Source organism: Carassius auratus, chromosome 10, assembly GCF_003368295.1.
Source record: "Carassius auratus strain Wakin chromosome 10, ASM336829v1, whole genome shotgun sequence".
Lineage (NCBI taxonomy): Eukaryota > Metazoa > Chordata > Actinopteri > Cypriniformes > Cyprinidae > Carassius > Carassius auratus.
Window position 1 is genome coordinate 17,274,919 of NC_039252.1, and position 72,089 is coordinate 17,347,007.

The 72,089-nt window shown below is 34.6% G+C and overlaps 1 protein-coding gene across 1 annotated transcript; it reads right to left on the reverse strand.

Annotated features, from left to right (window-relative positions):
- Positions 1 to 5,134: 5,134 nt before the first annotated feature.
- On the reverse strand, positions 5,135 to 55,342 carry wdr70 (WD repeat domain 70). Its single transcript, XM_026274090.1, has 18 exons — positions 55,262 to 55,342; positions 53,338 to 53,391; positions 53,181 to 53,264; positions 53,037 to 53,103; positions 51,522 to 51,738; positions 49,726 to 49,785; positions 48,426 to 48,559; positions 45,200 to 45,353; positions 39,459 to 39,535; positions 34,361 to 34,535; positions 22,334 to 22,433; positions 21,142 to 21,226; positions 19,551 to 19,689; positions 14,021 to 14,121; positions 12,854 to 12,933; positions 11,171 to 11,287; positions 8,591 to 8,753; positions 5,135 to 5,484 (listed from the first exon to the last, which is right to left on the reverse strand). The coding sequence occupies exons 1-18, from the start codon at positions 55,284 to 55,286 to the stop codon at positions 5,400 to 5,402; spliced, it is 1,917 nt and encodes a 638-aa protein (XP_026129875.1). The 5' UTR covers positions 55,287 to 55,342; the 3' UTR covers positions 5,135 to 5,399.
- Positions 55,343 to 72,089: the final 16,747 nt, after the last annotated feature.

Consider the following 72,089-nt stretch of genomic DNA (forward strand, 5'->3'; position numbering starts at 1 on the left):
AAAGTATACTTTGTTTTTATACGCATCTTTGCGGTAGCTCTGTCCACCTTAACACAGACATTTTTATGTGAATGTGTGAGAAATCACGAGAAGAATAACTGTGCATTTAACGGTAAAAAAGTGTTTGCACTACAAACCAGTGTGTTCGTAATTGACGTAAATAATCTAGCCTACAAAAGTTTAATTCAGAACTATTCATTATGGGTTTTTGTGTACTAACCACGCATAATCCATCTTCCCCACATACTATTGTATGGATGAAACGCATAATATTTACAAATTCTCTTACAGGAAAAATAAGGTGGATATTTATCACCGTTAAAGAATAATTCGCTGGTGACATTGATTTACTTCTTGTAGTGTTAAATACAGTTATCGCGTGCACATTTGCACAGTCAAAGTGGATACTGATGATAGTGAGGGGAAGGTTTTAAAACAAGCTGTTCATTCATAAACTCGTAAGATCTTATGTTAATGGTGTGGAAATATACACAGGGAAGACAGAAGACAATGAACATCTTATTGCAGCGTCTGCGCTGTTTCTCTCCACAAGTTATAAGCGCTAAAAATGTTTCTATACGCTTTTCAACTAAAGATCGTCTCTCTCATGCAAGCGCTTCTCAATGCGGCCGTCTGTTGTTGTTGTTCAGGTTCTTTAATTTCGCTTTCTACTGTGAAACAACAACTAGAGACAGTTTTGACACGGTTTAAAACAAAATTAATGTGAATGCGCGAACTGAGCACAGCGTGTAGTTTTTTTTTTTTTAAGAAATATGCGCATAAAAGAACGGTGCGCATAAAAACCGAACTATACTTTGGGCTTTACTGTTGCATTATGATCCCTGAACAAATCCCCCATTTCAGAAGTATTTAGGCCAAACCTCTGTAAAGCACGAGGTGCCTCTTTTATCAGGATATATTTCATCAGCCGTTCCGCCGTAATCATGATAAACGTGCTCTGGAGTCGCAGATGTGAGAGAAAACACTCCTCTGCTCTGATGCATCACACTTCTGCGCGTGTAACTCACGCTCGTGGATTCCTCGAAAGAGAACATTCAAGATAAGAGTTCAAATGTCTGCTGAAACTCATTTTCCGTCCTGCAGTGTTCGTCGGTCCTGTGAGACGTTTTGTCTTGTTTTGTGTTACTGAACCAAAGCTCTCTACAGACTTTATTTTTGTACAATATTCATTTTATAACTTTTTACAAAATAAATCTTGTTTCTATCATGCTTTTGTGTGCGTTCATGATTGCATACATCAATGCACAAGGTTTAAAATAAAAGAACAGTTAATCTTATACATTAACCGTTCATCCAAAGGTTTTCTTTTAACCATTGGTATTTCATTTTATATAAATTGCACTCAAATAAGATGCTTAACCCTCTGAGGGTTATTTATATATATATATATATATATATATATATATATATATATATATTTTTTTTTTTTTTTTTTTTTCTCAGATTACTGTGAAATTAAAATGAAACACTTAATTTGTATAATATTTAATATATATATATATATATATATATATATATATATATATATTCGAGTTGTGCTTTAATGTAGTTATGCTCAGACCTACATTTCTTTTATATATGTGGCAAAATAAATACTAGTAAAAAAATGTTATTATAAATTAAGTAAATTTATAAATTTATATTATGATGATTAGAATTGTATGTAAAATCCTTTTTCTAGTTAAGCTCAAATCTAAAACATTTCACTCTCTCTCTCTCTCTCTCTCTCTCTCTCACACACACACACACACACTAATACACACTGTTAATGGCTAGATTTACAACAACAACAACAAAAACGATGACATTTACAGTAGGAAGTCCATCCTAGTGAAGGGCTTTCAGATGACCAGTTGTCTGTCAGCTGAAGCTCAGGCGTGCTGAGAGACATTTCAGGGTTCGGAGAGTCGGGATCCGTCCCGCTCGGCTCTAATGCATTCCTGAACAGCGGCCCAGGATTCTATGGTAAACAAACGCTGGCTGTAAAAGACGAGCAGTAAATCTACTGTAGGCACTCTGTGGAAATGTTTCCATAGGGCTGCAGAGGTTTGGGAAGAAGTGTAGTGACTCTCTGTGTCCGTGTCACCGATCAAACCAGAAGAAAACTGATCCAACGTTCAGACAGATTGAGATCCAGAACGGATCTGCACGTATGAGGACGGATCTGCAGGAAAATCACGCAAATTCTCCAGCTGCTCATGCAGAGAAAGACCTGCAGAACACCTGCCAAAAACATGCAGATTTATAAACCGACTGACTGAAGGACGGACGGATGGACAGAACAATAGATAGACAGATGGATGGTTGGATGAAATGACAGAACAATGGACGGATGAAAGAATAATATATGGATGTATGAATGAACTGATAGGCAGAACGATGGACGGATAAATGGAATGATATAAAAAACAATAAATGGATGGAATAATAGATTAAACAATAGAATAGAAGAATACAAAAAGATTAGAGAATCTAGTGTTAGTTTTTTTTTTTTAAGAAAACAAGCAGTGCAAATCTAAAAGGGAGTTATTTATTTATTTTTTAAAGAATAGAATTAAAATAGAGTTCTAGAGGTGGAGGGTCAAATAAAGCAGTAATCCCCATCAAGCCGTGGTTTACAGCGAGTGTATAACAGCTAGGGATCATTGTTAGGCACGACGCGAAGCAGAGTTATCGGTTATAAAATTCACTGTAAACCACAGCTTCACGGGGATTATTGCCTTTATAAAATGGTTATTCCATATACATAGTAAGGTTTCGAACAATAACACCGAGCAAATAAAGTGTAACGATATGAATAAAAACAGTATTCTTCCACCAAACGATATAATTCCCCGGAAACAGTTGTGGTTGCTACAAAGTGGTTGCCGAGCAACACACAGAAGTAAACAAAGGTGTATGTTTGTAGATTATTTTACAACAGCTTCCAACATGTCTCAGCCAATCAGAGTCAAGGACCGGAACTCTCCGTTTTATAATAAAGATGGAATAGAAGTGTTTAAAGCCATTTCTTGACGATGCAACAGGGAACAGTTAATGTAAAAGTCTGTGACTTTGTTGCAACTACATTTAAATACCGTGATAAAAGCATTAGCTATTAAATTGCAACATGAAAAACTGATAGGGTTATATGCTTAGCCAGGACACCTAAAGCTAAGAGTTAACCCTCCAGAGTCTGTGATTCTGAGAACAACATGACAACAAGCCCTAGATATACGATCCACTGACAGGCGCCGCCTCGAACCAAAGCACTCGGTGACATCACCTGCTCCAGCATTCCCACATTCCCATAACGGACTCTGTTGACACCAGCACTCAGAATAGGCCCCAGGATTAGACCCCGGCGCTGGGGAAGCTGGGATACTTCACTCTTCGCCACGCTTTTCTGATCGCCAGATGATTTGCTTTCGAGGGCTTCGCAGCTGCAGATATCCGGAGGATTATTAATTCCAAGTGCTATCCGATAACACGGCAGAAAACTTGGGAAATCCCTGGACATCCCTGCAGGACAGACTCTGGGCACAGGAGGCTTGAAGCGGAGGGAAACTCAAACGCATTAGTGGCTCTCTGAGAAACGATAGTGTTTCAAGATCTCGTCTCGTGTTTTGAAAAGCAAAAGCGTCCTGTAGGTTAGCCAGAGGGTACATTCCTTTCGGTTGTAATGAGCGGAGTCACATAATCCACATCTACTGCAGCAGCAGCTCGTTCTTCAGCAGTGGCATCATCTTCATCCACCGAGCGTTATTGATGTGCACTTATGTAACTCATCTAAAAGTAGATGTTTACAATCGGAGCATTTCAGTTATGCACCTTCTTTAAAAAGCCTAAGCTGCATCAGCATTAATAATGTGCCCTAGTTATGCACGCTCTGTGCTTTTATTCAGAATTTTGTTGCTTTGTTTTTTAGAGACTAGACTATAATCATCAGAAATTTTGCCATCAAAAAAATAAAAATGAAATGTTAAAAAAACTATAGATAATAAGATCATATATATATATATATATACACAGTGGCGGCTCCAGACAAGGGAATGTTATTAAAAAAAAAATTCGAGGAAATTTTGCTTTGACAAAAGGGCACTTAAGGGGAAAAGGAGCAGGTGCTCAAGTGAACCGGTTCTTTCCAACAGTTCGATCAAATAAAACCAGTTGAAAAAAAAAACACGGTTCCCCGGTTCTTTTGCGCTCGATGTAATGTCATTCGCAATGACTGCCCTTCATTCAAGCCTTCGGTTTACCCGCGCTTATAACACTAGCACAGAATCAGTTCAGAATCAATCATCAAAAGAATCAGTTCAGACACGCTCTGTGTCGGTCTGCTTCACATTGAATCACACATGCGCAGTATCATCAGCTCCTCGGTTCACGAATCAGACGCGTCTGACAGAAACGGTTCTCGTTCAGTGTACGAATAAATGTCGAAATAATAATTATTTATTATTATTTTGCGTAGTTTTGAAGATAATTTTTTTTATATTTATCTATCCGGGATAAATATAAAAAAAATGATCATACACACACACACACACACGTGTTTAATTCATAGGTAATTATGACAAATTATTTATATAATTTAAATAAGCTATTAATGATAGTAAAACAAGTACTTATATGATATATTAACAGGTAAAAACTATATTTTTTATGCAGTGAAGTATGACATGAATATCTTTTCATGTGACGATACGATAAAAAAAAAGAAAAAATACATTAATTGCTAATGAAAAAAATTTAGAATACCAAATCACACTAAATACTCAATCAACAGAACACAAATGTACTCTCAGACACAGTGAGATACTGGAGAGCTTGAGCATTAATAACAAACAAAGTATCGAAAGATTTTTTTCAAATAAATATTTATAGAGCGCAGTGACTCATGGGGAAGTCGAGGAGTCGCTCGGGAGCAACACACAGGAAATTCAACGGAAAGGAATGTGTTGTGATAGCGTGACGTCCCATGTTTACACGCAAGAGCGTCTGACAACAATACGTGCATCTACTGAGCAAAAGATATTTACTATCCAACTCTATTTACTAAAGTTTGACCCAATGTAATGTCTAATGTTTTTGCTTTTCAACCGATGATACCAAAAAAAGACAGAAAAGAGTGTTTGTACGAGAAACAGGCCACACAACAGGTTTATTTGTAATCTAACAGACAAAAATACAAAAGAAAAGCCAGTCAAAACATGAAATCAGACAATAATGAATCATCTGTATGAGCTGTAAATGACATTCAGCAAAAAAGACCAGAACTACAACAAAAAGACTTCTGCTCAGATTCAGACACAAGGTTTGGGAAGTGTGTGGGAGAATCCGGACAGAAGTTTCATTCCTCTGAACTCCTCAAACTCAGAGTGGAAGAGGAAATCTCCTCAGATCTTGCGTTTCTTCCATTCGGGCTGATCTTCGTCAACCTCTTCTTCCTCCTCCTCGGCGAACAGCGGGTCCGGCTGCGTTCTGTCAGAGAAAAACACATCGTGAGACACCTTCAGATCTCACTCAACACAAAACATGATCTGCGGCCCTCTGACGGAGAGGATGATGGGAGATTAATCCAGTTCCCTACTCTCAGTCAGATCACTGATTAAAATACAACATCTGCTGTGAGTCACAGAGGGACACTGATACTCACACACACACACGGATAAATACACACACAACTAAATACACAAAGACACACGCACAAATAAATACAGACACACACGAATAAATATACACAAACACACACACACACACACAGACACACACACTCTCTCTCTCTCACTTACACAAAAATCACACTTGTTAAAATTACAAGTGACCTGCTTGTGTCAGATCAAGGCTGCATCTCATTTCTAGTCTTACTTGATGTTAGTGCTGCATTCGACACCATAGATCATGACATACTCATAGATCGATTACAAAACTATACAGGTATTCAAGGGCAGGCTCTAAGATGGTTTAGATCCTACCTGTCCGATCGCTACCATTTTGTTTACTTAAATGGGGAGTCATCTCATTTATCATCAGTAAAATATGGAGTGCCACAAGGCTCCGTTCTAGGTCCCCTTCTAATTTCAATATACATGTTGCCCCTTGGTAATATTATTAGATTAGCTTCCACTGTTATGCTGATGATACTCAACTATATCTCAACGAGACCAGATTACTAGTAAAATATTACTTATTGGACCAAAAAAAAAAACAGTACACAGAATCTCGCAGATTACAGTTTGCAGCTAGATAGATGTAATGTTACTTGCTCTTCTTTCAAAAATCTGGGTGTTATATTAGACAGCAACTTTTGAAAATCATATTTCCCATTTTAGAAACACCTCTCTCTGTTTAAATCTAGATTAAAGATGCATCTCTTTCGCCAAGCATTCAAATAATGCATCTCATAATCTTGGACTGCAGTTATATCTGATCAAATTATCAAATTAAATTATAGAAATCAATATTATTCTTTAGCTTGGGTTAAACTAATCAATTTTGATATATCAATTTTAAATATTTAGTTTCCTCCAAAAAAAATCTGTATCCAAATATCTTGTAACCCGATTATCACAGACGATCACAATTATCAATTCAAACATGATCTAAAACACTTTTACATAAATAAAAAAAAAGACAGAATGAACGTAATAAAGCATTATTATTAACAACTAGAAATCGTTAAAAACTTTTTTTATTATTATATTTAATTATTTATAAGCTCTTACAGTTTTTATTAATATTTTTAATTCGTTTTATCCTTATAATTTCAGTATATGATTTTTTCAGGCTTTTTAATATTACTATTAAGGTTTAATTTATTTTTATTATTATTATTTTAACTTTGCAATTCGTAAACTTAAACTTATTTCAGTGACTTGTCAAGGCAACATTTCAAATTTTTGTTTGTTGTATTTTATATCAGCTTTATGTCATTAACAACCAAAATGTTTAACCTAAAACTATATAGAATAAAAAATATATAAAGATAAATATATATATAAAAAAAACAAAAAATTATAAAAAAGACAAGAACAAACAACAAAATTACTTGAATTAAAAAAAAAAGGTTGTGTTTAAATTCAGCCCAGAGATGAATCTGAGACGTGAAATGTCTTCTCTCTGATTGGTCTGAAACATGAAGCTGAAGTACAAAGAAAAAGACTACAGCGCTGACCTCGATTCACACCACAGCATCTCGAGTGTCAAAGTGTGTGTGTGTGTGTGTGTGTGTGTGTGTGGACACCTGAAGAAGGCAATTACAGCAGCACGACACGATCATCACGAGAGTAACAGGATCATTACTGCAGTAATCAGCTCTGCTCAGATCCAGTTACACAAACACACACCTGACAGCATCAGTTTACTGTCTTTATCAAGAACATCTTTAACATTTTTAAAACAATCGGCTCCTCTTCAAATTATGAAAAAAAAAATTATCAAATGGTTTTATAAATTCAATCTTTAAATTTAAAAGTATCGGGTATTTTGTTCACAAATCTTTTTGAGAATGCTTGTTTCTCTATGAACTATAATTAACTAATAACTCATTTAGCAGACGCTCTTATCTAAATGAGGACAATGGAAGCAATAAAAATCAACAAAAAGAGCAGTGATATATATATATAAGTGCTATAACTATATGATATATAATATATAAACCATAATGATATGTAATGATGTTATTTTGTGACGGAGAGCTCTGTGTGTAACTGAAGAACATGATGTGTGTGATCTGTGAGCTCAGGTGTGACACACAGGTGTCAGGTGAGCTTCAGTCTTCACACCTGTCTCACCTGCACATAAAACAATCCCATCAGGCATCAGCCGGGGCTCAGTGGAGAAACCCATTCAGGGCGGCTAATGTTGAAAAACGTCGATTGAAACAAATCAATTCAATACTGAAAATGACCAATAAAAATTGTTTAAATTCTGTTCAAAATGCACTGGTGAACGATTGAAAGATTAAAATATATATTTATTTTGAAGTACATTTTAAATTGTATTGAGTGTGTTACTTTGTAAAGAATAATGGAAATTATGGACATGCTTGTTTTTGTATATGGAATATTATAAAGAAGTGAAAAAATACTTATAAACAACGTTTTGTAAATGAAAAACTTTTAAAATAAATTTAAAAGGTTTAAAAAGTAAAACAAAATCTTTCAAAAAAAAAATTGTTTTTAATAACTAATTCTTATTAAAAAAAATATAAATATAAACCTATTTTAAAATTTTACGAACTTAAGTATGATTAAAATGACGTTTTATTTAAAAACGATGACTTTTTCATATTAAGTGTTTGTGAAATACATTGTCAATATTAAGTTAAAAACACAATCTTATTTTGTTTGTAAAAAATTATGGAAATACTTTAATAAATTACCTAAATAAACCTGAAAAATAAATGCAAGTAACAATTCACGACTAAAACTAGCTTTTAGCTTAAAAAGAAAGTGTTAAAAACAACTGATCTGAAAAGGACATTTAAAAAAAATGAAATATGAACACAAACATGAATAAATGTAAACTAATCAGATATTCTGTCTTAAGTTCCTGTGTTCTGTATGCTGTTTGGTGTCTCTCTTACTTTTTGTATGCCGGGGCGACCCAGTACGGGTTCTCAGCCGCTTCTTTGGCGTGACGCAGGATGGCCTCGCGCGGGTTGCTATCGTCAGTTTTGTCCAGGGCGATGTTTTTGACGATGAAAGAGGACAGTGTCCCGCCGTGAGCCGCCACACGACCACCTCGACCTGCTCGGGACAGAAGAAGAGATCAGAGCAGAATCACACACATTCAGAGGCAGAGCTGGGGAAAGTTACTTTTTAAAGCAATGCGTTACAATGTTGCATTACTACTTTTTATGTAAAGTAATGTGATACGCTACTTTTGAGTTACTCTTTAAATCTGGGAAGGGCTTGTTTGCTTGTTACTTATATGTGACCCTGGAGCACAAAAGCAGTTTTAAGTCTCTGGGGTATATTTGTAGTAATAGACAACAATACATTGTATGGGTCACAATTATAGATTTTTCTTTTACGCCAAAAATCATGAGGATATTAAGTAAAGATCATGTTCCATGAAGATATTTAGTAAAGTTCCTACCGTAAATATATCAAAACTTCATTTTTGATTAGTAATATGCATTGCTAAGAATTCATTTGTACAACTTTAAAAATTATTTTCTCAATATTTAGATTTTTTAGCATCCTCAGATTCCAGATTTACAAATATTGTCCGATCATAACAAACCAGACATCAATGGAGAGATGATTTATTCAGCTTTCAGATGATGCATACATCTCAATTTCCAAAAATTGACCCTTGTGACAGATTTTTTGCTCCTGGGTCAGATATAATAAAGTTCTTCTTTTACAAATGTAAAGGCCTGTTCACATTAAAAGTGAAGTGAATGTGGCTCAGGCTGAAGGAAATGTAAATGCAGGTCTGTACAGTAGAGGGCGCCGCTCAAACTAATCACATGAAGAATATAACGCAGGAGAAGAAAGATCAACACTGTTTGCCAAAAACACAAATGTGTCTTTTTTGATTATTTGTATGATTGAATTAGATAATTGAAGTTGGTAAATAAAATGGGATTAAAAACAAATGATGTTGGTTTTATTGCAGATTTGCATAATATTCTATATTTGCATTTGACGTTTTATTAATTTTATTAATATTTTAATTTTCGATACATGGCAAACAAAGTAGCTGTTGTTACTTTAGTAGTTACTTAAAAAGTAATCTGATTACGTAACTTTGTTTCCATTTCGGCTGATTTACTGTGAGATTGGGGATTCTTGGTAATGAAACTTGGGAGGTGTCAATACAATAAAAAATGGATTTGTACTTTTCTATAAATAATTTATTTATTAATTATTAATTTATTAATAATAATGTACTAATTTAGTTGTATAGCTGATGATTTTATATGAATAATTACAACATCATAAATGTATTATATTATAAATATATTGTCATTAAATAAAATACATAAAGGCTATATTTAAATTAATTTATAAATCAATATACAAAGTGAAATAATATATATTAATATATTTTATGTTATATTTGTCGAAACTGTGATACATTTTATATTCATAATTATATTTTATATTATAAAAATATATATTCATATAATTTCCTTTAAATATAAAAAGACTTTATGAATAAATGTATTAATTCATTTATAAATTAATATATGAAGAATCTAAAATTATATTAATTAAAATTATATATTATTTTTGTGGAAACAGACACATTTTATATTCATAATCATATTTAAATATGATAAATATATATTAATATTTATTATTTATAATATAGTAAAAATAAAATATATATATATAAATACTGTGTATAAATGAAATAATTCATTGATTAATGTTTAATATACCATATTTTATATAGAGTTTATAATTATATTATATTTAAATAAAAATATATATTAATATTATTTATATTAATATAAAAATGAAAAGCTACATGTAAATAAAATAATTGATTAATAAATCAATGTTAATTAAAAATGTTAATATATATTCATACTGTTTTATTATTAATGTTATATATATATATATATATATATATATATATATATATATATATATATATATATATATATATATATATATATATATATATATAATATATTTAAATATTATAATGTAAATTAATATTTATTATATAAATAGACATATATAGATAGACAGACAGACATTTATTTTAATATCTCAGAACTAACTGGACTAATGTTGGTTTGTCGTTATTGATAAACATTCAAGAAAAATATAACAAATAATGATTCATTAGCAAATGTTTGAGCCTTTCATTTAGTCACACATTTAAGGGATGCAACATTTTTTTTAACAGTGGAAATATTGTGCAGGATAAGACTGAACACAAAATAGTGTTCCTGTAGCTCAAGCGGTAGAGCATTGTGTTAACAAGCCCAAGGTTGTGGGTTCGAATCCCAAGGAAAACATGTTAGCCTGAATGCAATCTAAGTTGCTTTGGATAAAAGCATCTGCTAAATGCATCGATTTAATTTAAATTTAATTTTAGATGTGGGCCTCAATTACAAAAAATAAAAAAAAGTTGATTGTCAACATGTATGTGTAAGAGAAAGACTGATGGATGTGTGTCGGTGAGGGTTCAGGAACATCACCTGGTCCGGACACGGGCGGCTCAGGTTTGTGTGATCGGAGTGGATCCAGTCGGTCTTTCTCCAGCTGCTTCCTGGTGCTGCGCTGCCGGGCCTCACGAAACATGGGCAGAGCGTGAGCTGATGAAACACAGCACAATCACATGAAGCACACCAACACAGAGAACTACACTCCTCACTGCAACAGGGCTGTGTTTACTCTTGATTAAAGTGCCCACACACAACCCAAATAAAGTGCGTCTATGATGCCTCTGTGTGTGTGTGTTTGACTCCAGGGTCACGAGGAAAGGGCGACTGGTTTTCCATTCAGGAGTTGTGCTGATTCCTCTCACGCTACATCAAGCAAAGAGGTTAGTGGTGACACATGGACATCAGTGGTCCATCGTCTGGACTCACGTCACCTCAATTTTCCATCGCTATTTCCTGAGGTTCGGCGCGACTGAGGCTCTCGTGATAAACGCGTGGCTGCTGAGTGTGTCTCGTGCTAATGGCATCGTGGGCCTCGGGTGAGACACAATCCGATGGAAAGCACTCACTGCATGCAAACACACACACACACACACACACACACTCACTCACACAAACTCATGCTTGCTCATGCACTCACACACACACACACACACACACACAAACTCATGCTTTCTCATGCACTCACACACACACACACACACACACACACACACACACACACACACACACACACACAAACTCATGCTTTCTCATGCACTCACACACACACACACACTCTCTCACACAAACTCATGCTTTCTCATGCACTCACATACACTCACTAAAACACACACACACACACTCACACAAAATCACACAGACACACACAATCACTAAAACACACACACGCACACACAATCACACAGACACACACACACAATCACACACACGCATGCACACAAGCAGACACGTGCACACACACACACACAATCACACGCACACAGAAACACACACACAATCACACGCACGCACACACGCACAAGCAGACACGTGTGCACACGCACACAACATGATGGATTTTATTTGTTATATATATATACACATACACACACACACACACAGAGAGAGAGAGAGAGACACACACACACACACACACATTAGGGCCGGGACTCGATTAAAAAAATTAATCTAACTAATTAGAGGCTTTGTAATTAATTAATCGAAATTAATCGCATTTTAATCGCATATAAATATTTGACCTGAGAACAGTGAGAAGTATTTTTTTTCACATGGATTTATAGTATACCATTGAATAATGACTGAAAACATAAGCTTAAGCAACAAAATATTGTTTATTTTTGTTCAACCAAGTCTAGCAGACCAGTGCAATTTTTGCCATGAAGTGTAACAATAGCATATTTAGAAACAATTTAGAAATAGTACATTTCAGAAATTCAGGAAGCTCATAGGTGCTGGAACCTTCTGTAAAGTGATTTTTAAGTAAAACACAATAATGTCAATTACATTCAGAACATTGGAAACCCTGACTATTAGAAAACATCTCTCTGTTGCTTCAGAGGCCATAACATACTAAGTCCAACTCTCAATAACCTCTCGAAACTCATCCAGATAAGTTATTAAAAATGCGGGAAATTCTTTTCTGTAATTAATTAATCTTAATTAACGCGTTAAAGTCCCAGCCCTAATATATATATATATTACGCAGGTCACACTCACGGGTGATGATGTAATCCTGTGTCAGCGTCTCGGCGTGTTTCTCCTTCCTCTTGCTCTTGACCACACACAACATCGCACCTCTGAACAACAAACAACACACAAAACAGCACATTAGCTCCAAAATAAGCTTCAAAACGAGCTAAACCACTAAAGATCAAGACATCAACTGCAACAATATTTCTCATTTGAAGTCATTCCCTAAACAACTGTAAACCTGTGAAACCTGAATATATGAGGGCACCTTCAAATGGATTTTCAGACCTGGAAAACTCATGGGAATCATCCTGACAAATCTGAATAATAGAATTATTATATCAATTAATTATATTAGCGCTCTTTTTTTATTCCGTTTTCCATAAAATGAAAATTTATGGGGGGAAAAAAAGATAATTAGATTTAGATGTGTGATTTTCAGACCAGGAAAAGTCATAAAAATGAATAAACTTCTTAAAATGTCATGTCATTGCTATAAATATTCTAGTCATGACGAGTTCTACAATATTTGTTTTTCTGGTATAAATTGCTATTTGAGTGAATAATAATAATAATAATAATAAACATGATGGAAACTAATGGAAAGCTGAATTAAGTTATCATTACATTTAATAGTTTTATTGAATCATTTTAATATATTATAACCCCTAGTTTAATAATAAAGTTATTATAATTATCTACATTTCGCAGAATTCTCAGGATCTTGGAAAACCTGGAAAAATAAAGGAAGTTTAAAGGTGATTTCTAAACCGAAATTAACAAACTAACATCTTTGAAAGTTAAGGAAATTTCTATAACAAATCTATTTATATCTATAAATACAGTCATATCAAGCTCTAAAATACTTTATCAAGTAGAAATAGTTATTCGTGAGTAAAAACAACCGCAACTACTGGAAAGTGTAATGGGTTTAATATTTTAATTTAACATTATGTTCCATTTTATCTACAGTATATATAGATATATATAGATATAGATAGAGTGAAGGCTTTTCTTGTGCATGTGCAGGACGTGACTTTGATGTAAACGTGCAGAAAATTGATTCTGCTCTCAGTCGACACTAATGGAGTGGATTTGTTGAGTTTCAAAGCGTCCAAACCCGGCTGAATCAGTACTGAACAAACACAGACAGAAGAACAGAAGAGTGTGAAGCAGGACTGAGCGCATCTGCACCTCTGACTCTTGACCGGGTCGTAGTAAACCTTCGCCAGGCCGCTCCCCGTCCCCACCATGATCTGATTCAGCTTGGGATGCCAAAGACAGCGGACCACGCTCTGAAACAACAGAAGATGGGAGGTCAGCATAAAGCAAAGGCATCCCGCTCATCTCCTGATGACTATATTTGGATCTGGATCTCAAAGACTCGAATGGGACGCTGCCAGGACAGTGTGTGTGTGTGTGTGTGTGTGTGTGTGTGTGTGTGTGTGTGTGTGTGTGTGTGTGAGAGACGGAGGAACAGACTCCTGAATAACTGCAATCACATGCATGTCTATATGATCACGTTTTATAGTGAACAAGAGCAAAAGAGCAGCATTAAAGTTAGAAAAACACCAAAAAGGCCTGTTACATAAAGTCCAACCCCACGAACAAATAAATACAGCAGATTAATATCATTTAAAACCATAGAAGTAGTAGTAATAGTAATTATTATTGTGTTTTTATTATTATTATTATTGATGTATATTTCTCATAGTAACATATTATTAATATTGAAAAGGTTCTATGTTATGATATAATCTAAAATAATAATAAATGTGAAAAATTTAATAAAATCATTAAGTAGAACGAATGTGATATTTGTTTGCAATTATGAAATATTAAACATAATATGGTAATAATTATTTAATCATTTATTTAAAATGAGGGTAAGTGAATAATGAAGGTGTAAAGGATAAGTCATGATCATTGTTATGCAAACATGCTGTACTGAAACTAAATAAATAAATAAAATTAAAAATTAAATAAATATAGGTTTGGATTAAAATGATGGGAAAGCAGAAGACGTGATTAAGCACTGAAAATAAAAGTGTATGGAAATACCACAAAATAAAGCAATAAAAAAAGAGAAAAAGAACTAGAGTAAAATAAAATAAAAGTTTGGATCAAAATGAGGGGAAATATGTCTCCGCTGTCATGCTGCATTGAAACGAATGTAAATACCACGAAAATAAGTAAAAAAATAAAATAAAATAAACATCGTCAAACAAACATACTTTAGTAAAATTAATAAAAATGTTAAAAAAATAAATTAAATAAAATAAACATTGTCATGCAAACATGCTGCACTGAAATGCATAAAAATACTATAAAAAATAAAATAAACATCAGTCATGCAAAAATGCTGCATAAAAAATAAATAAAAAAAAGGTTCGGATGAAAATGAGCGCAAGTAACCAATGACGCTGTACAGGAAATCCAAAAGAATAAGCAGCAGGTTTTGGGAGTCCTAATGCACTTTAAGAATGATCTCTTGAGATGAGTTAACAGCACAAGAGGAGCTTAATAAATCATGCTATCTCCAAGAAACTCTTTCCAAACAGATCTTGCGGTGTGTGCAGTGTTGAGATCAGGAAAGACCTGCGGAGACATGGGGGTGAAATCTGCTTAGCCTCCAGCTGTTCAGCGCCGGGCTCGTTTCTGAATCCTCCAGCCGGACTGCGTTAAGCCTCCCTGACCTAGAATCCGGCTTTAGACCCTCTCCCTCCCCCAGGACCGTAGCAGGGGTTTCTCTGGCCCTTATTGACTTAACGGGATGTACGGGGTTAATCCTTCTCTATGGGCATGTGGCCGAGTAATTGATTATTTAGAGAAGATCTGGAAGATTTGGCTGCGGATCTGAAATGTGCTTCCAGCTGAGCCTTTTTTGGGCCGAATACAAACGTAATCTCCTTTAGTCGCTCCATTACCTTGCAGATACTGTATCATGGGTTTTAGATCGTGCACATCTGTATATCTGACCTCTCCATTACTATTAATCGTGCCACACAGAGACCCTGGGTAAGGAAAGCAAACATCAGGAAAAGCAACACATGTGAACTGTCGAAAATAGCGATATATGCATGCATCTAGGGCTGTTCGTCATGTGCCAGAGAAACATACCCTCACAATGCACAGTATTTATGTGCAGCTCAAATGTTTCTACAAGCACTAGGAGGAATGATAATAATGGTGATGTGAGTGAATCAGACCTTATGGCAAAGACTGGAGTGATATTTCAGCATCATATTCAATAACAATAATAATAATTTAACTACACTGCAACCAGACATAAGATAACTTTCAAGTCACAGTTTGATTTGTTTTGTTGATGTAAAAGGGATTTTCCAACTCAGATTCAAACCAGTGAAAAGATATGCAATGAAATAAGACTCAAAAATACACTTGTGGATTCAGGAGGGGGGAAAACAGACGAAGAGATGAAGGTCACCTGGACTCTGTCTTAACATTAATAAGCTTTTAGTACAACGTTTATATTTTAGTTCTAGGTTTAGTCTTTCTGTGCAAGTCCAGAGCACGACTTGCTCCATAGCACCGCTCAGAGAAAACTTTAAAGGCACTTAAATAAACACGATATTTCTTCAATCTGAGAAGCACTGGATTTAATTTAGTTTTCTGAAAACTGTCAGCTTAACATTGGTAAGAGATACTGTACTTCCTAAAGATGTAATTCAAAGAAAACATGTAAAGGGAAAGCAACAGTGGTCTCAGAATAGACCCCTGGGGAACACCAGATACTAAAGAGGCTTAAGTGGAGGAAAATATTTTTATATTCACTACAAATGACCTATCCTTTTGATAGGAGGCAAACCACTCTGAGAAACCTACAAAGACACTTAAAATAAACACTATATCACTTCAATCCCTGGCGCACTGGATCTGTTTGAGTTTTCAGACGTCAAGGCACATTCCAAATGTCACTGGAAAATAAAACTGAAAATGGTCAGGGTACCAGTAGTAAGAGATATTGTACTTCTGAAAGATATAATTGAAGGAAGTATATAAAGGGAAAACAACAGTGGTCCTAGAATCGAACCATGGGGAACACATATACTAAAAGGGCCAGTATGAAGGAAAATTTGTCCTTCGGACAGGAGGCAAACCATCCTGAGATACCAACACAAACACTTAAATAAAAACTATATTACTTTAGTCTGAGCATTTCCGAATCGGTATAAGTTTTCGGACATAAAGCAACATTAAAAATGTCATTGGAAAATAAAACAAAAATGGTCAGCGCAACAGCTGTAAAAAATACTGTTCCTTCAGTAAGATGAACCTCAAAGGAAGCATACATAGGGAAAACAGCAGTGGTCCCAGAATCAAACCCTGGGGAACACCACATACTATAGGGGCCGAAAAATTTCCTATATTCACGACAAATGTCATGTGCTTTAGAGAGGAGGCAAACCACTCTGAGACACCCACAAAGACAGTTAAATAAACACCATAGCACTTCAAAATCAAGCAGCACTGGATCGGTTTTAGTTTTCAGACATCAAGCAACATTCCAAATGTCCAATGCAGAGGGAGCAGCAGGCGTCCTGGAGGACGCACATGTCTCACCTGGTTTTTGCACCTTGTGAAAAAGTCAGCAAAGCTGAGAACCACCCCTGGAGTATTTACTCTTTCCAGCCTGGAGAAGTGTCCACGTCCCGGCACAGAGCACGACCCCACTGCGGGGTTACGGCCTGTGTTTACACTTGAATGATTGGTAGCTCTTCCTGTCACAGGATGGCCTGGTGCAGCACTTCATAAAGACAGCACTTAAATTCTTCAGCCGTCTTGCGCTAGATAAACACTGTAAATAGCTCCTCGTCAGGTCAGCTATAAATAACTTTAGTCTTCTGGACGGGCCAAAGGTATTTTCAGTGAACAAGAGCCATCCACTGCTGCTAATGTGATTCTACCGATTCCGGACATAAATGATGGGAGTATTTTGGAGTTCGGCAGAATAAATCAGCATTTATCGTCATTATATGGAAAAGAGAAACTCGCACATATGGCCTAATGTCTTAGTTAATACTTCATAATATTAAAGAAAAATAATATTGTTATTTACATAGGGGTGATGTCACATGCTTTTTATTTTAAGATAAAATATTACAGTTGTACCAACAATCTTGTGAAAACACAACACAATCAATTAATTATTGCAGATTTCTGTATAAATAAATATTAAATTTGATTAAATTCTATAATTTTTGTACAAACAATTAATCATACAAACAATTAATAATAAACCTAATAATTATGTGTTTGTGTGCATATATAATTGTTTGTATGATTGTTTACCAGTACAAAACTTATAGAATTGAATCAAATTTAATATTTATAAAGAATAAATAAAAATACACCAAATAACGAAATGTCAGTTTAATTTATATATAAAATACTATGAAATAAACGCACAAAATTACATTTTTAATTATTTAGTTAATTTGCAATAATGAAAATAAACAAATGAATATGCAATTATACCGGATGCAATTCTTCTGTGAAGCTCTAAATGAGAAATCTTTGAAAATGTGTGCGCTTCTTTAACAAGAGCAATGGATGCAGATTCATTCTGACAAACTCCAAGACAACTGGAAGGAGGATGATATACTACAACTACCACTAATAGCAAAATGCACCAATCCAAAACATTATTTCCTTTACCAGAAATCCTTTATTTATTTAGATTGTTGGACTATGTCTGTGATTCATCACAAAAAGAATATTGTGTACTTCTGATTAAGGCTACTGCTGCTGCTCCATGGTTTCTGTGCTGCATGTATTCAGTGTGTTGGAAACCAACATCTGCTTTATGCCATCCTGTCAGCTTTAAGATAAGAAGCAACCTGGGATGGAGAGAATTAGTCTTTGTGCTGTTCTGACTAGAGCTGGAGCGCTGGGACTGAGAGAAACACATTTGATCACAGATGGCCAGGGGAGCTTTGAGCCGTCACTCAGATGTGCCTCAGAAAGAGACGCTTCACTCGCTCAGACAAATCCAGCTCTTAGGAGCACGGGGATGCTTCTCGAGGTCACGCTTGTGTCATTCCAGCAAATGGATGGAGGAAGACAACGTTCCCTTCACTTCCATAGGGACGAATGAACAGGCTTTCACTTCGTGACTGCAGTTGCACAAGTAACCTAACAGTACAGCATTTACCAAGTAAGACCCACAGTCTTCCTGGACATAGTTTCCATTACAAGAGAAAATCATATTATTTGGATTCTCTCAGTTCTAGTTACTGTAAAAATGTACATAACCGGACATATATATATATATATATATATATGCCAGATTAAAATCCAACACAATCAAAATATATATTTTCTTCTGTGAAACTCTAAATGAGACATTAGGCAATATCAGCAATATTCTCTTTCCAATGACAATTCATGCAGATTAATACCTAACTTATTAAATAGCGAAATATCAGATTAATGTATATATAAAATAAATTTTCAATTAAATAAGCGTGGACGACCCTGGGGTTTCAGTCAAGTTTGGCTGACCGGCATCATAACCAATCACAGACTGAAAACACTGAAAATCCTCAATTTGCTAGTTAGTAAAATGGTCCCAGCTGTCCCATACTTCATTGCACTTCATCAAATCATGTTTTGTGATCTGGAAACATTATAAGTCTCGACACAGTGCTGTATAATGGATCATTCTCAGCATGACACCAGCACAGGAGTGTGTCAAACCTACCGTATCGGCCACTTCAATCTCATAGACCTTCTGCAGAGATTCCCGCTCGAAGAACAGCAGCTTCCCGTTTCCTTCGTCCTTCTTCACAGAGGTTCCCGTCAGCAGCAGTTTATCATCCGGACTGAAGCAGCAGTCTGTCCTGTTCAGAAAACACCCATCAGCACAGTTACAGGAGAGAAAAACTTCACGTTCATAAAGACTTACAACACACTTCACAATCTGCTGTGCTTTTACGCATAATGCTAAGCTAACAGTATTAACATAATATACAGGTTCCCAGTAGTGTTTTTCTAGTTAACTAAAAATATTTTTTTAACTATTCATTTATATAAAGCTGAAATACATACAAATGGCTTGATGTCTGAAAACTAAAACAGATCCAGTGCTGCTTGAATTGGAAGTGCTATGGTGTTTATTTAACTGTCTTTGGGGGTGTCTCAGAGTGGTTTACCTCCTCACTAAAGCACATGACATTTGTTGTGAATATAGGAAGTTTTTCGGCCCCTATAGTATGTGGTGTTCCCCAGGGTTTGATTCTGGGACCACTGTTGTTTTCCCCATGTATGCTTACTTTTAGGGGGGAACAGTCTTACCACTGTTGTACTGAACATTTTAATTTTATTTTCCAGAGACATTTTGAATGTTGCTCTATGTCCAAAAACGAAAACCAATTCGGGAATGCTCAGACTGAAGTCTTATAGTGTTTAAGTGTTTGTGTTGGTATCTCAGTGTGATATGCCTCCTGTCCAAAGGACAGGACATTTGCTGTGAATAAAGCTAATTTTCCTCCAAGCTGGCCCCTTTAGTATGTGTGTTCCCCATGGTTCGATACTAGGACCACTGTTGTTTTCCCTTTATATACTTCCTTCAATTATATCTTTAAGAATTACCATATTTCTTACTACTGTTACCCTGACCATTTAAAAAAAAAAAATTCTAGTGACATTTGGAATGTGCCTTGATGTCTGAAAACTAAAACAGATCCAGGTTTGCTTGAATTAGAAGTGCTATGGTGTTTATTTAACTGTTTTTGTGGGTGTGGGAGTGTTTTGCCTCCTCTCTAAAGGATAGGACATTTGTTGCGAATAAAGGATATTTTTCAGCCCCTGTAGTATGTGATGTTCCCCAGGGTTTGATTCTGGGACCACTGTTGTTTTTCCTATGTATGCTTCTTTTGAGGTTCATCTTTCGGGGGAAGCAGTATCTTTTTACCGCTGTTGCACGGACCATTTAATATGTATTTATTGTATTAGTATAGTATATATTGTGAACAATGGTAAAATAATATCAGGCTAATAATTTATCAATTAGTCCATTGTAATGTATCGTGTGAGAATGTGTAAATATATATATTTATAACATCAATAAAATTTGTTATTATTGTTATTACTATTAAACATTATTATCATTGCCACATTATTTGTATTTCCTATAAATTTTTTATTTTACCATAAATATTTAAAATACATATTAATTATTATGGAAAAGCAGGACATGCTTCCCAAAAGAACTCTGTTCCCATGAGAAGACTTCAAAACATCTAGAGAGTGGTCAGACTGATCAAACAGAAGTGTTAAAAGTTTCCCTTTACATGGGGAAGAAGGAGGTCAGGCCAGTGACAGCAGCGAGAGGTTTCCTGAAGTTGCGTATGTCCCACGTCTTCAGAGTGTCGTCTCCTGAAAACACACACAGAACAGAGAGATGAGCGATCGAATCGGAGCTGAATCAGCATCATTGTGTGTCTGCGTTAGTCAGAGTCTGATTCCTTACACACTCCGATCACTTCACACCAAACAAAACCTCTTTTATCTGCACACAAGTCCACTTTGTTTTCACATCCAGCATAATCCAACAGATTCAATATATTTGAGCATTTAAAACCTACAAAATAATTCAGTTGTGAAGGTCGATGCAGAATAGCGGTGGGCAGTATAAAATAAAATCATATGAATCATTTTATATCAAATTAAGAGTATTTTTCACTGTTTAGGTAGTGTTGCCGGAAAGTTAAAAACCATATGTAAAATGTAAAACAACTTTTAGATTTAATATAGATAATTAACATCTTAATGAAAATAGTTTGAAAACCAAGAACAGTTTCTATACACTGATTAAGAGACTGAATTTTGATGATTTTTGTTTAGTTTAAAAAATGTTGGTTTCAAATTTAAATAGAAATTTAATAACTGACATTTCTGTCTTTTAGGGTGACGTGATGTTCTATGGTGCGACACAGATAAGAGAAACAGATTTTATTATCTCAAAACATCTTAAAAAAAAAAAAAGAAAATGTGTGGAGTGATATAATCATCACTCATCTTAAAATAGTATTTTCAGCAGTTTTGAACGGATGACAGCAAAGTTTGTCTTGAAATTGTCCAACAAGTCATGGGGAAAATTATGTTAATTATAATTTAATATTAAATAAATTAGCAATATATAATAAATAATGGCATTTATATATTAAGAATTTTTTTCCTTTTTAATTTTTGCTGTCACGCCATAGGAGAAATTTATGTTACATTTTATAAATTTTATTGTTAAAATTTTTTATTATTATTTTTTTTAAGAATTGAAGTTAGTGACCCTTTGTTTTCTGAAAGATCAGACTTCACACTACATACTGTAAATATATGCATTTTTCTTAAAAAATTACTTTTACAAATTAAGCATCTTTAGTGCCTATTTGTGATTTACCCATTTATATATAAAATATATATATATATTTTTTACTGTCTCTTATAGGCAGTCCTAATACAGACAGAACCAGCGGCGGGTCTGACCTCCTCGTGATGCGAGAGTTACTCCGTCGTAAGAGAAAGTGAGGCAGGTCGTGTCTGATCCGGCGGCGTGAGCCTGGCGACAGTGGAACTTAGTGTGAACCTGAAAAACACAACCAAAGCACACATAAGAGACACGTCTGGATGAGCAGAGGCCAGTCCTGCGCTCCATTAACACTTTCACAAGAGCTCTGTGGCCCAAACACTTTCCATCTGCAAAACCACACTCCGGTCTGAAAAGAGAGAGCCTCCTGTCTGTTCAGAGTCTTCAGCCTAAACAGAGTGACGAGATTTCTCAATGAAGAGCTCCAACACCTATATACATCAAACGCATTTATTTTTGTGAGGTTTTGACACTTTTATTAGCATAATAGTTGAAAGCTGAGAATAGAACAGAATAACAGAACAAAACCATACAATAAAATACAAGAATGGAATGAACGGTGAAATACAACTTTAAATGAAAAAAAATAAAATAAATTAAATTGAATTGAAAAATAGTTGAAATAAAATAGTGAAACGAAATAAAATAAATTAAACGAAACTTTGAATTAGCAGATAATGATAAAAATGTAAATTAAAATATGTAAATAAAATAAAATAGTTTGAAAAAAAAAATGAAATAAAGCGGTGAAACTTTTTTTTATTTTTATAAACAGGTAAAATAAAATTATAAATGAAAATAAAAAATAACTCCGTTATATACACACACACACCCGCACACAATTATTCTTTCAGTGGGGAAATTACAATGAGTTAAAATAATGGTGTTTATGATTCTTATTTAAATATGTTTTGGTGTATCAGTTTTACATCTATTATATAATAATCCCTGTAAGAGTTATGAGCAGCAGCTGTTGTACACTAGTGAGTGATATCTGGTCAGTGTGTGTGTGTGTGTATATGTGTGCGCGGACATGAGTGAGAGGAAGCATTCACCATACTGCTGTGTTCTTGGACTGAAGACTATAGACTAGAAACAGCATTTCTTGAAGGAGAGCACGTCTGAATCTGTGTCTGAACTGAGCTCCATTAAAACTCTTGAGTGCCCTCAAATACACACAGCCTCGGCTCAATGTAAAGCATTAAAACACATGATCAACCGATATGATGATCAACAGAGCAGACCAACAATAAAAATAAATACATTTATTAAAAAATATAATTATGTTTTGAATATAGTTGAGAGCAGACTGAACAAAATGAAAAATAAGAAAAATGTTGAATGTGTTTGGAATTACATCATGGTAACCAAAGAACATGTAACACTTGTGAACTTTTTTTCTGTGTCAGTAACAGTGGAAATTTTCAATAGGGTTTTTTTTTAGAAGCCAAAACTTCACGGTTTGAGTCCTTACAGAAAGTGTCTCACAAAAACAAACTCACCATGAGAAGTTTTCACTGGAGCTGTGACAACTAGCCCCGCTCAATTAAAATAAATGAAGAGTGATGGAAACCGAAGAAGCGTAGAGAGGGAAAACACGAGCTGAGGACGGGAAGACACAACAAGATCGACGGAAGAGAAAACGAGGTCCAGAAACAGCTGATGGACGTTGCATTGAACAGAAGTCGTGGCACTGGAACGGACAGATAACGACTCTCTAGCCTCTCCGCCAAACCAATTTACTGCTGCATAATTGCCATCTTTATCTGAGTTTCTCCACCTGCTCGTGCTTCGCTCTGATGATTAACCCACGGCCAAATCAGCTTCATTAATTCACTCAAGCTCTTCCACTTGAAACGAAGGACAGCCGGTCCATCCTTCGTTTCAAGTGGAAGAACCTGAGTCAAGCGTCTTTTAACTATCTCTGCTCTAACAGTGTAAGATTCATCAGTATGTCTTACTGTGAAGGAGAAGGAAAGACAAAAATGTAAATGTTACTGTGAAGGAAATATGACATTGTCATAATTAAAATAAATGAAATTATGTATTAAGTACATTTATTTTAATTAAAATAATCTAACTGAATAAAAAAAAAATATATATTTTCAACAATTTCAACAAATTAGAATATGGCGACATGCCAATCAGCTAATCAACTCAAAACACCTGCAAAGGTTTCCTGAGCCTTCAAAATGATCTCTCAGTTTGGTTCACTGGGCTACACAATAATAGGGAAGACTTATGTTCTGCCCATTGTCCAGAAGACACATCACAAGGAGGGTAAGCCACAAACATTCATTGCCAATAAGCTGGCTGTTCATAGAGTGCTGTATCCAAGCATGTTAACAGAAAGTTGACAATAAGGAAAAACTGTGGAAGAAAAAGATGCACAACCAACCGAGAGAACCGCAGCCTTATGAGGATTGTCAAGCGAAATCGATCCAAGAAGTTGAGTGAATTTAACAAGGAATGGATGAGGCTGGGGTCAAGACATGAAGAGCCACCACACACAGACGTGTAGAGGAATTTGCTGAACCACAGACAACGACAGAGACATCTTACCTGGACTAAGGAGAAGAAGAACAGGACTGTTGCCCAGTGGTCCTGAGTCCTCTTTTCAGAGGAGAGCAAGTTTTGTATTTAATTTGGAAACCAAGGTCCCAGAGTCTGGAAGAAGGGTGGAGAAGCTCATAGACAAAGTGGCTTGAAGTCCAGTGTTAAGTTTCCAAAGTCTGTGATGATTAGGGGTGAAATGTCATCTGCTGGTGTTGAACCCGTTTACCAAGAAATCTTGGAGCACTTTGTGCTTCCTTCTGCTGACCAGCTTTTTGAAGAAGCTGATTTCATTCTCCAGCAGGATTAGGCACCTGCCCACACTGCCAAAAGCACCAAAAGTTGGTTAAATGACCATGGTGTTGGTCTGCTCGACTGGCCAGCAAACTCACCAGACCTGAACCCTAGAGAGAATCTATGGGTTATTATCAAGAGGAAAATGAGAAACAAGAGACCAAACAATGCAGATGAGCTGAAGGACACTGTCAAAGAAACCTGGGCTTCCTCAGCAGTGCCACAAACTGATCACCTCCATGCCACGCTGAATTGAGGCAGTAATAAAAGGAAAAGGAGCCCCTAACAAGTATTGAGTACATGTACAGTAGGCCGACAATTCACTAAAAATGTTTTTGTATTCTAATTTGTTAAGATCGTGAATTGGTGGGTTTTTGTTAAATGTGAGCCAAAATAATCACAATGAAAAGAACCAAAGATTTAAACTACTTCAGTCTGTGTGCAATGAAGTTATTTATTAATACACGAGTTTCACAATTTGAGTTGAATTACTGAAATAAACTTTTCCTCGACATTCAAATTTATTGATAAGCACCTGTAGTTCACCCAAAAATGAAGATTTGATGTTTATCTACTTACCATCCCGGGGGCATCCAAAATATAAGCGACTTTGTTTCTTCAATAGAACAATTTTTTTTAAATAAAACTTTATGTATATTTAATGTAAGTGGATGGGAATCATGGCTTTGAGAGTCTAAAACGTACACAAAGAAAACCAAATTAAACCCAGTGGCTCGTGATAATAAATTGATGTTTGAAGACAAAACGATCGGTCCGTGCAAGAAACGGAAATGTATTTATCTCGATATTCACTGCAATGTCTGAACTGTCCCGAGCAAGATCGCGTCATCGTCGTCTTCACGCCAGAGCGTTACGCATCTTCTTCTTCTTGCAATGTCTGAACTAAATGTTAAAGTTGCAATGTAATCAAAATACTTAAACTTTACCTAAAATGAGTAACCCAGATTACATTGACTAACCAGGAATACAATTTTGTAAGTACTCTGGCTAGACTAAAGTTTTGGGAAGGTTACTTTAGAAATGTAATACGTTACGGATTTTAAGTTACCTTATTTAAAATGTAATAAGTAGTGTAACTAAGTAAAGTAACAGATTACATTTAATTATACGCTCAGAATCTCAAAATCCTTTATCACTTGTATTAAGATTAAAATAACTCAATAAAGCACATCCACCACAAAATCAAACTTTGAGATTAATCGGAGGTTAAATAAAGATTTTAACATTTTAAATCAAATCCTTGCATAGTTATAACCGGAAACACTGGGATCAATAACAATGGCATGGGAAAAAACAAGCTAGTCTTAAAAATAATCCAAATACATACTTCCAAATAGATTTAATAAGCATGTGTCTTAAACTCCTGAAACATTGGGATCTTATATTTATATTCTCATAAATCTCATAAAGATTAATTAAATCTGCATGTGGGTGTGTGCGAATAAAACTCCCATAACATAACCCCCTTTGTAATTCTTAACATCTCCACAACTTACAGTTGTTATTTTTTCTAATTAACCATTTGTTTTGTAAATAAATACGTAATCCCATTCCTCCCCAACACTGTTTGGCTATAGCTAACTACAGCAGGTTAAATTTGGGAGGACTTGCTCTAACTTTATCAGGCCATTTGAAGGAAGTAACCAAACCCATGTGAGTGTTTTACAGCTGATGAGGCATGTGAGGAACGGCTGATAAGAGCTTTCCTGATGGACGTGTGTTGGGTTTCAGGGTGTGCTTGTTCTTCTGGAAGATTAACAGATTAACAGAGGAAGTGCATCAAAGAAGCAGCGGACGTCTTGATACGTCTACAGCCATGAGACTTCCTGAGGAAGACACGGGAGTCATGCTCTCGACTCCATAAAGGTGTTTGCAATGCACTTTATTGCCTTATAACTCTTGTATGTTCTTGTGAATAACCGTGACCTCAGTTAAAACGTATTATAACACTCACACACACATTTTTACGCTTTAAAAGAGTAGAATGCATGATCTACACACAGTTTGGTTTTATATCATGTGTTTTAATGCATCATAATTAGATGGTGTATTAGCAAATATATGTGCATTATAAATATCTAAACTGCGGTTAGAGTTATAAATAAATGATTGACTGTTAAATAAAACATGTTATAAAATGAATTTAATATCCTATATTACGTGTTTTTATGCATTCATAGTATATCAAAGTTGTCCTAACACAAGAACAAATTTTGATCCACTTCAAATGTTGACAAGAATATTTACATACTGTTGCATTATATATTTTATTAGACAAGTTATATTATATATTATAATAAACAGCACATTGAACTGATTACAGAACATGTTTTAAAATAAAAAAAATTGTGATGTTTTATTTAATGTGTTTTACTCCATTATACTCTTTAAAATTCATAACCATGTCCAGATATACGATAATGCTATATTAAATAATATAGTATAATTTATACTACAGTATATGATAATATAGTACACTAAAATCTGTAGTATAGCCTGTAATATATATATATAATATTATTAAATCAAGGATATGATTATAAATTGAAAGATAAGGCATTACAACATGTTTATAAGCAATTTCATACGCTGTATTATTTTTTTGTATTCAATACATCATTTCAACCATGAATAATTTGAATTTAGCATTTTAGAGATAAATATAGCATTTTATATAGTATTTTATATATTAAAGCATATAGCATTTTAGGGATTAATATTATTCTTATAATGTAATTTCAAATTTTAATGATAATATAATATATACAAAATATTGACATTGAAATGACATTGAAATGGTAATAAGAGCTGAGATTCATACAGGACCTGTCAGAGATGGATCCGATCTGTTCTGAAACATCAACTCACAGTCCGACTGATGAGAGGTCATGACCCCGTAATCAATGACTGAACCGAGATCTCCAGGATCAATCCATCTGTCCGTCCCAATATCTCCACGCAGGAGATCAAGGTCTGACTGGAACTGACCACATCTGGCTGCATTCTCCATACATGAGCCAGAGACATCTCTAACCAGTCCGGGTTCACTCTACGAGCGCTTCCTTGAGTTTTTTTTATTTTTTCATTAATTTTTTTTTTTTTTTTTTTTTTTTGGTGAAGATACGCTACCTGTCAAAAGTTTTTGAACAGTAAGATTTTTAAGACAGAAGAAAGAAGTCTCTTCTGCCAACCAAGCCTGCATTTATTGGATCTAGAGTACGGGAAAAAAGTAACATTTTGAAAATTTAAAAATAACGGTTTTCTATTTGAATATTTTTTTTTAAATCAGCTCCGCTGTATTTTCAGCATCATTCCTCCAGTCTTCAGTGTCACATGATCTTCAGAAATCAGAAGAATATGATGAAGAAACATTTCTGATTCTTATCGATGTTGAAAACAGCCAGGTATACACAACCAAAAAAAAACAAAACAATTCTGACTCCAAGCTTTAGATTGGAACAGTATAAAATGTTACCAAAGTTTGTTCTATTCATCAAAGAATCCTGAAAATGTACTCAACTGTTTTTAACTTTGATAATAATCAGAAATGTTTCTTGAGCAGTAAATCATCATATTAGAAACTGATCTGATCATGTGACACTGAAGACTGGAGGAATGATGCTGAATATACAGCAACGCATCAAAGAAAAAAATTCAGTTTACAGCTATTTTAAATAGTAAAAATATTTCACAATATTATTGATTTAGCTGTGTTTTGGATCAAATAAATGCAGGCTTGGTGAGCAGAAGAGCTTTTAGACTGGTAGTGTAAGTCACAGACCCTCGAGGAACGGGCTGTTACTGTAAGCTGCTGGGGAATGCTGGGTAAATATTTAGTCTGACAGAAGCACCAGTAATAAATCACAGGTTTTTAGGCTGTGGAAGAACAGAGGAGCAGTGAAGAATCATCTGTTCACACGTCCCATCATGTGACACATTATATGCATGTGTTTCAATAGGCCTTCTTTGGGTAATTAGATCATTTTCTTATTCCAGTCATCCATTAATGGACCTCCGGGACAAAATTAAGAAGGACTGGATGATTATAGGCAAATCTCAGTGCTTTTTCATGAACACCAGACATGGATATGTCATGTGACATGATATCCAGAGAGGATTGGTTCACACCATCTGTGAATGACTTCTCAAACAACAGCCTCTTCAGGCAAACCAAACACAGAGCGGCTGACACCGTGATTGGTCGTGAGGCAGAAGCGCTGACAGACAGGAAGTTCAGCGTGTGACGTGTCATAGTTCAGCACATGAGAAATACCAGGAATCCATTAAACAGGTGGCAGCGCTCAGGTTATATCACAGAGTACGGATATGTTTACTTCACTTCTTCTGTTAGTGAATCTAACAAACACATGTTCAGATCACATTTCACCACATATATACATATATACACACACACACACACACACACTTTGCATTAAGAATATAAGTTTACATCATTTTTTTTATGCATTTAAATTATAGTTGGATAAAGAAAAAATAAACATTGCATATAGAGAATTATATACGTTTATATAATAATTTAAAATATACAAATGTATTTTTACATAAAGAAAAATAAATTAATAAACAATACATAGACAATTAAATAGATAAAGAAGATGTATACAATTATAATTAATAGTTTTTTGCATTAAAAATATATTTTGCATAAAATGTTTTATTATACTTTATATAATAATTTAAATATAAAAAGCATTTATTTTCATAAAGAAAACAAACAAATGAATAAACACAGACTGAATTAAATAGATATTTTTTTTAAAGAAAATTTATATATTTATAATTAGAGAAATATAGAAATTAGATAAAAGAAAGAAAGCTTAATTTATGTAAATTGTAAACCGATTTTTATTTTAAATAAAAATAAATAAAAACAGTATTTCATTCACAGTAATTAATGAAATGTTTTTTATTTTTTTGTATTAAAGTAATAAACATTCAGGGGTAAATGTGCTGAACTGTACTGAAAATTCAAATGCAAAAAAAGTCTTAAAAAAGGGCTTCATGTTCTTTATGCATTCTTTCGGGTGAAATGTGACATGTTTTGTGAGAGCCTCAAAACAAGAAAACACAAAATGCAGAGTATTGAGAAAGCAAAGTATAAATTAATTCAATAAAAACACACATGAACTTGTGTGAACAGCCTAACATATGCCGTCGCCTGCCATTGGTCAGTCAAGACTCTACGTTTATTCGTGTGCACTCACAATAACAACAAAACATTGTGCTTTTGTAAAATAAAGAAAGCAAACAGGATGTGCTTTATGTTGACTAATGCTAAAAAATGAACGACTACTAGTCGACCAGAAAGAGTCAGAAGACTGAGATGTTGGGCGCCTCAAACCAACACATCTATGTTCTGAGTCAGTGCTTTGCTCTTCAGGAGCCGAACTACCAATGATTGTCTCACAGTGACTCTGACCAGCTAAAACCACCAAAAAAAAAAAAAAAAAACAGCAAAGAAGCTGTGCCTGTTATTCATGGTCTGTCCTGTACTAGTCCAGTCCCTCTGTCTGGTGCAGGGGCTGATGGGTATTTACGGCACGGCCATATGCTTTGCGTTAACTCTCATTCCTATGGTCGATTAAGGCCTCGTCCCCTCAGACGTAATGACGCAACTGACCAATTCAACATTGTCCGGAGCTTGTTACGCTAGAGCTTTGTTTAGAAGGAAAAGCAGGATTTTTCCTTTATGCAAACTATACTTTAAATAAAAAAATAATGATGTAAAATTGATATATTCGTTTATTTTCTTTACACAAAATATATAATTTATGAAATGTGATCTGAAGATGTAAGAATGAGCAAATATATATATAGTGCCGAAAGTATTCACACCCCTTCATTTTTTTTATTTTATCTAGCTGGCTTACGTTGTGTTGTGTTATACTTTGGGATGGTACTCTACAGGCAATGAGCAGAGTGTGTTTTCTTCAAACATGATGCTTGGAATTGAGGTTTATCAGACCAGAGAATCTTGTTTCTCAGAGTCTGAGGATCCTTTAGGTGTGTTTTCGTGTGTCTTTACTGAAGAGAGGATTGAGTTTGGCCAAACTGTCTACAAACCCCAAATCAGTGGAGTATTGCAGTGATGTTTGTCCTTCTGTAGCTCAACTAGAGTGACCATCAGATTCTTGGTCACCACTCAAACCAAAGCCCTTCTCCATCAGTTGCTCAGTTTGGAGGAGACCAGCTCTAGGAAGAGTCCTGGTTGTTTCAAACTTCTACCATTGTGGATAATGGAGGCTAAACGCTTCTGTGACCCTTCAATGAAGCAGAATTTTTTCTGAACCCTTCCCCAGATGTGTGGCTCGACACAATCCTGTCTCGGAGCTCTACAGGCAGCTCTTTTGACCTCAAGGCTTGGTTTTTTACTCTCTGATGTGCATTACCATCTGTTAGACCTTTTATTAGGACGTGTGTGCCTTTCCAAATCATACCCCTTCAATTGAACTTTCGACAGGTTAACTTCAATCAAATTGTAATAACATTTACGAGCAATATGAAAGCTCCTGAGCTAAACTTCAACTGTACCCGATAAGGGTATGAATACTTGTGCAATGCAATCATTCAAGTTTTTTATTTTAACCAAATTTGCTAAGATGCTAAAACCAAATTTTTTTTTGCTTTACCATTATGGTAATGCAAAGTAATAAATAATTATATTTTACTAAACATTTGTATTGTAAATATCTACTACACATAATACATAAACAACAGTTGATAAAACAATACAAATATTTTATTTATTGCTTTATGATCTATAATAATAGCTGTATTTTTATTTATTTTTAGTATTCAGGTAATCAGCATTGTTGTTTTTAGCTCAGAACGGATCTGAGACTCATTTTTGGGGCTCGACTCACTCGTTGAGCAACTCTAATGTAAACTTTCCACGGTTTTTGGGAGTGAAGTTTGCGGAGAATGTGGCAGTAACATCCATCAAAGTGGCCACATCATGGGAAAAGACCAACAACTATTCTGAGTGACCGAACAACACTTACTCAATCTATTAAAATTGCTTTGGGAAGAGTTTCTGGAGCTCGTTTCATTACCGCCATACAGTAAAGCACAGCTGTGAATGACATTATGAAAATCTCTCTCTCTCACCTGCTTATTTCCTCTGGGATCCTGATAATAAACAGATCAACGTCAAAGCCAATGTGTCCCACCCGCTGAGGGGTCCAGAGCCGAAAACCTACAATCTGAAGTGGGCTGAAACAACTACTTTTTACCTGATAGATTTAACACAGAAGAGAGGAGAAACACAACACCTGCATGCATCATTTTACTACTAGGATCTATTCTCCGGTTAGAAGTCATTCTAAGGTTTGCAAGCTTTAGAGCAAAAAATTTACTGCTTTATGTAATAAGAATAACCCAATAACTGCCTTTTGATTTACTTTTTCCCATTGATTCTAGTTCATTTCTTAATAACACACAAGGGTGCAATGAACTAAAAATGTTGCTCATAAGACACTTAAGTTCATGACTGTACATGACATTTTAATGGCTGTAAAATAAAAATATGTATATTATATGCACTTTTGGGAACGTTACTTTAAAAAAGTAATTAGTTATAGTTACTCACTACTTGTTCTAAAAAGTAACTGAGTTAGTAACTGAATTACTCTATAATAAAAGTAACTCGTTACCAGGGAAAGTAACTATTTGCGTTACTGTAAAAAAAATAAAAAAAATAAAAAAAAGCTGCTATGTGTCAATTGTTTTTTTTTGGAGCAGTTTTCACAAGTCCGTTGAAATGAGTAGAACAGACAGGTGTTCGTACATAACTTTCGATATTTATTGCACGTCGACAGACAGCAAGTTTTATCCTGCACTTCAAGTATTATCTTTGTAAGAAAAGTGTTTTTGGACACTAGCTTTGTAGATGCGTGTCACACATTACATGCACATTCTTGCCTTTGACCACAATTAATTTGAATTAGTGCTTATATCTCCACCTTGAAAATGCCAACTATTCATCGGATTGCTCCTGACTCGCCATCTCTGCTGCTTCTGCGAATCTCGCGTGTGTGTGTTTGATGCCGCTGGCGTAAAAACACTGGCTCTGATTGGCTACCATGAAACACATGACTCTGCCTTAGCCAATCATAATGCTTATCTCGTTATTAACCCACCTCCTCACTCGCTGTGTGAGCCAGGGGTGCGTTCGGATTAAATCAATGCAAAGTAACGCACCGCATTTAACGTCCAGTAATGTTAACGGCGTTATAACGATGCGAAAAGTAATTAGTTAGATTACCCCGTTATTGAAAAAATAACGTTGTAACCTAACGCCGTTCTTTTAAACGGCGTTATTCCAAACACTGATTATATGTACTATAATATACGTATATATTATATATATAATGATGTTTTTCTGACTGTTTATAGACTAATGACATGTCAGCTTTCATGGAAATAAAATAAAATGCAATGAAATGGAAATAAATAAAATAAAAGGTGGTCTTAAAAAGCTTTTTTTCAGAACTAGATTTTACGCTGAATGCCATATAATGACCAACAAATGATTTAATCATATTAAAGTAAACAGAAATGTCCTTAAGCTGAAAATTGTCAACAGAAAAAAAAAAAAAAAAATCTATTATTAACAGAATTCATAAATGCATTAAATAATATTAATAAAAATATGTTATCAATTATGCATATAATGCATCAAATTAAAATATCTAATATTTACATTATATTGTTAAAAATTATCTACATATGTAAAATAATATATATATATATATGTGTGTGTGTGTGTGTGTGTGTGTGTGTGTGTGTGTGTGTGTGTGTGTGTGTATGTAAAGCTATGTTTATTGATTTACATTACATTTAATAATAATTAGTTATACTACATGTATTTATATTTTTAATGATTTGTATTCAGTATTGTAGTTTCCCACTTGCATACTGTTTTTTTTGTTAAATCAATATTTTGTCTAGAAGTTCAACAAACGTTAATGATTTTTTTATTATTACTTCTCATGTCAAGCTTTACTGGGTTAAATAAAGTAATTTCCCACGGAAACAGCTTCCCATACTTCACCAGAGCGAGCACAGCATCTTTATTAACCTCTGAACCCCTGAATCACACTCGTCTGTCAGACCACACACAAACAGTAACGACTCATCCCCGTCGGACACCCACGCTTTACACAGACCTGCTCAGTGTCAGCTCTCCGATGACCTCTGACCTCTTGCACTGGCCGTGTCTCAGTGTGTAACAGTGTGGTGTGAAGCGGGGCACTTACGCTCAGGTTCCTGTCCCAGATCTGGATGGTCCCGTCCTGGCAGCCGGCTGCGATCAGTTTTCCGTCGCGGCTGTAGGTGCAGCAGGTGGGGGTCACTCTCTTGCCCTGCAGCGACCGAGGCTTGAACACAGACTTGTGCTTCTTCTCCGAGGTCAAGTCCCACGTCCGCACCGTCCTGAGAACCAAACCAGAACGGGTTCAAAAATTACAAAATATAAATAAAACTAATATATTACTGTATTTTACATATTTACATTATATATATATTTTTTTAAAAGATTATTGTGAATAAAAAAACAAATATAAAATCAGATAAACTGTTGTGAAATGCTAGTATAAGTGTCAACAAGTTCAACTTTCCCAACTAATACTTTACAGACTGAAAAAGATGGCAAAAAAATCCACAGTTTTTTTTTTTTTTTACTGTATTAGATTATTACTTATCAGATAATGATTGTTTGATTTATTAATTTATGCAGGTCATTATTATGATTTAATAATATTTATTTGATTATTATTTAAAAACAATAAAATATATATTTTTAATAATTAGATCATTATTATTTATCAGATAATTATTAATCATTGATTTTTCTGATTGATTGAATTTTATCTTGATATTTACTCATTAACTAAAATATATATTAATAATAATAATAATATATAATAAGCATTGAATTATTCAATCAGCATTTATTTATTTGCCGCCATTCATTATTTAAAAATATTTTTATAAAAAACACAAATACATGTTAAGTTTATTTATTAGAATATTATTTATTTATCAGATTTTTATCAGTCATTGTTAATTTATTATTTTATTATTTTAATATTTTTTATATTTAATTAAATAACTGAATGAATTAATGAAATTAAAAACACTTCAAAATAAACTCCATATATATGAAGTCATATGATTCATCATATATGAAGTTATGATTTGGGGGACAAAATGCTCTTATATGGGTTTTGGTCTCATATATCATATGATAAGTGCACAATATTGTCTGTATTTATTCAAAATAAGTAAAAATTATATATATATATAATTTGATAAAATGTAAATAAATTATAAATATAAAAAAATAAAATAAATAAATTTTACTAGAATATTCTTTAGCAGTGCAGCTAAGGAAATACAATGTTTTCATGCGTCTTGTCTTTTAAAATATATAAAAATATAATTTTATAATATTATTCATAATATATTGTGACACTGACGTACAAAAGGCATGTTAAATAATTTACATTTTTAATTTAAATAATCCTGAATACAATAAATTGAACAAAATAAAAAATTATACCTCCTGTTTATCTCTATATATATTTAGTTAAAATAAAATGGACAAAAATAAAAAATGATTTATAAATTACTAAAAATATATGAAAAATAAACTAATAAAATAAATATAAACGCTAATAAATAAAATGTACAGATAATATAAAAACATTTATAAATACTAAGTACATGCTAAAACTGTTTTTTTTTTTGGACATCTTGAATATAACTGAACCTAGTAATACAAATAGTAAAAGTTTGTATTAAAACTGCACTAGAAGCTGAATTAAACAAACCGCTCCGACTGAACTCAAGCGGCTCCTAACGCTCAGATCCGACTGCGGGAAAGTGTTCGGAGACACTGGAAAACTCCCCGGATGGATGGAAATAAAGGACAGAATGATTAACAGCTCCCTGATTCTGAAGAGCTGCTCGTGTTTCTCAGGAGCCGCTGCAGATGAAGCTGTGTCTTCATTAATGAGCTCTTAAAGGCTCTGAGAAATTAAACACCGTCTCTGTTTAGGAATGGTGTTAATGGTGAAGAGAGCACTGAACGACACGCAACACTCGCTCTGTGAGGAGAAACCCATTCAGACGTGACCCTGACGCCGATCCATCACACATCAACACATCACACTTCACAAACTGGGTCACACGTCTACCACGAGTCAAAGATGATAAACACATCTCCTGGGACTCTTCTTCATGTGTCCTAGACACATTCATTTCTCAAACACCAAAGAATCATCTTCAACCATCAGCTCACTTCACGTGTCCTGTTTTATTTTAATTGCAAGCTCTGCAGCTGTAAAGAACTGGAAATCTGAGAGCCATCAGAGCAAAAATACTGGATTGATGAAATGGTACAGAACATATTGTATTATTAAATGATTTTGACTATATTTGGGGCCCTTTTCTTCATGCACTACCTTATATTATATATATATATATATATATATATATATATATATATATATATGCTGTCAATCAATTAAAATTAAATTACAACCTTTTTCTCAAATTAATTAATCCCAATCAATCGTGATTAATCTCAACTAACATTTACGTTTTTAAAAATACTTTTAAATTGCAATTATTTTACATTCAATATCCAAATTAATGTAGAAACAAAATTAAGACAGTACATTTTTATTTATATAAAATGAAAATAATATAATATATAATTTTATAGCATTACATATAGTAATACAGATTAATATTATATTATTATTATTATTATTATATTGCATTATATATATTTTTTTTTTGTTAAATAATATATAAAAATTATTATAGAAAATAATATATAATATATAAACAAATTTTTACTTTAATATTTTTAGCAGTGTTGTTTTAAAGAGGATGAATTGTAACTTAATGCAGAAACTTTTTAATAAGTTCACTACTAGCTGCAATACATTTTAGGCAGATTACTGTCAGATTTAAAAAATAAAATAATAATTTTTTTGTAATAATTAAATAATGATAAAAAACCCCAAAGATATCAGATGGCAGAAGAGATGTTTTACAGTCCTAATACTTCTTATATATAAAGAGATGTTTGGCCAGAGCCCCGGAGGTTAATTAACTGATAAAAGCAGCAGTTTAGCAAAGATCCGATGTGACATTAAAGACATTTATAACGTTACGGTAGATTTCGATTTCAAATAAATGCTGTTTTTAAACTTCCTGTGAATCCTGGAGAATTTAATGTGGTGCTGAAAAGTCAGCTTTGATTACAGAAATAAATTACAGACATTCACATAGAAAACAGCCGATTTAAATTATAATATAAAAAAAAAAATTACTGTATTTTTGATCAAATGAATGCAGCTTTGGAGAGCAGCTTGGATAGCAAAGTGCACTAAAAGAGGAAGAGCTGACACAATTACTGCGAGAAGTGCATTTTAATTCAAGAAGAAACTGAAAATGTGTTTTAAACTGGTCAAAAAAGAAAACAGTCCGGAAAATGACTCACTGAATCTGACTCACTCACTGAAAAAATATAAATTTTTCGACAAATTATAAATACATTTTGTGGACGGATTCTCGAATTGCTAAAAAAAAAAAAACAACAACAACAAACAAAAAAACAATCACTGCCATAATTGCTACTTTTAAAAATGTGTGAAAACTGACTCATCTTACAAACGACTCACTGAATCAGACTCATTTACTGAAGGCTGCCATAAATGTTACTTTAAATAAAGGACGACATTACTGACAGAACTAACACCAGAATTGATATGTGATCAAAAATTATGATTTTTCATGAACAGATTCTTAAATTAGTCTAAAAAGAAAACAAACAAAAACTGATTCTTGAATAAATAAATAAATACAAACAGCAAGTATTGTGCTCCGGTCAGAATAACAAATGACTCACTGAATCTGAATAAATACTCTGACTGGATAATGAAAAGAAAAATATTCAAATGACCAAAAATATTTCTATATCACTGAATCACTAACTCTGACTCACTTGAATCACACTAAAATGTGATCAAAAGACTGACTCTTATGAACAAATGACTCTTATGAACAAAGAGTCAACCGAAGTCACTGATTGAATCAAACTATCAGATGACTCACTGAAACAGAATTAAGACTCGGTAAATGACTATCGGTAGATGATTATTTGTATAAACAAATTAAAATTAGTTTTGTGGAGCGATTCCTGAATTAAACGAAAAGACAAGTGTTAAAAACGAAAAGATTCACTGAATCATTCAATCTGACTCACTTTCATGATGCTTGCCATAAATGTTTTTATGTTTAAGAAAAAGAAAATCTTTTTTTAAAACACACACACACATATCGTTTTTTATAAAGATTCTTAAATTAGTCCAGAAACAAAACAAAAATAGTTTTACAAATGACTCGCTGAATCAGACTGTTATACGAATATGAATAAATGACTCTTTTGAACAGATTCTTGAATGAATAAATAAAAACAGCAAGTATTGTGCTCTAGTCAGACAAACAAATGAATCACTGAATCTGAATAAATAATCTAATTGACTGGAAAATATTAAAATATGACCAAAAATATTTTTGTAAACAAATTATACTGATGGAGCGATTCTTGAAATGGCCAAATGAACCTGTCTGAATAAAGACTCACTGAATCACTAAATATGACTCACTTGGTGTCTGAACAAATATAAACAATAAAAAAGACTGATTCTTATGAACAAATGACTCTTATGAACAAGGAGTCAACAGAAGTTACAGTTTGAATCAAACTATTAGATGACTCACTGAATCAGAATTAAGACTCGTTAACTGACTGAATGATTAAAGAATAAAAGATGATTATTTGTACAAACAAATTAAAATTAGTTTTGTGGAAAAATTCCTGAATTAAAAGAAAAGACAAGAGTTAAAAAAAAAGACTTATTGAATCATTCAATCTGACTCACTTTCATGATGCTTGCCATAAATGTCTTTATGTTTAAAGAGAAATAATAAAATCTGATTTTAGAAAAACACCCACATATATCGTTTTTGTTTAAGTTGTGAGTTATGAGAATGGATTGTGTTTGAGGAACGTATTTCAGAGTTTATACAAATGCTAAATTTGATTAAGACTCATTCATTTGGCTCCGTGTTGTTTGGAAAGTGACTAACATCAAACTTTGAATCACTCACATCAAGCCCAGTGAAATACCCACAATCCCCTGGGATTATGGGTTAAAACCCAAGAACACATGGTTTGAAGAAAGACCTTGAACATGCTCAAGTATGCAAACACAAAATGCCTGCAGAAACTAAGCTGAACACTCGACTTTAAGCTCAAACACTGACGCAGTGACTCACCCGTCATTGGAGCAGGTCAGAAACTCCTCTTTAATCTTGGGATGCCAGCAGCCATCGTTCAGCATCGCTGTGTGACCCTACAAGAGGACAGACGACGGATCAAGATAACAGTCAGGCGGCGAAGTGCAAATTAAGCAACGCTCAGTTTGAATTATACTCAAAACTTCTAGTAAATGAATTCGGGACAAAGACGAAAAAGGGTTTAAGCAGAAAGACAATAAGTGTAATATTGCTTTAAATGGTTAACAAAAATGTTAAAAAGTTTTCTGTTTAATTTAATTCCAATTTTGTTCTTGTTTTTCTGAGCAAAAAAAATAATATCATACATTTTCCCCTGATTTACAGAAGAAACCCACTAAAATATCATTCAGTGTAACAATCTCGTCAGGGATAATTACATCAAAAATCAATTTATGACATATTAAAATACTAATTACTTTCACCCCAAATATTATTGTAATTTAATTAAATTTTTTATTTTTTTGCCACTACTCGTAGGTTTTGCGCATTTGTCAGTAAGAATTTTGTATAAATATATATACATACATATATATATATATATATATATATATATATATTTGACCCATTTATAAATAAACAATTATTTTGAATCATAAATAAATAAACATACATACTAAATAAAATACCAATAGATATTTTAAATAATATTAATAAATAAAAATAAAGACTGAATGAAATTCCATTCATTAACATAAATAAAATATAAATATAATTCCAATAAATAATTTACATCATAATGATACTGTGGCGAGTGGGGCGGGGCCGAGAGGCGTGGGAACAAGGAGTGAGGCCAGGTGTAGTGATTGAAGATGAGCTACACCTGAGCCCCACCGCTAGTATCGAGTCCCACGTAGGAGATGGAAGGATATAAAACTGGAGTGACGACCGTGAAGGACGAGAGAGGACCAGGCCTGGGACATTATTTTATGTTTGCTTTTTATTTATGCGCGTCAGTCGCCGTGAGGGGCTGACGCGCTGTTTTGTGTTTACTTTTGAATATTAAAACGTTTTTGATTGTGCGCCGGTTCCCGCCTCCTTCTTCCCGATGAATATGGAGATTTGTTTGTTACAGTGGTGCCGAAGCCCGGGAGAAGGAGGGACGCGCTGCTGAAGATCCCTCGCCGCTGTGGTGAATCCGCGGTGCCCTCGAGCTGGCGAGGTGTGTGCCGCCATGGACGCTCGAGGCGGTGGGCTGGAGCGAGTTGCCGGGAACGGGTGAGCTCGCTGCCGACCGCCCACGACAAGGAGGGGCGGCTGCCGTCCGTGAGGGAGCGGAGGAGTCGGCGCCGTTCGCCAGGGGGCCGGAGCCTGCCGCCTCCGTGACGGAATCCGGAGGGGCAGGGAACGGGGGACTCCTGCCGCTGCCCAAAATCGGAGGAGCCGTCGCCGTCCACCGGGCGGCGGAGGAGTGTCGTGCCGTCCGCCGAGGGCCGTCCAGTGCCACCGCCGGGCACCGCGGAGGAGATCACCCAGCCGGTGGAGGGCCGAGCAGCAGTGCGTCTGGGAACCGGATTTTTTTTTTTTTTTCCTCTCTCCCCTCTCTCGTCCCTGTCGCTCCTCCTTCCATCTCCTTTTCTCTCGCCTCGTCTGTCCTACCCCCAGGTTCCCGCAGGTCCCCGTGAGCGGTCTCCCCCGGAGGGAAGGGGGGGGGGTAGAGCGCAGTCTCGGGAGTACCCCCCGGCCTGCGAGGGGCGATGGGGGTATGTGGCGAGTGGGGCGGGGCCGAGAGGCGTGGGAACGAGGAGTGAGGCCAGGTGTAGTGATTGGAGATGAGCTACACCTGAGCCCCACCGCTAGTATCGAGTCCCACGTAGGAGATGGAAGGATATAAAACTGGAGCGACGACCGTGAAGGACGAGAGAGGACCAGGCCTGGGACATTATTTTAGGTTTTGGCTTTTATTTGTGCGCGTCAGTCGCCGTGAGGGGCTGACGCGCCGTTTTGTGTTTATTTCTGATTATTAAAATGAGTTTTGATTGTGCGCCGGTTCCCGCCTCCTTCTTCCCGATGAATATGGAGATTTGTTTGTTACAGATACATATTGATACAATTTCAAAAGTTCAGTTCATATTAATAAATAAATTCATAGAAATAAAATCTTTGGATTATATGAATAAAATGAATATATAGATACTATTCCAATAAATAACTGAATCACATTAATGCATAAATACAAAAAGTATCTGAATAAAATTCCAATTAATAATTTTAATTATATTAATGCATCACATTAATAAAATCACTAAATAAAATCACAATAAATATTTTTTTTAAGTATTTAAATTAAACCATTTAATCATTAATAAATCTTTATTAATTCCAAAAATGTGGATCATTTTAATAAGTTAAAAAATAAATGAATTAGAAATAAAATCTGCATTAAAATAATTAGGGTCATATTAATAAAATAAATATAAACTTTATTCTTTTCCAAAAAATATATTAACACTTTTAAAAAATCTGGATACAATTCCAAAAGTTTGAGTAAAATAAATAAATATTAGAAAAAACATTTACACGATTCAAATTAATGCTTTGAACCATATTAATACATCCATTTAAAAAAATATCTAAATAAAATTACAATAAATAATCATAAATTAATTGAATAACATCAACGTGTCAAAACTGATTATAGAATATAATATAATTTTTATGGTTTTACTATTTTATGATTAATCAATGTACTTTATCAAAAAAAGGTAGTTTAGAAAAATTTACATCTTTCTTACTAAACACCTCTACTAATAAACATCAGCCTAACATGAATAAACGATGTTTTGTCCTACAGTACAGTATTACATCCTTATAAATGAATACTCTGCTTCACATTCACACTCTACAGAAGAAAACATGTTTCTAATGATGCCTTTGAAGTGTTCATTAAGACACAGGAAACGAGTCTTTTCTAGATTCCTTCTGAGAGAATAAATAAAGCTGTCAGTGATTGTCTGTAATGATGAGCACATGCTGCATTGTTTAAAGCGCAGTATTAAAGCGTGCCATCATAAATATGTTCTGAATACTTAAACGTCCTGAAGGTCACATGAACAAATGCTGCAATTAAGGACACACACTGGCCTCATGGGATACGAAACACAAATTCAGAGCAGATATCTGGCTCCATCCTCAGAAATTCATTGTAAGAACTGACAAAAATCAGAAATGTTTCTTCAGCATATTAGAATAATTTTTGAAGATCATGTGACACTGAATTATGGAGTAATGATGCTGGAAATACAGCTGTAAATCTCAGAAATAAATTACAGCTTACAACATATTAACATAGAAAGCCATTATTTTAAATCGCAATAATATTTGATATTTTTTTATGTAGTTTTGATTGAATAAATGCATCTTTGGTGAGCAGAAGGTCGTGTCAAGTGTGCACACATGTGGAAATAATAACTATTAAAGACTGAATGCAAACATTTCTGTTATGGATGTCCAGTTGGCATCTTTCAACAACAAAACAAAACATTGACAATGACTGAAGAAAGCACCACGCGAGCCACGCTTCACACACTGATTACAAAGGGACAGTGTGTCCGCGAACAGCCTAAAGGACCAGGTGCAATATTTAGTGTGCGCTGGCCTCTCTGATGTAGTTCATGTATACCTCATTACGCCTCGGTCAACAAACAGCGTCCAGATGCAGCAAACAAACAGACCATGAGAACTGACAAACACTCCCAGAGCAGATTCGGAGCGCAAATCAGCCAAAAAGCGTCTGTGAGATGCATACTGGTTTGTCAATTTCTGACCCTTATAATTAAAGGGCAAATTTGCATTTAGTCATTTAGCAGAAACAGAAACTTACAAATGAGGACAAAGCAATCCAAAAAACAAAACAAAAGAGCAATGATATGAGGAGAGTCTCCATTAGGCAAACACTCAAATAAACAGAAATAATACTCATCAAAAATTATATTCAAATTATTAAATCAGTCCATTCAGTCCAAAATATGGAAACAGTAAAAGAATTCCAGGGAAAATTTGCTGGTAAAATGTGAGTCAAAGACAAATTAATAAGCGGAAAATTAATCCCAGTGGCTCCTGTAAATATATTGAGGTCTTATGAAGCGAAACGATCAGTCTGTGCAAGAAACGAAACATTATTTATAGTATATTATTCACAATCCATAGCTTCAGGCAAACGGTCTAGAATGACATTTGGTTCACGAATGAATCATTCTTTTGAAACGATTCTTTTTGGTGAACTACTTGAACCAATTCACCAAATCAGACCGAATCATTTGAAACAGTTCGCAGCTCGGGCAGCACAGATCTAGAAGTTACTCAATCTAAAAAATAGCTTGGAAATAAGCCAAAATAGTGGCGTATCTGATCCACTGACGAATGAATCATTCAGTTCCTCTAACAGTCACTGAACTGAGCAAACAGTTCAACTCCAAACCATAAGTTGAACTGAATATGCACACGTGTGAACAGAGCTTGAATAACGGGGAGAAGTGAGCGTTTTTATGGTTTCTCAAGGTTTATGTAAAAAGGTGAGCTGATAAGACAAGTTTATTCACTTTATATGCTTTAGAGATGTAAAACATCCACATTATGACAAGTTGTGAATCATTTATTTGAACTAACTCATTGAAGTGAACTGTCTGAAGGAATCAGTTCAGAGAAAAGAATCAGGTTTCCCCGTGTGCCAGGCTTTGGATTACAAGTATAAAATGTTGTAAATAATGATCAGTTTCTTGCACAGACTGATTGTTTTGCTTCATAAGACCTCAATATATTTTCAGGAGCCACAGTTTCATGTTTAATCATATGGTTTTTTGACTCTAAAAGTGCTGGTTGCCATTGACTTTTATGAGTCACCAAGGACCACGGCTTTCGCTAAAAATCACTGATTTACTTGAGAAAAGAAAAAAAAACAGGGCTCTAGACCGAGCGGCAACCTCCCGCTCTCTCTCCTGAAGCCAATAAGGAAGTGACTTAAACTGCAATACATCGACTGGCCGCTTGAGGCTGGCTGCAGAAGAGAGTCAGTCCCATAGACTCCCCATGTTAAAATGCCCAACTTTACAGCAGAAAAAAACATGTTTACAGCCTGGTTCAAAAAATGATTTTGGTCTATATTGCTAATTTTGCCCTTCATGACAACTGTGAGGGGGGTGAATTTTTTTTATAACTCATCCGTTTAAATTATATTAAGACTTAAAGTTCTGCATAATTAAGGGCGTGGCCACTTGAGTGACAGTTGGATTGCCGCTGCTGACAATGCCGTCGCGCTAGGTGGGCGTGGCTTCAGCAATCAGCTCCGCCTTTTTGCCCATTTTCGATTATCCGGGAGAGTTGCGCGATGACGTGCTGCCAAGATGGCAACGGCCCGCTCTACACACTTTAGGCTTCAAAACCGCTATTGAGGAGTCTATGGGTGCTTCACGGACACTACGTCCATATTTTTTTACAGTCTATGCTCTAAACTCATTTTTCCCAGAGGTCAATCTGGTGCATGATTTGGTTGCACTTTTAGTATTAATCAATGCATGCTGATGAATAGATTTTCTGTTATCATAGTTTATAGTTACATGGTAACAAAAGTGGTTACAAGAGGTTAACAGAAATTAAAAAAAGTCTAGAGACCTGAAAAGACATCTACATCTTGGCTTGAGGAAGAGTAAATGAACAGCACATTTTAATTCTTGGGTGAACTATCCCTTTAAGATTTCTATATGCAAATGTGTCTTTACGGTTACCTTGGTATTGGCCATGTCCACAATATACTGATCTCCTTTGATGCATTCCATCACCTGGAATCCGTCTCGGTCCAGAACTTTGGCTTGAGAGTTTCCCGCCACAACCAGAATGACGTCCCCAGTGACACTGTACTGCAGAGATCTGATCTGATGACTGCAATCACACACACACACACACACACACACATGATTTTACAAGAGATATTTGTGACCCTGCCGCACAAAAGCAGTCTTGAGTATCTGGGGTATATTTTTATGTCAAAAATCATTAGGATATTAAGTAAAGATCATGTTCCATGAAGATATTTTGTAAATTTCCAACCGTAAATATATCAAAAATTAATTTTTGATTAGTAAAGTGTAGTAGTCAACCGATATTGTTTTTATTTTTGACAGCTGATGCCGATATCTTGGAAAATAGATAATAAATAAAATAAATAAAATAAATAAAAAAAATAAATAAAATCCCGCCTCAAACACATCGGCCAAGCAAGAAAACGATCAACCAATGCCGATATTTGAAAAATGCCAAATATCGGCCGATATATCGACTTTGGCGACCACTAGTAATATGCATTGATAAGAACTTCATTTGAACAACTTTAAAAGATGATTTCTTCAATATTTAGTTGTTTTTTTTTTGCATTTATAAGCATACTTCATTTTCTTTTATACTACAATATATTAATGCCTTCATTTTAACTACATAAAATCAAAGACTACACCAGCACAAAATTAAGCAATATTTTTTTTACCAATATACAAATATAAATATTTTATATATAAACTTTTAAATAAAAATAAAGTTGATTTATACATGGATTGTTTACCCCAAAATAAGAATAAAACATTTATTTTGCTTTATAGAAAATATGAAAATGGCAATAAAATAATGTTAATAATAAGGTTGTTTTTTCTTCAAATAGACAGGCTGGTTAATACCTAATATTTTATTTCCTTGGTGATATATATTATTGATTTTTTTTTTTTTCGGGAAGGCACTTTCTGTATGTCCAAACCTGGTCATGAGCATTAATAATTAAAATCAACTGGGAGAATGAAAAAATCTAATAGTTCATCCCAGACATTTTACTTTTCTTTCATTCTCATCACTTTAATGCAATTACACTTTATTTAAATAAATTAAAAGCTGCACTGCAAACACTTTCATGATGCATAAATACAATTTAAATAATATATCAGTATTTTTTTGCATTATAGCAATGGTGAGAATGTGCTTCACGGTCATTAAAACGACAAAAGCATAAAGTAATAAAGGTTTTGAAAAAAGTCTGTTTCCTTTGCTTCATGTTCTGGTGTGTAATGTGACCCAGCCGTGTTCAAGCACTTAAGCTGTGCTAATACAGAACAAGCACTAGATAAAGCATGATCTGTGCAAACAGAGTTGTAATTGGAAGCCATATTTATCATCTCTGCGCGGTTTAAGAGAGAAGTGAGCACAGTTAGTGTAATATTGAGCGCTGCGGTCCTGGAGAGACTCTAAACTGTGTGGATGACTCTGTGAAAGCGCAGAGAAGAAGAAAACACGATCACCAGAAGCAGAGGTCTGCTCTAAATTCCTGTTACCCTTTCTGGGTCACCAGCTTTATGGGCTCCACATGGGCCGCGTGTTTTCTTTGGCTGTTCTGCTCGCGTCTGCTGGTAAAAAGATGCCACCGTACCTGGACTGATGAACTTGTTAATGTGCCGTGGCGCTTTAGTAAATCACACTCGGGCTCAGCCAATTGGAGTTCAAGATCTCGAGACAATTGGGTTCCACTTTTAGGAGGATTTCAAGGAAAAAGATTAGACAAGACCAAAAATACCCAGCATCTGGCTGCATTTAGCTGATTCGACCGGAGATCGAGGGCCTGTTTAAAAATAGGCTTTGTACGGAAAAGGAGCGTTCTATTTTATTTTTACATTAAATTAACGGGAATTCAAGAAATAAAATGTGCTTAATTATCATTTATAACAAGAAAAATTATTAAAAAATTATGTATATAGTGCAAAGGACTCATTTGTTTAATGTAAAATATAATTGTTTTATACTCATTAGATTTTAATTACTGTAAACCATTATAAATGCTAAATATAAATGAAAATTGTATCAAATATTACGAAGATGTTTTTAACAATACAATTTAAATAATAAATCATTTCTCTCATATTATATAGTAATGTACATTTTTGCATTCAATTCATGGGAATTTGGGGATAAAATGATTAATGAAAATAATTTTAGTTAATGATAAAATGCAAAAAAATATATTTTTCTGCATGTAAAATATTTTTATTTTGTTAGAAATCTCTAGAAATTAATTTTAATTGCTTTGTTCCTTTATTCATTTTAAACACTACATATTTTATCTACATCAGCAATGTTTATTTTTTTATACAATTTAAATAATAAAAACACTTTTTAGAGATAAAATGTGCTTATAAAGTTTGTAATAGGGATACTGATTTAATACATCAGTTCAGTAAACAAGGGGGTAATATTAAGTGACTTACATTGAGTAAAAAAAAAAAATTAATTTTTTATATTTTGCCAATTTCTTTCACCATTGCATAAATGAAATAGCCAAAATGTGCTTTTTACTGTCTTGTCTAGCTTTTAAAAAATTTTTTTAATTATAATAAATAAATAAAAATTATATATATATATATATATATATATATATATATATATATATATATATATATATATATATATATATATATATATATATATATATATATACATACATACATATATATATATATATTTTTTTTTTTTTTTTTTTTTTTTTTTTACAAACACACACGTATATTTACTCAGCACTGAATTTTTTTTTACATTCTAGCAAACAATACACCAACAAACACAATATAACAGAATACAATTTATAAGTGAATCAAAGTATATTTTTTGGCCATTTTTGAGACCCCCTTCTCGAATCAGTGATGCACTTGTACTGTACAAATAAAAGAGACTTAATTTAAAACATCAGAAAATATTACAGATCCCAATTTGAACACTATGTGTGAGTGTTATAAATGGTGCATCGATAATAGAGCAGTAGTGATTATTATTATCGTTGTACTTTTCTTATTTTATTTAAAAAATGCATGAAAATGTAACTGAGCATCGGTTGCGTTCCCTAATACCTCCAGACCCTTGTGTTCCTCTGAGGGGGATTTCTAGAAACAGAGCTCAGACTGGAGACAGACGAGGTGTACGCACCACTCACACGGCTGCAGCGATCGGAAGGCATGCAGCGCAGAGTCCATCCCGGCGAAATCCCAAAACTTGACGTCGTAGTCGTAGCCTCCGGTGACCAGACGAGCGCCGGACGGATCCAGAGCCAGAGCCGAGACCTGGACGAGAAACCAGCTTCATTAGATGCTCTCTAGAGCCTTCAGAGACTATTAATACTCAGAAATATTAAAGAGCTGAATAATGACTCTGAGGTCTTCAGTGTAATAGAACTGACCTCAAACTACTCTTGAATTTGAATTGGTTTTAAATTAATCATTTTGCAACATTGACAAACATTTGAAACAAAAAAAAAAAATATATATATATATATATATATATATATATATATATTTTTTTTTTTTGTGTGTGTGTGTTAGTAAAATATTATAAATTTATAATATTAAAAATGTAATTTAAATTTAATTTTTATATTAAATTCAATTCAATTCATGCATTTAGAAGACGCTTTTATCCAAAGTGACTTACATTGCTAAAAACATTTTTCTATCATGTGTTCCCTGGGATTCAAATAAAAATAAATAATTCTAAATAAATACTTAATAAAATTGCTAGTAATACTAATAACAATAATGTGCTTAAATATCAAGAAAGTAATGTAAATGTTTTTTAGGTTTTTTTTTTGTATGTGACTTATGGACAGTATATATAATAAGACCTTATATAATAATTATGAAATTTTTTTAATCTTTAAAAATAATTATTATATTAAAATATATATGAACTAAAGAAAAATTGCATATATAATTATATTAAAATATTAATATATATCAATCCAAAATTCACAATTCACAATATAAATAATATATTAATTTGAAGGAATTTTATATTGTATATATATATATATATATATATATATATATATATATATATATATATATATATATATATATATATATATAGAGAGAGAAAGAGAGAGAGAGAGAGAGAGAGAGAGAGAGAGAGATCACGTTGGAAATGTATGTATTTACAGACTAATATTACAATATTAATATTTAACTAGTAATAACAAACAGTAATAATATAGCAATATATTATTTTATATTTATTTAAATATTTAAATGTAATGGTAAATGTTATAAATAATACTGCAAATATTACCAAATATATTTAGAAATATTTGAAATAGATGTGACTTAAGGAAGAACAGTTGTTTCTGTGTGTAATGAAGTGGGAGCTGAAGAGAAGAATGAAAAGCTGATTTAGAAATGAATCCGGTCACTGACGGAGGAGTCGATCGGAGGATGAGCGTCAGAGGGACACTTACACTTTTGGAGCCGTGCTGAAGCGTGATCTCATGAGAGTCCGGGATCTTCTTCACTGGACTCTGTCACACAAACACAAACATCATTCAGTAGAGGAGCAACGGAAGCTGTCAGAGCGCTCTTCTCCGGTCAGACGCACGCAGGTCTGAGTGATTGGTGACGTCAGCTGATTACGACACACCTGGGGCTGATGGGATACATTTAACCAAGCGGCCCGAAGCCGTACTCCTCTATCAGAGCCCCTCAAACACCACAGGACTGAGAGAACACACACACACACACACACACACACACACACAGAGAGACAATCCCACACACACACACACACACAATCAATCACACACACACACACACACACACACACACAGAGACAATCACACACACACACACACACACACACAGACAGATACACACACACACACACACACACACACAGACAGATACACACACACACACACACACACACACACAGACACACACACAGAGACAATCACACACACACAGAGAGACAATCCCACACACACACACACACACACACACAGAGAGAGACAATCACACACACACACAGAGACAATCACACACACAGAGACAATCACACACACACACACAATCACACACACACACACAGAGACAGATACACACACACACACACACACACACACACACACACACAGTATGACCCACACACATTGATCAGATGTTTTTAATCTCTCTGAAGCCATCAACTCAACATCTGAGGTAAAATGACATCACATGAAGAACTTCTGAAGTCCAATAAGTCTTTAGTCTTTTGTGTTGATACCAAAGGGCAGTGTGTCCCTCTAGTGGCATCTGAGACACATTACACACACACACACACACACACACACACACACACAGCTCTCACTTGGAGCCAGATAAGTAAATTAAATATTACTGTCTGCTTCACATTATAATATTTAAAGTCCGAATGTCACTGGAAACATGTAAAATAAAAGCAGTTTTGGAAGCTAAATGCAGAAATGTAAACATTCAAAGGTCAAAAGGTTGACAGAAAAACTATTTCATTTCCATAATCTAGAACATCATTAAATCAATGACACTGCAAAAATTAAAAAAAGAGGCTTTAAATGTTAAAATATTCTAGTTCATTGCATTTTCATTGGAAACATTTTTTATAAATACTATGTTTATCTACATTAGCATTAATTAAATGCATCAAATTAACATTTTTACTAAAAATAATTACTTTTCTTACAATGATTTTACTATATAGTTATTTGTGTTTTCATTAGATTTACATTACTATAATCATTAAATATTAATTATATGTTTTGGTTTATCTGTATCAGCGTTAATTAAAGGCATCAAATTTTTACAATTATTTTTTACTCAATTTAAACATTTTGATAATATTACATCATAATAAAAGTTTTAAATATTTTATCATTGCATTAAAGGATTTTTGGAGATAAAACGTGCTTATTAATAATTTAAAATGACCAAGTGGTTAAAAAAAGATACATTTTTTAAATGCAAAATGTATTTCTTTACTATATAGTTAATTTACTGTCATAACATTTCATTACTATAAAACACAAACATGAAAAACCACGTTTTTGTTCATCGACATCAGCACAAAGGCAGCAAATATTATTATAAAGTTTGTTTTTTTACAATACTATTGCTATAATCTATATTAATACAGTATAATATGGATAATACAGATGAAGACAGATTTCAAGTTGAATGTAAACATTAAATCTGATCTGCATGTGTGAATATGATTTATGAGACTGAAAGATGAAAATACACTCACGTCATCTTCCTCATCATTCATATCGTCATCATCATCATCGTCATCATCGTCATCATCATCAGCAGCAGCGGTGCTGTGCTTGTATCCAGGAGGCAGCGGTGGCCCGACCACATCTTCATCATCATCATCATCATCATCATCATCATCATCGCTTTCCTCCGGCTGAGCGCTGAGCACAACAGGAAGTGGAGGACCGATGACATCAGAGTCCTGCTTCCTGTTCACACAAACACAGGACGGAACAAGAACTGGCATTAAAAAGATAGATTACTAATCAGAAATTAAGTTTTGATATATTTACGGTAGGAAATTCAATAAATATCTTCATGGACATGATCTTAACTTAATATCCTCATGATTTTTGGCATTAAAGAGAAATGTATAATTTTGACGCATACAGTGTATTGTTGGCTATGTAGTAATAAAACTTTAAATGCATGACACAAAAAGTACAGAGGTATTAAATCATATTTCGTAACATTCAGTAGATCATTACAGTTTCACAAATTTTAGACTTTTTTTTTGCTGTTACTTTTTTTAGTTACAATTAGGAAAAGTAGCAAAAATAAAACTTTGTGAATATAATATTTCCGGATTAAATAATACATGTCCTTTATATTCAATCTGTTGTGTTTACAATGAGAAAGAAGACAGAATATCTCACACAGAGTTAAAATAATCAAAATATAATTTTCCAAAATATCTGCTATTGAAATTATTATAGAATTTCTGTTATTATTTCTATCATTATTATTACTACAACATAAAAACTGAATAACAATAAAAATAAATAAACATTATATTCTAAAGGGAAACTAGAATTTAAATTTCAAATATCTGCTATTGAAATTACAGATGTTCTGTTATTTTCCCATTATTATTATTATATTATTATTACATAATGAATAATAATAATAATAAATAAAAATCATTTTCTAAAGTGAAATTACAATTTAATTTTTAAAATATCTGCCATTGAAATTATTCTGTTATTATTTCCATTATTATTATTATTAATATTACATTAACACTGAATAATAATAATAGTAAATAAACATTAGAATTAGAATTTTATTTTCTAAATATTTGCTATTTAAATGATTGAATTTCTGTTATTTTCCATCATTATTATTATTATTATTATTACATAATGAATAATGATAATAATAAATAATAAAAATCATATTCTAAAGGGAAACTAGAATTTAATTTTCAAAATATCTGTTATTTCTGTTATTATTTACATTATTATTATTATTATTACTACATTAGTTTTTTTTTTTATATAATAAATAAAAAGAAAACAGATAGAATATAAAAGGAATAGAGCAAGCTAGTGTTAGGTCTTTTTTTTTTGCTTTTGCTTCTTGTTAATTGTATAATAAAAAGAAAAGAAAAACAAAGAATCTAGTGTTAGTATTTTTTTAAAGAGAGCTGGACTGATTGATTCTTTATTGTCTTCCTATAGTAATCATAATGTCATGCAGTGTTGTATTTAATTGAAGTTAGTTGTACCTGGACGCTGACGGCTTGCTGCTCTGAGAGACGCTGCTGGCCTCAGCTTCCTGTTTTTCACGCTCCTCTGTGACAGAAAAACTCAGAGTCAAGAGAATCTTCAAACACAGAGGTCAGAGGTCAGACTAGAGGTGAAGTAATGACCTAAGATGCGCTGGCTCCTCTCGATGGCCGTCCTCCTCGTCTGCTCAAACATCGCCTCCAGGTCAAAGGTGCGCGCTTTCTTCCCTGAGCACCAATCAAACAGGATTCAGACTCAACACGTGACACTGAAGACACACACAGCTCCAGAAACACTCACCGAACCCAGAGAAGCCCATGACTGAGGAGAGGTCCGCATCACTGCTGGAGTCACCTGAGATCATCACCAACACACAATACTTTACATTACACTCTCTAAACATCTGCTATTGAAATTAACACAGATTTTCTGTTATTGTTTACATTATTATTATTACTACGGTTAATAATAATAATAATAAATATATATTCTAAAGGGAAATTAGAATTTAATTTTAATTATTTGCTATTGAAATTATAGAATTTTCCATTATTATTAATATTATTATTACATAAACACTGAATAAACATTCAAAAGGGAAATTAGAATTTAATTTAAAATATCTGCTACTGAAGTTATTATAGAATTTCTGTTATTAATTACATTATTATTATTATTACATTATGCATAATAATACAAAGTATATTATAAAGGGAAATTAGAATTTAATTTTCAAAATATTGAAATTAATAGATTTTTTGTAATTATTTACATTATTATTATTTACATTTTATTACCTTAACACCGAATAATAAATAATACAAATAAATAAACATTCTAAGGGAAATAAGATTTTTTTTTTAAATCTGCTATTGAAATTACAGAATTTCTGTTATTATTTACATTATTGTTATTATTAATACATAAACACTCAATAATAAAAAAATATACATTCTAAAGGGAAATTTGAATTTAATTTTCAAAATATTTGCTATTTAAATTATTATAGAATTTATTATCATTGTTATTATTATTATTATTATTATTATTACATAAACAGTGCATAATAATAAATAAAATTATATACTGAATGGAAAATTTTAGTTTGATTTTCAATTAAATTTTTTGCTATAGCTATTACAGAATTTTTGTTGTTATTATTATTATTATTATTATTAAAGAGTTACTACCTTTACAAAAAGTTATTGAACAATTAATAAAGTGTGGGTGTCAGTTAAAAATAATAAAATAAAACATTCTAAAAGGAAAATCGGAGTTAATTTTTTTACAATTATGCTATTGAAATTATTTGATTTTCTTTTATATACATTTCTGCTCTAGTTATCATTACATAATTTCTGTTATTATTATTATTATTGAAAAAAAATATTTAAATTACAGATTTTCTAAAGGGAAATTTAGAGTTTAATATACATAATTTGGGTTTTTTTTATTATTATAGAATGATTACCTTTACAAAAAGTACTGTGTGTATATAAACAATAAATAATGTTTGGGTGGCAGTCAAAAAATTATAAATTCAATTATTATTATTATTATTATTATTATTATTAAGGGGAATTTGAGTTAGAATTGAATTTATAATATTCTATTATATAATTATAACCTTTACAAAAGAAAAGATACTGTAATAATGAAGAATTTTAATTAAAAATCATCATCACCTAAAGGGAAAATTTTAAATTATTGCCTTAGATTACAAAAACGAACTCGGTGTGCGAGTGATTTATTTAGAGATTAATTTATTATTTATTTAATGATTGATAATGTGTAGGTGGTAAACAAAATAAATATGCTTATGATGGGCATCTGTCCCTCGACGTGATTGGTTATTGAACTGTGACGTAGTAAACCGATGACGGTTATAAACCGTGTATGTTTGAGAAACTAGTTTAAAGAAGAAAATCCTCAGCAATGGTGTTGACTAATGGATTAATGGCACATGTTTTTTCTAAAAGCGAATTAAAAACAACATATAGACTAACGGTTCTGATATTCTGGTTATTGTTGTAGAACCCTCAGAATCGCATGTTCAGGCGTCTGTGATGATGATTTTTTATTATTAAAACAACGCGGCGACCGGAACTGACTTCATTAAACCACCGACGCTTTCAGAAACACGCAGTGCAGCGCTTTAAACACACTGACTTCACTAACACGACGGAAACACTGCACAAAAGACAAAATAAAGTCAGAAACTCACCAGCATCACTCACGCGATCAGCCATGACTAAAAGATCACACACACACTTCCGGGACGCCGAGTCAAAATAAAAGTCTCTCCTAAACACAAGTCCAATGACGTCATCGCGACCTGTTTTCACCACTGATCTATATATATAACTTCTATATTATAGATCAGTGGTTTTCACCATAAACATATAAATACCTAGACGCCTCATTGGCCGCTTTGAGCCGTTCCCGCGATACGTCAACGCGCCAGCCATCTTAGTGAGGGCAAGACTGTCTTAAAACAAAAGAAAGTAAACGGGGGAGCTGCGGTTTTTACTGAATAAAACGATAACGTTTACATTTATCAACCGATTTCAGAGATTTGTGATCTATGTGCAGTTAAAAAACGTTGCCTCCAGTTATTTAGTTAGGTTTGGCAAATTAATGAAAAAAGGAATGGTAAAGGAGCGCTTCCTGGACTCCAAAATTGGTTAAAATAGAGGTGCTCTTTGGATGGGAAACTAGATGCCAAAAATCAAAAATGAAAAAGGAACTCCAAGGCACTCTCAATTACAAAAGTAAAAAAGCCTTTATTATTATGGCTTGGTCACATTAAACTGTCAACTGTGGTGCTAAGGTTACAATTGTTAGTACACACAAGAGACAGCAGATGTCATCATTTCCACTTCTTAACAAATCAATTAAGTACATACAAAAACTACCTCAGCGCCACAGTTGACAGATGGAGACTTCTGGTTGGTGGACTGTTAGTTCATAAGAAACTTTGTTTGTTTGAGATCTGTTTAACTCCCAGAAGAAGTGTAGCCGAAACGCGTTGGAGTTTTTTTAGAAGGTTAATGTGACCAAGCAATAATAATAAAGGCTTTTTTACTTTTGTAATTGAGAGTGCCTTGGAGTTCCTTTTTCATTTTTGGAAAATTATTAATTGAAAGCTCACATTCGTCTCACTTGTTGATTTTTTCGGTTTACAAATCTGTTAATTTAGTATAACTGTGACATATTGAATGTACATTACATGATATGTAGTTGTTTTATTGCTTCCTCTGTGTTCTCATCTCATATTTTGAACACGTGAAATTATGGGTGTAGTGTATGGAAAAATACCAACTTCATCCAGAGTAATATAAGTCATAGTCAGAAGTCAGTAGTCAACTATTTTTAGTGTTTTTAACTTGAACTGATTGTTTAGACTGATTGATTAGATTTTTTTTTTTCATTTAGTGGAGGAGTGGGTGTAGCCACGAAACCATCCCGGTATGGCAAGGCTACACATTTCTGTCGCAGCGACGAAACCTCAACTGACTTCAGCTCGTCAGATGCATAATTTACAACAAATATTTTCATTCTGTCAGAGTTGAAGGGGTAGATATAGAATGGAGACTGCCGGGATAGTTCAGTGTAAATAGGATACACACCATTATCATTTTGTATAAGCTGAAGAGGGTGGGGCAGTGTTCTCAGAAAGAACTCTGTCTTCTGCTCCTATTCCTGTCATGTCCATATCAGTCATGTCTTTCCTAATTTGATGAAGTCTTTTCTGAATGTCTACACGCGTCCTTCGCCTTAAGGTTGATAAGGAGACAGGCTCAGTCTTTCTATTCTAGTTTTGTTCTAAAAGAGAAATTTCAGGAGAGACAGGTTGCAATCAGGTGTGTAAAATGTATAATTGTTTCTAATGTTGTATTTAAATAAATACATTGTTGAATGGTGGTGTTGTCTGATTTCATTACTACACACTAGACAAGAAGAGAGAAACTTCTATTAGTAATTATTTTATATTATATGATTTAAAAAGGTTTATCAAATATAAATCAAGTAATGATCATAGACATATTACAAAAAAAAACCATTAAGCTACACTTGAAATTATGAATTTGTATGTGTATAAATATAATTTATGAATGATTGTACATGTTAAATAATTCCAAAGCCGTTTCGCGAATCAATTGATCGGGGCTTCGGAGTTCGCAAAACATTTGATTCAGATCGCGACTCCGAATCGCCATTGATCGGGGCATGGGAGATCGCAAAACATTTGATTCAGATCGCGACTCCGAATCACGTTCCGCGAATCATTTGTTCGGGGCTTCGGAGTGCAAACCATTTGATTAAGATCGCGACTCCGAATTGCGTTTCGCGAATCATTTGATCGGGGCATCGGAGATTGCAAAACATTTGATTCAAATCGCGACTCCGAATCGCGTTCCGTGAATCATTTGTTCGGGGCTTTGGAGTTAGGCCTGGTTCACACGGGACGATTTTAAAATTGTCAGCAGATTTTCCAAACCTGAGAGACCCCACACACGGCGATAAAAAATCACGGGTCTAACAGTTTTGGTCGCTCCGTGTGTGGTGTGCAGCCACACGGCAATATCAACACATCACACACGAACCGATTTGACTCCCGAGCATTCCCAGGTCAGACGGGAAATCTCGCAAAATCCCTCGAGATCAAACGTGACTTTAGAGTAAACAATCATGGCGGACGAAGAGGATGCAGTGGCCATAGTTTGTGCTTTGTTTTTAACGGGAAAAAAAACATAAGAAAAATAAGAAAAGGCGATGGTCAAAGAGGTGGAGATGACGCGAGCATGGACTATACTTGCTATATCATGATATGGAGATAAGTTGTTGTTTTATCTCATAGAAATGTTGTTATGTACTACACAGATTAATAACCGTTGAAATAAACGTTCATATATTAGTTTCCATGTACTCTGGTGGACTGCAGTTGTGGATGTAGTTATGCCCATCGACTTTATTTGTATTTGTTATATTATATACGCCGGCTGTTTTGATTTTGTTTCCCGGTACTATCACTGCCTCGTCACCTCGCGTTCTGATTGGCTACACGCCACAGTCCACAGGCTGCGTGATTGTTTGTCCTCGGGGGACACCTGACCACACACGAGAAGAAATCGGGCAAAATAAATCCAACATGTTGGATATCCCCGATTTGAGATCGGAGCGGTCCCGACATTCTTCCGAGCAGAGGAGATTAGTCTTAACACACCACACACGGCAGGAATATTTGATCAGATTATTTTACGATAATCGGAGCATCCTAAGATTGTCGGAAGGGCTGAATCGGGGCTAAAATCGGCCCAATTATCCTGCCGTGTGAACCAGCCTTTAGCAAAACATTTGAATCAGATCGTGACTTCGAATCGCGTTTCGCGAATCATTTGCTCGGGGCATCGGAGATCGCAAAACATTTGATTCAGATCGCGACTCTGAATCGCGTTTCGCAAATCATTTGTTCGGGGCTTCGGAGTTAGCAAAACATTTGAATCAGATCGCGACTTCGAATCGCGTTTCGCGAATCATTTGATCGGGGCATGGGAGATTGCAAAACATTTGATTCAAATCGCGACTCCGAATCGCGTTCCGTGAATCATTTGTTCTGGGCTTTGGAGTTAGGCCTGGTTCACACGGGACGATTTTAAAATTGTCAGCAGATTTTCCAAACCTGAGAGACCCCACACACGGCGATAAAAAATCACGGGGTCTAACAGTTTTGGTCGCTCCGTGTGTGGTGTGCAGCCACACGGCAATATCAACACATCACACACGAACCGATTTGACTCCCGAGCATTCCCAGGTCAGACGGGAAATCTCGCAAAATCCCTCGAGATCAAACGTGACTTTAGAGTAAACAATCATGGCGGACGAAGAGGATGCAGTGGCCATAGTTTGTGCTTTGTTTTTAACGGGAAAAAAAACATAAGAAAAATAAGAAAAGGCGATGGTCAAAGAGGTGGAGATGACGCGAGCATGGACTATACTTGCTATATCATGATATGGAGATAAGTTGTTGTTTTATCTCATAGAAATGTTGTTATGTACTACACAGATTAATAACCGTTGAAATAAACGTTCATATATTAGTTTCCATGTACTCTGGTGGACTGCAGTTGTGGATGTAGTTATGCCCATCGACTTTATTTGTATTTGTTATATTATATACGCCGGCTGTTTTGATTTTGTTTCCCGGTACTATCACTGCCTCGTCACCTCGCGTTCTGATTGGCTACACGCCACAGTCCACAGGCTGCGTGATTGTTTGTCCTCGGGGGACACCTGACCACACACGAGAAGAAATCGGGCAAAATAAATCCAACATGTTGGATATCCCCGATTTGAGATCGGAGCGGTCCCGACATTCTTCCGAGCAGAGGAGATTAGTCTTAACACACCACACACGGCAGGAATATTTGATCAGATTATTTTACGATAATCGGAGCATCCTAAGATTGTCGGAAGGGCTGAATCGGGGCTAAAATCGGCCCAATTATCCTGCCGTGTGAACCAGCCTTTAGCAAAACATTTGAATCAGATCGTGACTTCGAATCGCGTTTCGCGAATCATTTGCTCGGGGCATCGGAGATCGCAAAACATTTGATTCAGATCGCGACTCTGAATCGCGTTTCGCAAATCATTTGTTCGGGGCTTCGGAGTTAGCAAAACATTTGAATCAGATCGCGACTTCGAATCGCGTTTCGCGAATCATTTGATCGGGGCATGGGAGATTGCAAAACATTTGATTGAGATCGGGACTCCGAATTCTGTCATAGGCTACTAGATCAAGTTTTAATGAAGAGAAAAGAGGTATAGAGACAAAATTTTGTTAGTAATTCACAGTCCGTAGCATCAGTAACTATATAATTTAGTAAGTGAAAATTAAAACATAATAGGATGAGTTTCAATTTTTATTTTATGTAGCAATGGTCATCTTAACCTCAGTGTGCAGTGTCCAAGGTATTTCAGGACCCCAAATTAAATTCTAATTCATCTAAATGACATGATACTTAATGACTTTACCAAAACAGAAACTGGGATGTCTGATTGTATATATTAGTGTAATAAAATCACTCAGAATGTTCATATAGTGCTTTTGTTTAAAATTGTAATATTAAATGTTTTCCAGTAAATGGAAGAAATCTACCACTTAAGTAAGGCAAATTTTTCTTAAAGCACTTTCTTTCTTTTATCATGGCAAATATCAGTATTCGACATTTTGGGAATAAAACATCAAAACATTATGCATTTGTAATTGCAGGTTAAATGCATTTATATCTTGCATTAAACAGTGTGTGTAAACATCTGTGGGGGTCTCTAGAGAGCGATGTGTAGAGGATTCAAACTTGAGCCAGAGGTTCTTCACCGCTATGAGGAGATCTTTGACGTTAACGTTCTTCCATCTGGTCTCATCATCCACCCTGATGCTCCACATCTTGGTGCAGATGGCACAGTGGTGGACCCAAATGAAGAACCTCCCTGTGGCCTGGTAGAGGTTAAGTGCCCTGACGTGAAAGAAATCGCAGAGGCATCCCATGTTGAGTTTATTGGGGACCATGCAAAACTGAGAAAGAAACACACAATTGGCATTCCACGGTCAGCTGATGGTTACTGGCTTAGTTAACCTGGTGTGATCTTCTGACAAGTACATGAGGTGACTTCCATGTGGAGAGGGTATGGAGAGATGATGAGCTGATCACAGAGATCACGGCTAAAGTTGTTGAATTCTACTTTGGCATATACATTCATTTTTTTGCTAGGAAGAAAATAGGCAAGAAAAATTTCCCAACAAATGATGTTCCTGTTCTATAGTGAATGTAGTTCTATAGTGTTCTATTACAAGAAAAACAGTTACCCCAATAAGTCATGCTTCAATTAATTATATTTTATTGTTATTTATGTTATATTGTTGCAACATACCTACCCCAAACTGGAAAGATATGTCAGGAGGGGTTGGTGATTTCTGGTGTGTTTAGAATCTGAAACGATATTGCAGATCATAAGTAAAAGTAAAGAGTTAGATTTTTATAAAAAATTTCTGACTTAAAATTTCCCCCTAAAATCTAAACATCAAATTAGAAGTATGTGAAAGATTATATTTATAATGTTGGTTAAAACCCTGGCTGAGAAGGTAACAAGCTTAAACTTACTAGAAGATAGCAAAATTTGTTTATCACAAAGCAGACAAGTTACTAGCAGGTGAAGAGAAGCATGAAGTCACTAGCAGGTGTGTAGATGTTGCTGATGTCACTAGCAGGTGTGTAGATGATGCTGATGTCACTGGCAGGTGTGTAGATGATGCTGATGTCACTAGCAGGTGTGTAGATGATGCTGATGTCACTAGCAGGTGAGTAGATGATGGTGATGTCACTAGCAGGTGTGTAGATGATGCTGATGTCACTAGCAGGTGAGTAGATGATGCTGATGTCACTAGCAGGTGTGTAGATGATGCTGATGTCACTAGCAGGTGAGTAGATGATGGTGATGTCACTAGCAGGTGTGTAGATGATGCTCTGCAACACAAAGAACAGGAAAGTGTTAATACAAAAATACTTGAACAGAACAGGATGAAATGGTATTATTCCTGGGCCTGTGCAGACTTCTCAGCTTCATACCTAAAAAAAAGAGTAAAGAAAGAAAAACAGAAAAGGCAATTATTTTAAAATACTACTAAAACCTTTACAAAAGCATTAAAAAGCATGCGTGGTTATAATTAAGTTGTGCCAGTACTTCATATTTTTGCCCAAGTTATACTACTAAAGGTAATATGAAAAAGTTAAAAGTGACACTATTCAGTTTAGAAATGTAATTTAAAAAGTACTATTATTTTATTATTTTGTTCTATATTCAGTAACAAGTTATTGCTTAACACACACAGCTTTATTCATGATTCATCTTTTATTTTTCAGAGCTGAACTTTAACAACACATAATTACCAGAATATTAACCATATTTCATCAATGAACATACATATAGCCTACAAGTAAAATCACAGATAACACATTTTTCCAGTGGAAAATAAATAGTGTAAATATAAAAATAAAAGTTTGAAGAGTTCATGTACTTAATTAGTAAGACTATACAAAAATATTGAGAGAACAGATATTATCTCGAAACATATAAAGTGGTCTTCTTTATGGCACGACTCTTCTCGTCTGCTTCTCGATGGTCAGCCGGTCAGTCAGCTCCACTGCGGGAGGGAAATGATAGTTAGCACGGCTTAACTGATAAAACAAATGAGATTACCCCAAGTGTTTTAAAGTTCACCTACCTGTACCTAATGTACTCGTACCACTTTTAGGTCTTCACGAGTCTCCCTATTGGTCTGCTGGTGCCACTGTGGGAGTAAAATACTAGTTTACTGTGAAAGTGAGCAGTAAAAGGACTATTCGACGAGTCTCTCTCTGGTCTGACAGCCGCGCTGCGGGAGGAAAAGGACAGTTAGCACAGCTTGACAGATTTCACTCACACTATATTTTTATAAAAACAATGTAGCTTTATATCTAGCAAACATCATCAGAATAAAAGGTATAAAGTTAAAGTTAACTTACCACACTCTTGTGGGTTTTCATCTTCACAATAAATCTTTCATGGTGCCATGCTATCGCACGAGGAGATGTTTGTTAACACATAAAAATTACTAACACCTAAAGTGCAACTCATTACACTCTCTGTGCTGTCTGTTTTGGAGGGATGGACATTAATAAATCAGACATTATTTTAGTTTATCCCTATTTGTTGATACTTTACTACATGTTAGGTGTGGATAAATTTATTATTCATGCAACAATGTTTTTACTGTAAAAACGTTCATTAAAAAGCATTGCTATATGGATAAGAATTTGCTCTCAGGTATGTTTTTATCAGGATTTTTGTAAAAGGTTTACTACCAAACTGAATGAAATAGCATAGCATTCTTCGTGACCAGAGTTGGCATATTTCATTCTGTAACCTATACATTTTATGCTATCCAAAATGATCATAATATCTGGTTCTGGCAACACGACGGAGATTAAATCTCTATCAAGGCCCGTTCGGTGACCAAATAAAGTAAGTGTCTTTAAAACACCTGGAGTCGTCTCGTTTGTTTTATCAATTAAGCCATGCTGACCAGCATTTCCCTCCTGCAGTCCCGCATGCTGACCAGCTGACCATCGTGAGGCAGGCGGGAAATGTTTTGAGATGACCCCCGGAGTATCGCATCCTTCTAAATGAGACACAGCTGATATGTGTTCCCTAATTAAGCACATTAACTCTTCAAACTTTTATATTTACACCATTTATTTTCCACTGGCACATCCGACACGTTTTCCCATAAAGATAGCATTTTAATCTATTATGAAGCAGACGTGGCTGTGTGCGCTGTATGCTCACATTAAAAGCGTTTTTATGGAGGTGAAAACGCTTAAGGGCGTTTGCATTACACGCAGAAACATTCAAAAGCATTGAAACTTGTTTCAAAAGCCTCTGCCCAATGAATTTATAAATAAAACATCCTACGTTTGCTAAGTAAACTGCCAACCTTTTAATTTTTTATACAACGTTAACGTTAACCCTTCAGCTACGACAGTTCAATCCGACTGGCTTCGTTAAGTTTCATTAGTGACTCTGCCATTACTGTATTTTCAAATATTAAAAAAAAGAAAAAAGTACATCCAATTATATAGCAGCAGCAGTAATTCGGCTAAAAGTGAAATATAATTATCTTACATTGACAGTTTAGAGAGTTTGCCCATTGACACGCAGACGCTGACCGTGTTGAAGTGGAGAGTAGCAACCGTTTTTTTTTTTTTTTTTGAATGAGAAGGGGCGGGAAGACAACCACGCCAATCATCGCATGACTCAATGACCGCATGACACAAGTGCTTTAAGATTATAAGAAAACCCCTTTGAGATAGTTATAAATAAAATAAAATAGCATTATTTATAAAATAAATAATCTTATATTGGTTACATTATGATATAACTCTAAATGATATAAAACATGAAATACAATTAAATAAATTGAATTGTTAAGATTGTGTAGCTACCCATAACTGTATATAAATAAATAAACTGCAAAAAAAAAAAAAAAAAAACATTAAATGTAACTATAAATATATCCTAATATAGCCCAAATGTGGCCCATCTGGGACCCACAAATTAACAATAATGGGCAGCCTAACTGGGGCCCATACCTGTATCCAAGCTGGGGCCCACATTCAGCCCATCAAAGTGCCCACTCTGAGCCCATGCCCAGTTGGCACCCACATAGCCCAGATAAATCCCATGTGGGGCATGGACATGTTGGCTGGGGTGCTACTTGAGTCGCTGTCCAAGTGCTGAACTAGGCTATACTAACCTTATATGGAATCGTATTCTGAATGTTTAACCTAACAATCGTCATCTGTTGTGTATTAGGAATCAAGACAGGTAAAAATAAAAAACAAAATTATATAATGACATTCTATATAGATAGACAATTGGAGCTAACATTCTACGATAGAATGCCATTCTATAGGGTATAGATCATTGGAGCTAACTGACTCTTGCCGTATACGGTCGACAAAACAGCAAATTTCAGCGCTTTCTTCTGTTCCTCTTTTAGATAAAAACCCAAGTCTAAATCAAGTCGTTCATTCATTGTCATATAGATCCTTCAGATTTTGGTCTGAATTTCCATGCTACTATACAAACTTTTTTTGTTTCAAACAGTTAATTGAACAATAATAAATGATTAATCAAAGATGATTAATTTAGAGCTGTAAACGCGCGTGTGAGGGGCGGAGACGCGCCACGGGTCAGACCGAGTGAGGACCAAACACAGCAGAGCGGTAAGAAACTTCACTCCTCTTATTATTTCTCTTTTACTATAGCGATTTATTTTTAGATACGTGATCTGAGTCTTTCATAGAATTGTAGAGTTATTAGAGAAAGACAGTTATTTTTTACATTCTTTGGTCGAAGTTTTTGGACTTCTGAGCCTGTTCGCGACTTGGTTGATTCAGATCGGCACTTCGGAGCATGTTCGCGACTCGGTTGATTCAGATCGGCACTTCGGAGCATGTTCAAGACTCGGTTGATTCAGATCGGGACTTCGGAGCATGTTCGCGCCCTCGGTTGATTCAGATCGGCACTTCGGAGCATGTTCGCGCCCTCGGTTGATTCAGATCTGCACTGCACAGAGGAGCGTTAAAAGTTACGAGACATAGACTGAAGTCAGATTCCCAGTGAAATGCTCTCGGACAGCAAATGCAATGAGTTTGCATCCTTCTTTTCTGAGAAGATCATCAATATCAGGAAGGCGATTATCACATCCTCAAGTAATGCAGTTAGAAATACCAAGGGTTCACACAAAACAAGGGGAATCTGCTTTTAGTTTCTATGCCGCTCGCAGTTGGAATCAGCTTCCAGAAGAGATCAGATGTAAAACACTAGTCACATTTACATCTAGACTTAAAACTCATCTGTTTAGCTGTGCATTTATTGAATGAGTACTGAGCAATGTCCGAACTGATTGCACTATATTTTCACTGTTTTTTTTTTAATGTGAAATAATTTTGTAACTGTTTTTAAATTCATTTTAATTAAGTAAATTTTTTAATCATTATAAACGTTTTAAAATTGCTTGTTATATTTTTGTTATAATTTTTCTTTATGATTACTTTACTTTCTTTTATGTAAAGCACTTTGAATTACCATTGTGTATGAAATATAAATAAACTTGCCTTGCCTAGTGTGTTAGTGGGCTTATATATATATAAACACACACACACATACACACACTACCGGTCAGAGTTCAGAATGATTTTTAATGTTTTTTTACAGGAATTTATTTTACTCATCAAGACAGCATTTATTTGATCAAAAATACTGGAAAACATGTAATATTGTGAAATATTATTAACAATATTCTATTTTAATATACATGAAGGTGTAATTTATTCATGTGATGTGCAGCTGTATTTTCAGCATCTTTCCTCCAGTCTTCAGTGTCACATGATCTTCAGAAATCAGAATAATATGATGATTTATTATTAGAGTTATCAACAGTTTTGCTGATAAATATTATTTTGGAATCTGTGATACATTTTTCAGGATTCTTTGATGAATAAAAAATTAAAAAGAAGAGCATTTATTTAAAATATAAATATTTTCTAACAATATTCACTACAGTTCAATAGTTTGGGGTCAGTAAATTTTTATCCTTTCTTTTTTATAAGAAATTCTATTCTTTATTAGATTTTAGAATCTTTTATTCAGGATGTGTTGAATTGATAAGAAGTGATATTAATATTGTTAGAAGAGATTTATATTTTGAATAAATGCTGTTCTTTAAAAAAAAAATAATACATCGAAGAATCCTTAAAAAATATCGCAGATTCCAAAATAATATTTGGTAGCACAACTATTAATAGTTCTAATAATAAATCATGATATTTTCATGATTTCTAAAGATCATGTGACACTGAAGACTGGAAGAATGATGCTGAAAATACAGCTGCACATCACAGAAATAAATTATATTGTAAAGGTTATTAAAATATAAACCATTATTTTATAAATTTTATTTTGATAATTTTGAATTATTACTGAAATACAACCTTTTTTGTTTCAAACAGTTCATTGAACAATAATAAATGAAGTACCTGAAGCTGACAAGGAAGTAAATGTATAATAATTAGCAAAGATGATTAATTTAGCGCTGTAAACGCGTGTGTGAGGGGCGGAGACGCTCCACGGGTCAGACCGAGTGAGGACCAAACACAGCAGAACGGTAGGAAACTTCACTCCTCTTATTATTTCTCTTTTACTATAGCGATTTATTTTTAGATACGTGAAATGAGTCTTTCATAGAATTGTAGAGTTATTAGAGAAATAGAGTTATTTTTTACATTCTTTGGTCGAAGTTTTCAGATCGGGACTTCGGAGCCTGTTCGAGACTCGGTTGATTCAGATCGGCACTTCACAGCATATTCGCGACTCGGTAGATTCGGCACTTCGGAGCCTGCTCGCGACTCGGTTGATTCAGATCGGCACTTCGGAGCCTGTTCGCGACTCGGTTGATTTCAGATCGGGACTTCGGAGCATGTTCGCGCCCTCGGTTGATTCAGATCGGCACTTCGGAGCATGTTCGCGACTCGGTTGATTCAGATCGGCACTTCGGAGCACGTTCGCGACTCGGTTGATTTCAGATCGGGACTTCGGAGCATGTTCGCGCCCTCGGTTGATTCAGATCGGCAATTCGGAGCATGTTCGCGCCCTCGGTTGATTTCAGATCGGGACTTCGGAGCATGTTCGCGCCCTCGGTTGATTCAGATCGGCACTTCGGAGCATGTTCGTGACTCGGTTGAATCAGATCGGCACTTCGGAGCATGTTCGTGACTCGGTTGATTCAGATCGGCACTTCGGAGCATGTTCGTGACTCGGTTGATTCAGATCGGCACTTCGGAGCATGTTCGTGACTCGGTTGATTCAGATCGGCACTTCGGAGCATGTTCGTGACTCGGTTGATTCAGATCGGCACTTCGGAGCATGTTCGCGACTCGGTTGATTTCAGATCGGGACTTCGGAGCATGTTCGCGCCCTCGGTTGATTCAGATCGGCAATTCGGAGCATGTTCGCGACTCGGTTGATTTCAGATCGGGACTTCGGAGCATGTTCGCGACTTGGTTGATTCAGATCGGCACTTCGGAGCATGTTCGCGACTCGGTTGATTCAGATCGGCACTTCGGAGCATGTTCGTGACTCGGTTCAATCAGATCGGCACTTCGGAGCATGTTCGCGACTCGGTTGATTTCAGATCGGGACTTCGGAGCATGTTCGCGCCCTCGGTTGATTCAGATCGGCAATTCGGAGCATGTTCGCGACTCGGTTGATTTCAGATCGGGACTTCGGAGCATGTTCGCAACTCGGTTGATTCAGATCGGCACGTCGGAGCCTGTTTGCGACTGGGTTGATTCAGATCGGCACTTCAGAGCGAATTCATTTTAATAAAGTAAATGTTAATCATTATAAAAGTTTTAAAATTGCTTGTTTTATTTTGTTATAATTTTTCTTTATGATTATTTTACTTTCTTTTATGTAAAGCACTTTGAATTACCATTGTGTATGAAATATAAATAAACTTTCCTTGCCTAGTGTGTTAGTGGGCTTATATATATATATATATATATATATAAACACACACACATACACACACTACCGGTCAGAGTTTGGGATCAGAATGATTTTTAATGTTTTTTTTTACAGGAATTTATTTTACTCATCAAGACAGCATTTATTTGATCAAAAATACTGGAAAACATGTAATATTGTGAAATATTATTAACATTTTTGTATTTTAATATACATGAAGGTGTAATTTATTCATGTGATGTGCAGCTGTATTTTCAGCATCTTTCCTCCAGTCTTCAGTGTCACATGATCTTCAGAAATCTGAATAATATGATGATTTATTATTAGAATTATCAACAGTTTTGCTGATAAATATTATTTAGGAATCTGTGATACTTTTTTCAGGATTCTTTGATGAATAAAAAGTTAAAAAGAAGAGCATTTATTTAAAATATAAATATTTTCTAACAATATTCACTACAGTTCAATAGTTTGGGTTCAGTAAATTTTTATCCTTTCTTTTTTTTTTATAAGAAATTGTATTCTTTATTAGATTTTAGATTCTTTTATTCAGGATGTGTTAAATTGATAAGAAGTGATATCAAAGATTAATATTGTTAGAAGGATTTATATTTTGAATAAATGATGTTCTTTTAAAAAAAATTATGCATCGAAGAATCCTAAAAAAGTATCGCAGATTCCAAAATAATATTTGGTAGCACAACTATTAATAGTTCTAATAATAAATCATCATATTTTCATGATTTCTAAAGATCATGTGACACTGAAGACTGGAGGAATGATGCTGAAAATACAGCTGCACATCACAGAAATAAATTATATTTTAAAGGATATTAAAATATAAACCATTATTTTATAAATTTTATTTTGATAATTTTGAATTATTACTGAAATACAACCTTTTTTTGTTTCAAACAGTTCATTGAACAATAATAAATGAAGTACCTGAAGCTGACAATGAAGTAAATGTATAATAATTAACAAAGATGATTAATTAGCGCTGTAAACGCCCGTGTGAGGGGCGGAGACGCGACACGGAGCGTCAGACGCGAGTGAGGACCAAACACAGCAGAACAGTAGGAAACTTCACTCCTCTTATTATTTCTCTTTTACTGTCTATAGCGATTTATTTTTAGATACGTGATCTGAGTCATTCATAGAGTTGTAGAGTTATTAGAGAAATAGAGTTATTTTTTACATTCTTTGGTCGAAGTTTTCAGATCGGGACTTCGGAGCCTGATCGCGACTTGGTTGATTCAGATCGGGACTTCGGAGCATGTTCGCAACTCGGTTGATTCGGCACTTCGGAGCATGTTCGCGACTCGGTTGATTTCATATCGGCACTTCGGAGCATGTTCGCACCCTCGGTTGATTAAGATCGGCACTTCGGAGCATGTTCGCGACTCGGTTGATTCGGCACTTCGGAGCATGTTCGCGCCCTCGGTTGATTCAGATCGGCACTTCGGAGCATGTTCACGTCTCGGTTGATTCAGATCGGCACTTTGGAGCAAGTTCGCGCCCTCGGTTGATTCAGATCGGCACTTCGGAGCATGTTCGCAACTCGGTTGATTGCAGATCGGCACTTCGGAGCATGTTCGCGCCCTCGGTTGATTCAGATCGGCACTTCGGAGCATGTTCACGACACGGTTGATTCAGATCGGCACTTCGGAGCATGTTCGCGCTCTCGGTTGATTCAGATCGGCACTTCGGAGCATGTTCGCGCTCTCGGTTGATTCAGATCGGCACTTCGGAGCATGTTCGCGGCCTTGGTTGATTGAGATCTGCACTGCACAGAGGAGCGTTCAAAGTTACGAGACATAGACTAAAGTAAGATTCCCATTGAAATGCTCTCCGACAGCAAATGCAATGAGTTTGCATCCTTCTTTTCTGAGAAGATCATCAATATCAGGAAGGCGATTAGCACATCCTCAAGTAATGCAGTTAGAAATACCAAGGGTTCACACAAAACAAGGGGGAATCTGCTTTTAGTTTCTATGCCGCTCGCAGTTGGAATCAGCTTCCAGAAGAGATCAGATGTAAAACACTAGTCACATTTACATCTGGACTTAAAACTCATCTGTTTAGCTGTGCATTTATTGAATGAGCACTGTGCAATGTCCGAACTGATTGCACTATATTTTCACTGTTTTTTTTTATGTAAAATAATTTTGTAACTGTTTTAAATTAATTTTAATTAAGTAAATGTTTTAATCATTATAAAAGTTTTAAAATTGCTCGTTTTATTTTTGTTATAATTTTTCTTTATGATTATTTTACTTTATTTTATGTAAAGCACTTTGAATTACCATTGTGTATGAAATATAAATAAACTTTCCTTGCCTAGTGTGTTAGTGGGCTTATATATATATATAAACACACACACACACATACACACACTACCGGTCAGAGTTTGGGATCAGAATGATTTTTAATGTTTTTTTACAGGAATTTATTTTACTCATCAAGACAGCATTTATTTGATCAAAAATACTGGAAAACATGTAATATTGTGAAATATTATTAACATTTTTGTATTTTAATATACATGAAGGTGTAATTTATTCATGTGATGTGCAGCTGTATTTTCAGCATCTTTCCTCCAGTCTTCAGTATCACATGATCTTCAGAAATCTGAATAATATGATGATTTATTATTAGAATTATCAACAGTTTTGCTGATAAATATTATTTAGGAATCTGTGATACTTTTTTCAGGATTCTTTGATGAATAAAAAGTTAAAAAGAAGAGCATTTGTTTAAAATATAAATATTTTCTAACAATATTCACTACAGTTCAATAGTTTGGGTTCAGTAAATTTTTATCCTTTCTTTTTTTTTTATAAGAAATTGTATTCTTTATTAGATTTTAGATTCTTTTATTCAGGATGTGTTAAATTGATAAGAAGTGATATCAAAGATTAATATTGTTAGAAGGATTTATATTTTGAATAAATGATGTTCTTTAAAAAAAATTATGCATCGAAGAATCCTAAAAAAGTATCGCAGATTCCAAAATAATATTTGGTAGCACAACTATTAATAGTTCTAATAATAAATCATCATATTTTCATGATTTCTAAAGATCATGTGACACTGAAGACTGGAGGAATGATGCTGAAAATACAGCTGCACATCACAGAAATAAATTATATTTTAAAGGATATTAAAATATAAACCATTATTTTATGAATTTTATTTTGATAATTTTGAATTATTACTGAAATACAACCTTTTTTGTTTCAAACAGTTCATTGAACAATAATAAATGAAGTACCTGAAGCTGACAATGAAGTAAATGTATAATAATTAACAAAGGTGATTAATTAGCGCTGTAAACGCCCGTGTGAGGGGCGGAGACGCGACACGGAGCGTCAGACGCGAGTGAGGACCAAACACAGCAGAACAGTAGGAAACTTCACTCCTCTTATTATTTCTCTTTTACTGTCTATAGCGATTTATTTTTAGATACGTGATCTGAGTCATTCATAGAGTTGTAGAGTTATTAGAGAAATAGAGTTATTTTTTACATTCTTTGGTCGAAGTTTTCAGATCGGGACTTCGGAGCCTGATCGCGACTCGGTTGATTTCAGATCGGGACTTCGGAGCATGTTCGCGACTCGGTTGATTCGGCACTTCGGAGCATGTTCGCGACTCGGTTGATTTCATATCGGCACTTCGGAGCATGTTCGCACCCTCGGTTGATTAAGATCGGCACTTCGGAGCATGTTCGCAACTCGGTTGATTCGGCACTTCGGACTCGGTTGATTCGGCACTTCGGAGCATGTTCGCGCCCTCGGTTGATTCAGATCGGCACTTCGGAGCATGTTCACGACTCGGTTGATTCAGATCGGCACTTTGGAGCAAGTTCGCGCCCTCGGTTGATTCAGATCGGCACTTCGGAGCATGTTCGTGACTCGGTTGAT

Coding starts and splice junctions, on each gene's coding strand:
- wdr70 (XM_026274090.1), bottom strand. CDS start 55,286: ATGGCTGATCGCGTGAGTGATGCTG. Junction 53,265..53,337: donor CATGGGCTTCTCTGGGTTCG/GTGAGTGTTTCT, acceptor ATTGGTGCTCAG/GGAAGAAAGCGCGCACCTTT. Junction 22,434..34,360: donor TCTGGGACAGGAACCTGAGC/GTAAGTGCCCCG, acceptor TGTGTTTTTCAG/GTTCACACTAAGTTCCACTG.